Here is a 72,089-nt window from a genome sequence, read left to right as displayed (position 1 = left end):
CTTTTTCGGTCCCCTCGATCCTGAGGGCCAAGACTCCCTCTTTGGGGCTTGCCCCTCTGCGGACCTTTCCCCTTAGGGAAATCTGAGCGGACCTTACGCGGATCCTGCGCCTTTTTCTTTCGACCAGGGGCAGAAGTAGGGTTTTTTGTTTGGTTTTCCTCAGCAGGGTGCCTTATAGGGCTAGGTTCCCTAGGCCTTTGCTGCTGGGAATTAGGCGAAGACGTCGCTGGCTCCCCGTCGAGTCCAGCGGCCATCGCCTTAGGATGCACGTGAATGCCAGCTGCCTCCATGGCTTTCTGCATGGCTAGCATCACTTCATGCATTTTTTGATTTTGCACTTTCTGAGCTTCGATCTCAGCCTCATGATCGATAGCTTTTTGTCTGAGGAGCACCAGCTCTTGGTAGCTTCCATCATCATAAGCGTACTCGTCGAGGTGTTCCTCGTGGTTTTCATCGGGAACTATTCCTTCTTCTTCTTCCTCGGACTCCTCTGCTGCCCTTGAGGCTACATCTTCCTCATTGGGATCTTGAGCGTCTTCTAGAGGGCGAGGATGACGTGTAGCTCTTGTCTCCACCATTATCGTGAAGTTAAATGCTTGTTGTGAAGCAGCTTTCCTCAGCTCTCAATGAAAGCACCAAAATGTTGACCGAGGTTTTCGGCAACTATCAAAATATGATTATAATAATGAGCTGTAAGAAAGTGAGATGAAGACTTTTTACGTGGTTGGGGCGTTAATGAGCCTTAGTCCACGAGCCACTGCTATTAATGGATGTATTTAATACAGATTCTACACTTGAGAGAATGTTTTTCTCTTAAATACAGAGAATGTTCTTGGTGAGTATTTTCTCTTCTTGCTCTTTTGCAACCAAGATTCTCCGACCCCATTAAATGAGCTTTGAGGGGGTATTTATAGTGTTTTGGCGGGGTAATCCCTAGAATTGTTCTTACACATGTGTCTGTAAGTATCCATAAAGTTGGGCATTTCCGATGAATATACCATGGGTGATGCATGGTCAAATCCCTAGGTGCTGTAGGGCTTTTATGGAGAATGTCCTTTTTGTCTTATGATTGACGTGACTCTTCGCAGAATAGCCGTCGCTAGACTTAAATGATCATTACTGTAGCGCTGCTGTTTGGGGGTTGTGCCGTCAGACTTTATTGCGTGTTACAGTCCCAACACGCTTCCTCCCATGCAGCATTAAATGCGACTTGATTTCTCGGGAGAGACCTGACACATCCCGGAGTGCCTTTATGCTATGTTAGCTTCCGGGAGTACCTCGTACTCCGGGTATATCCTCCGGGACCCATGCGAATAACGCTTCCTGGTGGCATAAAAAGACTTAGCAAATCTTTCCAAGTTATCTGATCCACGTGTCCCCTCTTGACTGGTCCACGTATTTTGGGCGAATTTTGGAGCAACAGGTACACTATAAAAGCTCCTTGTATATTATTATGGATGTTGAAATAATAGGGACAATATTAATTTAAAAATAATTATATTTTTTGTAAAGGGTGTACCGTAAAAATTATTTGTATATTATTATTGATATGTTCATAAAATTTAAAAATTTATTTATTTTATTTAAAAATAAAATAATAATAAAGAATACATTTTTTTTGTAACTTTTAATACTGTGGTTTGAATAGAGTTAAAAAAGAAGAAAGAACTTAAATGTTGATGATTAATAATCTATATCATTCTAAATTTTTATCTCCAGAAAACATATTAGAAGTTGTTTTAGAAATAATAACATTAAATCTTTTCTAAAATTTCCCTTTATAATTATATTTAAAATTTGAAAATCATGCTGAGAATGTTGTCACAACTTACAACTTACTTTATCACAAAATATAAAAGATCTCATTGTGACTTTCTTAAGTTACAGCCTCAATACATGGGAATTTTTTTTATCGTGACTATTCTAAGTCGATATTTTTTAAAAATAAGTTTTCTTTATTTTTTTGTTATTTAAAAAAATTATAGATAAATCATTTTTTAGGGATTAAAATATTATTTGATTATTTGGTGCTAGAAAAATATTTAATTATTTTTAAAAAGTAATTATTTAAAATTACACAATTTAAGTTACTTTGTAAAAAAAAGAATTATTAATTATTAATTGAATGTGATGTTAAATAAACTATTACAAAATATTTTATTTTTATTTTTTAAAGGATTACAAAAATAATATTACTTTTTAAAATAATAGTTATTAGTTATTTATATTAAAAAATTAGTTTTAGTCTTACTTTTTAATTAATGATATAATAGTATTATTTTTAAAATTTAATATTATTTCTAATACTAAAAGGGAATATAGGATTTTTAATAAAAAAAATACTCATATATCACAGAATATATGTGTTATCTCAATTTAATTATATATACACATAATTCTCTTTTATTATATTGTATGCTTATTAATATATAAGCATGGTTATATAAATGATAATTATTAGAAAAATTAACTTAAAAAAAATAAAGAAGTATTATTGATTTGAAAATATACTTATTGATAGCAATCAAAAAAAAAAAAATATAAGACAAAATGATCATTTTCACAAATATTCACAAAAGATAAAATGTTAATTAGAGGGGAAGTTTAGTTTAGAAGAAAAAGAAGTAAGTAGTGTACATTATTCAATTGCCTAATTTAAATTTCTTACAATTGAATATATAGTGAAGGCTGATTGTGTAATTCAATTAGTGAAAGCCCAAAAAACTATTCTCACTTTTATATAGGTTATAGATTACACATATGACTTTAATTAAAAAAAAGTGGTAATACTTTATTTTACGAATTTGTTGCTCGTTGCTTTTTTTAGTTGTTAAGTGTCAATTAAGCCCGCTAAGTGATAGCTCAAAAATGCGTAGCGACATATTACTTTAGCTTATTTAATACATTGTCTAATAATATATCGTCATGTGTTTTTGAATTGACACTTAATGGTCAAAAAAGGGTACGACTTCAACAAAATTATAAGATAAAGTATTTTTATTGCCAATTTTTTTGATTAGGGTCATATGTGTAACAATTATAAATATTAAGTAAATTATTCCACAAATATCCTTATATATTTTTTGAACAACACAAATATCCTTATATTAAATGTCATAAAATATGTATTTTTAGAATGAGAATTGTTAAAAGGTATAATTGGTGCCTAGTATTTTTCTTGGTGTCATACTGTTATTGGTGTAATTAAATATCGAGTCTTATATAACTTTAAAAATAGCATTTAGGTGATATCGTTAACTAATCGTAAAACGGCACTTATAAAAAGTGTTAAAATATTCGATAACAATGCTCTTTTTGAATATACTCGAAATAATTAATTAGTTATGAGGGGAGAAAAGAAGAAATAGAACAAACAGTTAATGTTAAAAATTGAATAGATTCAGTAACAAGAGAAAGACGATGACAGTTATCTATTGAAAGAACAACTAATTGGGGAATCAAGATTTTTTGGCCCAATAAGCTAGCTAGTTTCCACCATAAAGCTCTTGTAAAGACATAATTGATTGGAAGTACTGAACTGTAGTATAATGACATATTAGCACGTGGCATTTAAATATTGGTAGGTCGGTGGTTAAGTGATATCCAATTACATCTATGTATCAAAGTTGCATAGCTTTTCTATTGTAATCTTTCTGGCCCCTCCCCATCTTATTATATGGTTTTAATCTTCAAGTACAAGGGGGAGTTTGTGTTTTTATCTTTAAGAGGAGAACAAACAAGTATTTAAAAGTGGGGGACAAAGTGGAGACACAACACTTGGATCCTAAGTGGATTTCATAAAATCACATGGTGTAATCCTATTTTCCCCCAAAAATGGCGGGAGTTTCACCACTATCCACTTCATTTAGGCAACCTAAACATATCTAACCCCCTTTTCTCACAATCTCACAAATGGAAAATTTACAAATTTATAATTAATTATATTATATGTACATAAAAACTTATTTATAATTTATTATACATTTTTTCCTTTAACATAATTTATCATACATTTTATGAAAAATATATTCTTAATTTTATATAATAAAAACACGACACATCAATTAGTGAGAATAAATTTATTAAAGTAGAGAAGCTCTGGATTATTCTTTATTTTGCAATTTTTTTTCTTTCTATAATATGAGTTTACAGAGAAACTGTTCGTACTTTTTATTACTCTTCATCTTCTTCTTCTATTTTTTTTTTCCTTTCACTGTAAATTTATGATAGCAAGTCTATTTCTTTACTCTCTCATCTTCAATTTTTATTTAGATCTAAAATGCAAAAAATGGTCGGGATGTGAAAATTCAGGTAGTGGCTTGATGGCAACGACACATGACTTGAAAGGATGAAATCTGGGCAGGCTGATGCAGACGACTGTAATGTCTCTGCTTCAAGCCTCCATTGGGCCCTTACACCCACAAAATGATGGCTCTTATACACGAGTACGTAACTTTGGCAGCTTCATGGAATGGTGACCAATCCTACAAACCAACACGAGTGTTTCCAACATGCTTTGTCCTCACTCGCACGCTTCTTGAGAAAACTTCCCAGGAGGTCGCCCATCCTGAAATTACCTCAGGCCAAGAACGCTTAACCATAGAGTTCTTTCGTGATGGGCTACCGAAAAACAAGATGCACCTTATTGATATAGGTAGTACCAATCAATCTATTTAAGTCGTCTTCAACTGTGTAGTCCCATACCTACACAGTCTTAGAATTATCCCACTTGATCTTTCCCAGGCAATGTGGAATTGTACAACTTACCTAGTATTTTTCCTTACGGATCACGGGACTACTGAATGTCACAATGACCTTGTGTGCGAATCTAGACAGTGAAGACCTTGGGAACAATCTAGCATGGCAACGACCTTTCAAATGGATATAAGTAGTGATGATTGAGATATGGGCGGCGACGAGCTTGCGAACAGATCTAGCCAGCGGTGACCTTGCGAATAGATCTAAGCGAGATGACTAAAATCTAGGCAGTGGCCACAAAGTATCAAATCTTTGTTATGCTATATATTGATTTTTTAAAGAAGTATTATCATAAATATTTTCATAATAAATAGATTAGATTAATAATTAATAAATAATATATATTAATTCTATTGAATCATAATTATAGTAAACATATTAGATTAATAAGAGCTTTATAATACTAATCAAATATTTAATAAATATATTATATATATAAAAACTGTATATAAAAAATAAACAAAATTTGTAAATATATTTGTATATTTTTATTTTTCATTTCGTATTAAATTTTAGTAGACATATTATTTTAGTACTACATCAAAATAGAGATATTAACTTATGCATTTATATATTTAACTTTATGTAATTTTTTTTTAAAAAAAATGAACTGAAAATAAACATAAACATACATGTTTATTTGTAAATATTTATAAAATTGTATAAAATTATGTAATTATATTTTCTTTACATTCTTTTTGTAAAATAGTACAATATTTATTTATATATAATTAAAAATTGCACTTAAAAAGTTATGTAGCTAAATCTAGTCTCTTAGACAATTTTTATATTATAAAAATATTATATTATATTGTATAAATAATTATATTTAGTACAATTTTTAATTTTTTTTTTCAATATGTGGTTGTAAAAACAAATACCAAAATGAATGGTCCATTATTTGAATTTGATCATTGTAATGACGCCATAAATAGACATGTAAAATTAGTAATTAATCAATATTGTAGTAAATTATAGAATAATATGTGATTTTTGAAATAAATACTTATTATTGGAAAATAGATAAATATTATTACTCAATTATAGAGATTTTATAAAATTATGTGTTTGTTGTATATAATATGTATTTATTATGTTTATGATCGACCACAATGGAAACTCGACAAATTGATAAAAATATCACAATAGTATAAACTAATATTTTAAAGGTACTGGTAATTTTTATGAACACCTGGTAATCTTTATGAACAATTATTATTATTGGATTATGTGGGTCACTAGAGAAATGACCATTTTATCCTTAAGTTTAAGTATATGTTTGTTTATGTGAAGGGCATTTTGGTAATTGCCCTTATTATTATTACTCAAAGCTAAATTAACTTAAATAATGATCTATTTTTTATTTATACCATAATAAATTTATTCATTGCATTTAAATACTTATAATTAATTTTCTAACAACTAAATGTCTAATTACTAATAACACATTTATTATCTCTTTCTTCTTTATCTTCAATAATATAGTGGAATATTCTCAAAATTAACAAAACAGTGAATATTAATTGATTAAATAACCAATTATTGTAATATTATCTTAAATATAGGGAAGATCACAGGCTCATGAAATTTAGGCTCCTAAGATAGATCCAAAATTTTAAAAAATAAATTTTCTAACTTATTAATTTCTCATAACTCTACTTTAGACTCGAAACCGCACTCCTAATTTCACGGAATGCTCTACATATCAAATATAGATACGTTATAATATTATCTATTTTTTCTACCATATCGATCAATAATCATTTATAATTAATAGGGATTAAAATTATTATTTTATCCATAAATCATCTAGTTGACTTAATGATATTTCAGTGAACTAATATGATCACTGAAATGAGCACTTTATCATTAAATACTCTAACTTAGCTCGAAGGAATTTGGCATTTCACTAATAACATAGAGGTTATAGATTTCCATATCTATGATTAACACCCTCCCACATAATTTTTTAGTTTTATAATACTAAATTAGGTACGCAGCAAAAAAAATTATTTCTAATTATCATTGTACCATATGTCCAAAATCGCCATATGTATATATATTAAACAAAAAGTTAATAGATGAAAATAATATTTATCTATTCATGCTTATTGGAATATCCTTAATTCTTTTCATATATTGTGTACTTTTGGGCTGATTGGATATTCTCTCGAAGTTGTTGAGAGATTCTCTCCAGGCGGTTAAAATGTTCTCTTAATTAGTTATTAGATACTTATTACTTTAAACTAAATATTTAAATTTGAAAATAATATCAATAATAAAATTGGTTACATATATTAATTTAAATATTATAATATGATTATTTATTATTTTTAAATAAATAAATATCTTAATTAATTAAACACTTAATATTATTTTATTAGTTATAATCAATATACTTGTATAAATCTAAATCTATATATATATATATATGATATATTTAGAAAACCTAAAAAGTTGAATCATATGTAATTCTTTTTTATTTTCAAGTAAAAACTGTCCTTGCTCATGTTGAGAAAAAATCTACGAATATATTTTCTATATCCTATTTACCAAGACTGATCCTTGTGTATTTTTCTTGATTTAGAAGATCATAGTGTGAAACATTATTGTTTCTTGGATACAACTTAAGAAAATACTCGAAGATACTGGTTGCTTCATCAAGACGTAGCTTTTTTGTTCATCTTTTTATTTTCTTATTTAATATATATAGATGTGGAAGATCCTAAGATGTGGTACGATGATAATTTTATTAAATGCTTAAGCTCCACACCAGATTTAGTACCGCAAAATAAAAAGAATGGTACTAGAATTGGTTCTATTATGTATATATATATATTAAATATTGTGTGAGTTTTCTTGTATTTTATATATATATATGCGATGTGTATGTGAATGGATGATAATCTGTATTGTCAATGTATATTTAATGATGGATCCTTAATTATATGGTAATATTAGGTGTACGAATTGCTTTTATTTTTCTAGGAAAAATTATAAGCGATTATTGTGGCATATGAATTTTATGTAATTTTTTTCTCTGAAATTATTTTACGTTGAGTTATTACGACGTAATTGGATCCTTACGAGGTCTACAATCTCTTGCGTAGTGTCCAGATTTTCCACACACAAAACAATGGCCTCTCGCTTCTTTGAATTGGCTAATGTCTTTTCTTAGACCCAAATATTTTCTACCTCTTTTATTATTGTTGTTGCCTTTGTAATACTTGTTTGAGACTGCATTGGCCTTAGAAACCTTATCTTTAGGCTCTTTCACATTTTCCTTATCTCTAAATTTTGATTTCTCTTCAATTCGAATATGTTTTTGGATCTCTTCTAACGAATAATCCTCATTTTTATAGACGATTCTTTTCCTATATCCCTTCCAAGTTGGTGGCAACTTTGCCACAATCGCACCAACTTGAAATTCCTCGGGAAGCTCAATCTTGAGAACCTTTAACTTGTTCACATTAGTTTGTAACTCATGGATTTGAGGAAGAAGATCTTTAGCATCACTAAAAGAAAATTCAAAATATTATGAAATTAAAAATTTTCTTGTACCTTCTTCCTCCGCCTTGCATTTTGCTTCCAAAGCATTCCAAATCTGCTTTGCGGATTTAGTATTAGTGTAGAGATCATATAGCCTATCAAACAAGGCACTTAGAATATGGCCTTTACCTAGGAGATTGTCCTCCTCTCTCTTCCTTCTATTCTCCACGATCTCGTGGGTGTCTTTCTCAGATTGAGCGGGTAGAGGCTCCAAAGTAGACTCAAGAGTATATGCTATCTTGAATGTGGTCAAGAGGAACCTCACTTTGTCTTGCCACCTAGTAAAGTTGGATCCATCAAACCTATCCAACCTCATTAGGTCTTGATTCATCATTTTGATGGTCTCACATTCCATTGAAGCTAGGTAGAAGGGTAAGCTTTTTATTGTTGGAAATTTATTAGTGCTTTAATAGAAAAACTAATGCCAAAATACAACTCAAAGACAAGAAGTACAATAATATTGATAAAATAATGTTACAACTCTTAACAAAATATACACATAAATGTAAAAAAGAAGATGAAGAGAAGATTACAAAAATACAATATAAATAGTAGTATATATATGTGAGAACAATCTTAACACCACTAACACCAAGTGCCAAGTAGGAGAATCACAAAACTGGAACAAGGTCTTACACCTTTGTCCAAAAGCTTATTTCTCCATACCACAAGCACTTAGGGAAGAAAAAAATGGAAATAGCTTTCTGAATTTACCAAGCTCATAGTTTCTAGCAAAGTGCTCTCTTTGATAGAAATTCACAAAAAGGTGTCTTCACAAGTGAACCAAAGACCTCTATTTATAGTGTTTACGATCACACACTTTAAAATTCAAAGTCATAACTCTCATAGATGTTATGGACTCAAATGTAACTCGTGCACACACCATAACTCCTATAGCATTATAGAATTTTAAATTAAGATGTGTAACACTTTTTTACACACTTAATATTGGTGATAATTGTGGAGGTTACAAAGTGTAAGTAACTCTACCTCTTATGTTATAATTTTGTAAATATTACATGTATATAACTCTCAATCACATTATATACATTAATCTTATATCAATGTATAATATATCAAATTTTAGTATTTTAATCTATTTTATCATGTACACACCATAACTCCTATAGCATTATAGAATTTCAAATCAAGATGTGCAATATTTTTTTACACACTTAATATTGGTGATAATTGTAGAGGTTACAAAACATAAGTAACTCTACCTCTTATGTTATAATTTTGTAAATATTACATGTATGTAACTCTCAATAACATAGGAAGTCGTGAGCGTCTGCCCACTAAATGCTCTGAGGCAGTTATTGTATTGTGATTTTTTTTCATTTGTCTTCTTAATCAACCTTCAGTAACCACCATCTTCCTCCCTAAATTTATCTTTTTTTTTTCATTGTTCTAGTAATCCTTTTTTACTATACATCATATGGATTCACTTGAATATTCCATGAATTACATACTTCTCCACTTTGATGGAGAAAATTTTAGATCTGTATCAACAATCCAAAAAGTAGAAGTTCTTGAAAATAAAGATGTACCACCATATGTGCTCCCTGCTCCAGTCCCTTGGAAGCCGCCTATGGTCCAAGATGCTTTTGGGTGTGTAATAGCAGCGATGTCGAGGCCAATCTCTGATTTTCATCCAATTAAAATGGATCTAAAGGAGAAATGATCTACATTATTTCAAGAGCCTATACTCATAAAGAAATGGCTTAACCCACCATCAGGACGTCTCAAATGTAGAATGGATGAAGCAATTGTGTTATCGATTTAAGTAATCGGTATTGCAATATACGAGAGAAACTCTATGAGAGATATGGTGGACATTACATTCATCATTGTTTAGGACTATACTCAACTACAAGAAATTGATGCTCTCACATTCTTTTATTTCTAAAGTGGCTGGATATGCAGTTTCTTTTGATTTCATTGATATAAAATTTTTTAAAGTTGTTTGAGTTCTTTTATTTTACAATCTTGTATCCAATTTCCTTAAGGCACAAATCATTCATGTTCTTTGATTTGTTAATGCTTTTTGGTGGATGTTGATTGAATTTGGTTGGAGTATATTTCCTTCCTCAATTCTGTTGTGTATAATGATTTTATATCAATACAATAGTTTCTATCTCAAAAAAAAAAAAAAAAAAACTCTCAATAACATAGTATACATTAATCTCATATTAATATATATATATATCAAATTTTAATATTTTAATCTATCTTATCATGCGCACACCATAACTCCTGTAAAGTCCTTTTTTGGCAACTTAGGTGACAAAATAATTTTTCATTTTTATGGTAAGATTGCTATGCATTCATTTTCGAATTCTTACCTCTTTTATTCGGTTATTAGTTGCCATTTTCCTTGTTTGGAAAGTTGCACTTTCAGCTGAATTTTCCTTTGTTGAAAACTTCTCAAAAGAGAAGGAATTCTCTTTTGGAAAGTTGTCTTTTTTAGGGAAACTTTGTTTATTGCCTTTTCCTTATTGATTTCGATTGTATCTTGATACAATCAGAATATCTAATCTGTTTTTGGCAGGAATCAAGCATTGAAAGAAGATCGGACCCGATTTTAGTAAGTTTCCCGTTTCTGGGCAGATCTGCTTCGTCAGCATCCGAATCTGTTGTAGCAGATCATGTTTCTTTTGGAAAGTTGTTGTACAGCTGCTAATTCGAACTTGTGGTTGCCTCTTTGGTTTCTATGATCTATAAATAGAGCCTAGAGAGCAACCATTCGAATTACCTCTTCCATTATTCATTTTTTTACATTTATCTTTTGAGAGAAGAGAGTGTTTCTTTGTTTTGTGAGAGCCTAGGTGTTCACCTAGGTTCTAGTTGTTCTATTTCTGTTCTTACTCTATCCTAGAGGTTGTGAAGAACTACTTGACTGAATAAGAGATTGGTCTTCGAGAGAAGACTTGATAAAGCCTTACTTCGGGAGGAAGTAAGCACTTGGCCTTCGGGAGAAGACTTGTTAAAGCCTTACTTCGGGAGGAAGTAAGCACTCACACTTCAAAGACGAAGGGAGTTCGGGCTTGAAGGTGTTTCAAGAAGTCAGATTCATAAAGTGGATTACAAAGGATTGCGGTAATACTTTAGAGGGAGTCTAAACTTGTTTAAGTCAATTGTCTTTGTAATTTTGATACTTTATTAATTGATTTCACTCTCTGGGCGTGGCCCCGTGGACTAGGAGTGTTCGGGAGAACACTGATACCACGTACAAATCTCTTGTGTCAAGTTATTTATTTTTCTGCAAATATTTTATATTCTGCCTGTTCAGTTTTGCTGTAGCAGAATTACTTTCTGCTGCTGCAAACTCTTACAGTTTTTATATTTTCTTATATACAACTGACATTTGCAAAAACACAGTTTTTCAATTGGTATCAGAGCGGGACACTAAACTCTTAGTGTGGTCCTATAACGTTTTTGTTAGAATGTCATTTTTTGGAGAAGGAAGTTCTATTTCTAGACCACCGTTGCTTAATGACTCTAACTATCCTTATTGGAAAGTTAGAATGAGGGCCTTCATCAAATCTCAAGATGAGAAGGCGTGGAGAATGGTTCTATCAGGTTGGTCTCCTCCAGTTGAGACAGATTCTTCAGGTAATACTATTATAAAATCTGAACTGGAATGGTCTATTGAAGATGATAAACTATCTGCCTACAATAGCAAAGCCTTGCATGCTATCTTTAATGGTGTAGGTGAGGGTTACATTAAACTTATATCATCTTGTGTTTCTGCTAAGGAAGCTTGGGAGATTCTTCAAACTCAGTTTGAAGGAACTTCTGATGTGAAAAGATCTAGATTTATCATGCTTCAAACTAAATTTGATGAGCTTAGAATGTCTGATAATGAAACTTTAACTGAATTCTATGAAAAATTATCTGACATTGCTAATGAATATTTTGCTCTTGGTGAAAAGCTTGATGATTCTGTTCTTGTGAGAAAAAATGTTAGAGTTCTTCCAGAAAGGTTTGATACTAAACTTTTGGCAATGGAGGAAGCTAAAGATTTTAGCACTATGAAAGTGGAAGAATTGATGGGTTCCTTACGTACTTTTGAATTAAATCAACAGATTAAACAAAAGGACAAACCCAAATCCATTGCTGATAAAGGTAAAAGTATTGCTTTGAAAGTTGCTGATAATGAAAATTCTGATAGTGAATGTGATGATGAGATTGCTTTATTAACTAAGAATTTTCAGAAATATATGAAAAAGATGGGAAATAAAAAGAATATTTCGAAAGGTTCAAAAGGTAATACTTTCATTAAACCATCTGTCTCTAACAAAAAGGGAATTCAGTGCAGGGAATGTGAAGGTTTTGGGCATATTCAAGCTGAGTGTGCAAACACTTTGAAAAAGAATAAGAAAAGTTTCAATGTCACTTGGAGTGATGATGAAACCGAAAGTGATGAAGATATTGCTGAAAATGTTGCCCTAACCTCTGTTATGACTAATGTGTTGTGTGATTCACAGGTGAAAGCTAGATTGGTATGTCTGAATAATACCACCAAACAAGAGGAATCAAATTCAGATGAGTCTGAAATCTGTGAAGAATCTCTTGCTGAATCATACAAAGTCATGTATGAAAAATGGATTCAGGTTGCTGTTAGGTTATAATTAACCTATATTTCGGGTCTTTAAAGTTAGCATTATCTCGTCTATTGGTGTCTTTTGGAGCATTTTTACGCTTGATTTTCATTATTTCAGGTTCCCGGGGTGTTAAAGTTCGAATTCAGTCAAATGGCGAAAAACTGGGACAAACTTGGAAAAATTGGAAAATTTGGTTCCTGAAGCATCAGTAGTCGCGACCTCTGATGAGCCTGGTCGCGACCCTTTTTCCTGGTCGTGACTTCGTAAGATAGGCAGAAACTCGGTTTTTCGAGTTTTGCCTGTAGTCGCGACCAGCTTAAATGCTAGTCGCGACTATGTACGGAAATCGCAGATTTGACCTAATTTTGATTTTTCACTCAATTGGAGGCTCACCACTTATCCCTATATAAGGAATACGACATTGAAGGTCAAAGGCAAGCAAAAACAGACCTAATAGTGGAGGCAAAGTGGAGAGGAAGCTATCTTGAAGACCCGGAGCGATACCACCTTCTAGTTTCTTTCTTTTACCCTTTTTATTCATCTTTATGTTTGTTTTTATTTCTGAATTAATCATGGATGTTTTTAGAGTTATTATGAACTAAATTTCCCAACAAGGGAGGATGATGAATGTTGTTTAAGTTTATGCCTAGTTAATAAATAATTGCCATTCCTTCATCTTATGTGTGAATACTATCTTTATTTGTGTTTAATTTCATGTGCAAGCTTGATCACCTTTTACATGCTCTATGATCCTAATTCGAAATCTGAAAAGTGAGAATTAGGAATGCTAAAATTTGGATAGTCTAGGTTTTGATGTAAAACGAAAGTATTTACATAGCCTAGTGACTAATAGATTATTGCTTAATGCTGATTTTGTGTTGATCTAATTAAGAAGTTAATTAGAGAACATATTATTTAGAACCTAAAAGATCTGAAAAGAGTTAGGTTAATTTATAATCTGTCTTTCACATTGAGATAAGGATAGCAATTAGGCATTAACATAGGTAACTTATCAACAGGATTCACCTCCCTAATCTCTCATCTTGATTAATCTTCGTTTATTTTCTCTTTAATTTCTGAGTTATTTACTTTTAAAATTGCAACTTATTATTCTACCAAATAGAATCATAATTATAATTTAGTAGTACTCAATCCAATTCCCTGTGGTTCGACCTCACTTGCGTGAGATACTACTTGATACGTACACTTGCGTAATAAACAGAAAATTCGTAACAAGTTTTTGGCGCCGTTGCCGGGGAATTGTTTAAAGATTAATATTACACAAAATTATACTAACTTCTACTTTGGTATATTTTCTCTTGCTGATTTTTCTAACCTTTTTCTTGCAATATTTTCGTGATCTATTTCAGGAATCATAAGTGTATGCGCCGTCAAGGACAAGCAGTGATATTACCAGTTGATCCCGAAATCGAGAAAACTTGTAGGAGAAACTGAAGGAACAAGAGGCAAGAGGGAGTTTCAGCAACTGCTGAAACTTCAGAAATCATGGCTGCTAATGCTGCAAACAATGGAGGCAATAACGGTAACAATGGTGGCGCAGTAGAAGATCAAGCTAATGGCCGCAGCTTGAGAGATTACATTCTCCCTACTCTGACGGGAGTGCAGTCGTGTATCGGGCCACCGGCAGTGGATGCAAATAACTTTGAGATCAAACCTGCCATACTTCAGATGGTGCAGTCTTCAGTTCAGTTTGGTGGCCTCCCTTCTGAAGATCCTAATCTGCATCTCTCTAACTTCATGGAACTTTGTGAAACCTTTAAAGTTAATGGAGTTAGTGATGATGCTATTCGACTGAGACTGTTCCCATTCTCTCTTAGAGAACGAGCCAAGAGTTGGCTAAACTCCTTGCCACCCAACTCTATCGCCACCTGGAATGATCTGGCAACGAAATTCTTGTCAAAGTTCTTTCCTCCAGCCAAGTCTGCAAAGCTGAGAGGAGAAATTAATAACTTCTGCCAACAAGATAATGAATCTCTCCATGAGGCTTGGGAGAGGTTTAAAGATCTGATCAGAAAGTGCCCTCACCATGGTATAGAGAAGTGGATGCTGGTCCACAACTTCTACAATGGGTTGGTAGGAAACACAAGAACTTTAATAGATGCTGCAGCTGGAGGAGCCTTTATGAGGAAGAGTGCTAATGAGGCTTATGATCTATTGGAGGAGATGGCTCTAAACAATCAACAGTGGCCAACTGAGAGGAGTCAATCAAAGAAGGTAGCTGGTGTGTTAGAGGTCAATGCCATCACAAAGTTGACAGCACAGGTTGAGGCATTGACAAAGATAATTGCACGGCAAGCTAAACAAGCCCAAGTTGTGTGTGAGTTATGTGGGGGAAGCCATCACTTTTCAGAATGCCAAGCTGATGTGGATGATTTGCCAATGGATGAAGCTAAAGCCATTGGAAACTATTCACAGAACAACAACAACAACTATGGGTTCAACCAGGGTAATAAGCGAAGAAACAGTGGGTTCTATCAGCAACGAAATCAGACCCCGAATCAGAATCAACAGGTTAATCAGCAACAAACCTGCGGTGGAAATTCGGTTTGCGTACGCATTTATTGCTACAATTCATGACTGAAACTAGATCTTCCATTAAAGACCTGCGTACCTCGTATGGGCCAATTAGCAACTCAGGTAGCAACCCGTCCTCAAGGAAATTTGCCTAGTACAACTGAAATTAATCCTAAGGAAAATTGCAATTCAATTACCCTGAGGAGCGGTAAGAAGTATGATGGGCCTGAATTGACACAACCAATTGATGTAAATAAGGAGATTAAAGTTCAACCAGTGCCAACCCCAACACCAACAGTAGAGAAGGCTACTGATAGCTCAACACAACCACAACAAATTCCCACCAATCGCATTGATCATCATGAAAAGATACCTTATCCTTAGAGACTTCGTAAGACCAATCTAGACAAGCAGTTCACAAAATTTCTAGAGGTCTTCAAAAGACTACACATCAACATTCCTTTTGCTGAAGCCTTAGAACAAATGCCCCGTTATGTGAAGTTCATGAAGGAGATATTGTCTAAGAAGAGAAAATTGGAGGACTATGAAACAGTGGCATTAACTGAGGAGTGTAGTGCCATTTTGCAAAAGAAACTACCGCCCAAGCTTAAAGATCCGGGTAGTTTCAATATTCCATGCTCTATAGGGGGTTCGGTGGAAACTAAAGCTCTATGTGATCTGGGAGCAAGCATTAATCTAATGCCATTGTCTGTCTTCAAAAGGCTAGGATTGGGAAAGGCAAAGCCTACAACAGTGACTTTACAACTGGCAGATCGTTCTTTGACTCATCCTCGTGGGATAATTGAAGATGTACTGGTGAAGGTTGGTAAGTTTATCTTCCCTGCTGATTTCCTAATTCTTGATATGGAGGAAGATTCAACTATTCCCATTATTTTGGGAAGACCATTCTTAGCCACGGGCCGAGCAGTAATAGATGTTCAAAAGGGAGAGTTAAAGTTGCGAGTGCAAGATGAAGAGGTCAATTTTAATGTTTTTGCCCCAACCGACATTCCTACCTGTTGCAAGATTGAGATGGTGAAGGGTTCTTTTGTTAAAGCTGATAAGAAGAAAGCAAAGCCTAAAGAGCGACTTCGAACGATTCAGCGTTGTTGGAAAAGATTGATGTGTGGTAGTTCTGAAGGTGAGCTTACTCTTGTGCAAAACTCTAAAATCAACACTATTGGTGGTCAATTTTCTTCATTTAGTACGAGGGCTCTTTTGGATGAAAAGGGTCCACCCAACCCTTTTTGAAAGGGTCTCAGGTAAGTTTCTTCTCTCTGCATTTTACTGTATACATTGGGGACAATGTAATATTTAGTTTGGGGGGAGAGGCTTAAGAAAATTTTTTTTTTAAAATTTCTGCACTTTAAATTCTGCACTTTAATTTCTGCATTTTAATTTTCTGTTTTAGTTTTTTGTTTTAGTTAAGGAATGGCAATAAGCTTGATGATAGTTGTATACTGCTGATTAGTGTGATGTGATTTGAAACTGCAAAATAACTGTGTGCTTGATTTTGTTAACTCTTTGGATTAGTTTGGATGCTTAGAAACCTGTGTTTTTCTGCAAATACTCAATTTGTGAAAATTGTTATAACTGTTTTACTATGGTTTGTGGTAAGATTGACAGGATAGCTTAGAACTTGCATGTTTATTCTTTTGAGGCGAAATCCTTGATAGTGTTCAATTGGAATATGACTTAGGCATTTGTTGGATAGTTTGAGCCTTTCAAGCCTACCATAATGTGTATCCCTAGTTACCCTTTTGAGCCTTAACCTGTTGTGTTTCCACTCACTGATTTGACATTTTGCAACCACACTATTAATTTTTATTCTCACCATGATTATCCGTGATATCATAAGCTATATGATTAGTTTGGGGGAAAACAAACATTTAGTGTGACGAAATAGTGAGAGGGAGAAAAATTTGTGTAAGATTGAGATGAAAGAAGAGAAAAAAAATTGTTGTGTAATTCAATGTCACAGAAAAAAAAAAAAAAGAAAAAAACAAAGCATTGAGAAAAAAGAAGTAAAGAATATGATTTCAGTAATGTTGGAAAATAAAGAAATATATCTTCTCTCAATCTTGGTAAACTTGGGAACAGTATGGGGTTTTAGAAAAAGAAAAGTAAAAAGCTTGGGGGTTCTGTTTGTGTGCTTATGATATCTTGAGCCAAAATTGTCTCTTGCCTATCCCTGAATATCTGAGCCATATTACCTAAGCCTTGAAAAGACCTAATGATTCCAAAGAATACTGTCAACATTAGTGGAGAAAGGTAAACATGCAAGCTTATGAGTTATCGGGCTGTGGAACTAATGGAAAGAGTAAAACTTTTATAACGATGTTTCATATTTGAGTAGATTGTTGCAGTTGTACATAGTGTTATTAATTGAGCATCCGAGTTAATTGTTAGAGTTAGTAGGATCCAAATTCTAGTTTATGCAAGGAAGAAAACAGAGCATGAGTCAGCAGCGTAGTGATTATCTGATAGCGTAGTTAGTTTTTTTTATCTTACTCGGGGGCGAGTAAGAATCTAGTTTGGGGGAATTTGTTAGGTTATAATTAACCTATATTTCGGGTCTTTAAAGTTAGCATTATCTCGTCTATTGGTGTCTTTTGGAGCAGTTTTACGCTTGATTTTCATTATTTCAGGTTCCCGGGGTGTTAAAGTTCGAATTCAGTCAAATGGCGAAAAACTGGGACAAACTTGGAAAAATTGGAAAATTTGGTTCCTGAAGCATCAGTAGTCGCGACCTCTGATGAGCCTGGTCGCGACCCTTTTTCCTGGTCGCGACCCAGGTCGCGACTTCGTAAGATAGGCAGAAACTCGGTTTTTCGAGTTTTGCCTGTAGTCGCGACCAGCTTAAATGCTAGTCGCGACTATGTACGGAAATCGCAGATTTGACCTAATTTTGATTTTTCACTCAATTGGAGGCTCACCACTTATCCCTATATAAGGAATACGACATTGAAGGTCAAAGGCAAGCAAAAACAGACCTAATAGTGGAGGCAAAGTGGAGAGGAAGCTATCTTGAAGACCCGGAGCGATACCACCTTCTAGTTTCTTTCTTTTACCCTTTTTATTCATCTTTATGTTTGTTTTTATTTCTGAATTAATCATGGATGTTTTTAGAGTTATTATGAACTAAATTTCTCAATAAGGGAGGATGATGAATGTTGTTTAAGTTTATGCCTAGTTAATAAATAATTGCCATTCCTTCATCTTATGTGTGAATACTATCTTTATTTGTGTTTAATTTCATGTGCAAGCTTGATCACCTTTTACATGCTCTATGATCCTAATTCGAAATCTGAAAAGTGAGAATTAGGAATGCTAAAATTTGGATAGTCTAGGTTTTGATGTAAAACGAAAGTATTTACATAGCCTAGTGACTAATAGATTATTGCTTAATGCTGATTTTGTGTTGATCTAATTAAGAAGTTAATTAGAGAACATATTATTTAGAACCTAAAAGATCTGAAAAGAGTTAGGTTAATTTATAATCTGTCTTTCACATTGAGATAAGGATAGCAATTAGGCATTAACATAGGTAACTTATCAACAGGATTCACCTCCCTAATCTCTCATCTTGATTAATCTTCGTTTATTTTCTCTTTAATTTCTGAGTTATTTACTTTTAAAATTGCAACTTATTATTCTACCAAATAGAATCATAATTATAATTTAGTAGTACTCAATCCAATTCCCTGTGGTTCGACCTCACTTGCGTGAGATACTACTTGATACGTACACTTGCGTAATAAACAGAAAATTCGTAACAGTTGCTTCTGAAAATAGAGAGTTGAATAAATTGAATAAAAAATTGTCTCATCAGATTGAAATGTGTAATTTGAAAATAAAAGAATATGAGACAAGTTTTTGCGATAAAGATGAAAAAATCTCTCTATTAAAGAAGGAACTTGACAACTTTAAGAAAAATGTTCAAATGCTTAATCCTGGATCTTCTATTTTTGAAAAAGCTCAGAATGCATGTCAGAGAGGTTTCGCAGGCCTTGGTTCTAATGGAATGGAAAGTTCTGGAGTCACGAAGTTTGTAAAATCTAGTGTTCCAACAAATCACCTTGAGGCTACAAACTCTGCCGTAATAGTTTCACAGCCTGTGGCAGCAAGAACAGCTTCTGATGCTGCAAAATCTCCAGGATTTTCGAAAAGGGTAAGATCTCAGGTAAAAAGATTTGTTCCCATTTGTCATTTTTGTGGTAGAAAAGGACATATCAGACCTAAATGTTTCACGTTGAACAATCTGTTTAAAACAAATTATTTTGATAATTTTAAAAAAACTCAAAAGAAACATAAAGGTTTGAAACAAATATGGGTGAAAAAGAAGTGTCTAGCTGGTTTTTCTGATAAAACTGCTGCATCTCAAATGTGGTATTTTGACAGTGGTTGCTCTAGACATATGACAGGTGACAAGGATTTTTTGACTAACATTCGGCCTATGCAATGTGGAGAAGTCACTTTTGGTAATGGCCTATCTGGAAAAGTTGTTGGTATGGGAACTCTAAATTTTGAAGGGTTACCTAGACTGAAAAATGTGATGTTAGTTGAAGGACTGAGGGCTAATTTACTTAGCATCAGTCAAATCTGTGATCAAGGGTTTACTGTTTCTTTTGATAGTGATCATTGTTATGTTCTGAATGATGACAATGAATGTATCTTGCAAGGATTTCGATCCAATGATAACTGTTACACTCTAACCCCTGTGTTTACTTGTCATTCAGCTATCAACAACACCACAGATCTGTGGCATGCCAAGCTTGGGCATATTAATTTTAAAAACTTGAAAAAATTGTCAAATGCAGGTATTGTTCGAGGTCTTCCCAAGCTTGGCAAGGAAAGTGAAGGTAAGTGTGAACCGTGTCAACTTGGGAAGCAATTAAAAATCACTCACAAGCCTGTGTCTGACATCAATACCTCAAAGGTATTGGAATTGCTTCACATGGATCTTATGGGTCCAATCCAAGTTGAAAGTTTGAATGGTAAACGATATATCTTTGTGTGTGTTGATGATTTCTCTCGTTTTACTTGGGTAGATTTCTTAAGTCTGAGATTAAGAGTTGAGAAAGGTTGTAATATTGGGAAAATTGTTCGAATTCGAAGTGATCATGGTAAGGAGTTTGAAAATTCTGTGTATGATAATTTTTGCAAGTCTACAGGTATAACTCATGAATTTTCAGCTCCCAAAACTCCTCAACAAAATGGAGTTGTTGAGAGGAAGAATCGAACATTGCAGGAAATGGCAAGAGTGATGTTAAATAGCAAGAAGTTGACAAAGCGCTTATGGGCTGAAGCTATTAACACAGCTTGCTACATAATAAACAGAGTGTTTATTCGTCCAGGTACCTCAAAAACATCTTATGAAATCTGGAAAGGTAAGCGCCCCAATGTAAGTCATTTTCATGTTTTTGGATGTGTGTGTTATGTCTATAGAGATCGTGAGCATATTGGTAAATTTGATGCTAAAAGTGATGTTGGTGTGTTTATTGGATATTCCTTAAACAGTAGAGCTTATCGTGTTTATAACATGAGAACTCAAACTGTTTTGGAATCAGCTAATGTGGTTGTTGATGATTTTAGAGATTTTTCAGAGTTTTCCACAGAAGCCAAGATAGATAGTCTCATGGATACTCCTCCAGAAGTTGCAACAGCAGATCCTGATGCAGCAGAACCCATTGCTAATGCTGCAAATGACGAATCTGCTACTGCAACTGAAACTGGAGAACCAGAACCGTCTATCTTGACTCATCCAAACATCATCACTGACTCTATTCAGAAAGAACCAAGCACCAGAGTCAAACTGAATCATCCAAAAGATCTCATCCTTGGAAATCCTGAAGAAAGCATGGTAACTCGCAGAAGGTATATTAATTTAATCAGCTTTCTTTGCTTTGTTTCTCAATATGAACCGAAAAATGTGAAGGAAGCCATGACCTTTGAGGAATGGCTCAATGCAATGCAAGAGGAACTCAATCAATTTGTTCGCAACAAGGTATGGATTTTGGTCCGAAGACCAAAAGGTATAAATGTTATTGGAACAAAGTGGTTGTTTAAAAATAAAAGTGATGAGTTCGGTACAATTGTGAGAAACAAGGCTCGTTTGGTGCCACAAGGGTACACACAGGTAGAAGGTATTGATTTTGGCAAGTTAGGTGACAAAATAATTTTTCCTTTTTATGGTAAGATTGCTATGCATTCATTTTCGAATTCTTACCTCTTTTATTCTGTTATTAGTTGCCATTTTCCTTGTTTGGAAAGTTGCACTTTCAGCTGAACTTTCCTTTGTTGAAAACTTCTCAAAAGAGAAAGAATTCTCTTTTGGAAAGTTGTCTTTTTTAGGGAAACTTTGTTTATTGCCTTTTCCTTATTGATTTCGATTGTATCTTGATACAATCAGAATATCTAATCTGTTTTTGGCAGGAATCAAGCATTGAAAGAAGATCGGACCCGATTTTAGTAAGTTTCCGTTTAAGGCGTATCCGCTTCGTCGGCATCGCGATCCGAATCTGTTGTAGCAGATCGTGTTTCTTTTGGAAAGTTGTTGTACAGCTGCTAATTCGAACTTGTGGTTGCCTCTTTGGTTTCTATGATCTATAAATAGAGCCTAGAGAGCAACCATTCGAATTACCTCTTCCATTATTCATTTTTTTACATTTATCTTTTGAGAGAAGAGAGTGTTTCTTTGTTTTGTGAGAGCCTAGGTGTTCACCTAGGTTCTAGTTGTTCTATTTCTGTTCTTACTCTATCCTAGAGGTTGTGAAGAACTACTTGACTGAACAAGAGATTGGTCTTCGGGAGAAGACTTGATAAAGCCTTACTTCGGGAGGAAGTAAGCACTTGGTCTTCGGGAGAAGACTTGTTAAAGCCTTACTTCGGGAGGAAGTAAGCACTCACACTTCAAAGACGAAGGGAGTTCGGGCTTGAAGGTGTTTCAAGAAGTCAGATTCATAAAGTGGATTACAAAGGATTGCGGCAATACTTTAGAGGGAGTCTAAACTTGTTTAAGTCAATTGTCTTTGTAATTTTGATACTTTATTAATTGATTTCATTCTCTGGGCGTGGCCCCGTGGACTAGGAGTGTTCGGGAGAACACTGATACCACGTACAAATCTCTTGTGTCAAGTTATTTATTTTTCTGCAAATATTTTATATTCTGCCTGTTCAGTTTTGCTGTAGCAGAATTACTTTCTGCTGCTGCAAACTCTTACAGTTTTTATATTTTCTTATATACAACTGACATTTGCAAAAACACAGTTTTTCAACTCCTATAGCATTATAGAATTCAAATTAAAATGTGTAACACTTTTTTACACACACTTAATATTAGTGATAAATGTGGAGGCTATACCATAACTCCTATAGCATTATAGAATTTCAAATTAAGATGTGTAATACTGTTTTACACTTAATAATGGTAATAATTGTGGAGGTTACAAAATGTAAATAACTCCACTTTTATGTTACAATTTATGTGAATATTATATGTATGTAACTCTCAATCATATTATATACCTTAATCTCGTATTAATATATAATATATCACATTTTAATATTGTAATCTATCTTACATATAACCTATAATAATTAGATTATTCTTTCATTTAAACTTATATAATATAATCAGATTATAATCAAGGGAATTATTCCCTAGTATATTCGGTCAACAAAGATGTTAAAAAGAAACAATTTTGGTTGATAGACAAATTTGGATGACATGAGCACTAAGAAATTCGTATATTTACAACTTTCATGAAGGTCTCAAGGGCTTGGCTACTCGTATTTGTACTCATTATGGTACTTTCATTCTCTATCCACTCCAGCAATAAAGTTTTTTTTTTTTTTTCTAATAATTGGAACATGTATAACAAATTTATAAATTTATCTAAATTTTTGGAAATTTTCTCTGAATGAAGATCTAATTTAATTTTTATATTGAGCAATTATATATAATATGCTTTTAAAATAATTTAATTTTTTTTTCTGAAAAATCATTGTATATATAAAATTATAATTTATATATTACTGTTTTAGAAATTATCCACGTGCGTAGCACGTGTAGGCTTCACTAGTATTATCTTAAATATTGGGAGGACTATGGGCTCATGAAATTTTGGCTCCAAATAAGATAGATCCAAAATTTTAAAAAATAAATTTTCTAACTTATTAATTTCTCATAACTCCACTTTAGATTCGAAATCGCACTCGTGATTTCAAAGAATGCTCTATATATCAAATATAGATACGTTATAATATTATATATTTTTTCTATAATATCGATCAATAATCATCTATAATTAATAGGGATTAAAATTAGGGAAAAAAACATGAATATTCTAAAAAGGGAAAAATATTACAACAATACTGTGGGCCGGCCCAATGAACATTTGTACAGCCCAAAAGGAAAATATTACAAAAATACCACTTGCCCTTACCTTCAGCCGCACGTCACAAACGGAGAGGATGAATGAAGCTCCATCGATGCAGTCGGCCACGCAACCATAATGAAACCAGATCGAACGTAAAACAGCTGTAAATCCCGTCGAATTTCAATAGGAAACGATCAAATCCAACGATCTAAACATAAATTTTTTTTAAAAAAAGAGCAGGACAACCGTGGAGAAACTGAAATTCAACATTTGATTTCGGTTTTTATAGTGCAATATCACTCAAACGATCGTCGAAAATTCAGATTGAAGCAATGTAAATCTGTATTGAACAGATCTGGAGCTCCCCCTCAAATCCAAAAAAAAGGTATGAACTGAATTTTTTTTTCAACAATGATACACAGCATTTTTAGTTGCATTCTGGTTGATTCAATGGTGTGCAACAGGCAATTCATATGGTAAAACCAATAAACAAGAACTGATTCTGATTAAGGAAACAAGGGATACTAATAACTTTTTTTTAATTTTTTTTGCGTTGGCTTACAGTTGCATTATCGTTTGAAAATGGTTTAGAAATCATGAAGAAGTGTTATATGACAAGTACCAAGAGCTAGCATATATACAAGGTAAGATGTATGTTAATGGTAGCAAATTAGTTTTATAATAGTTGTAAATCGATCTGATTCGAATAAACATGATGAAAAATGACAATGCGTAAGAACTATGTAATTTTGGGGATATAATTGTGGTTTTTCAGTTGGTTTACAGTTGCATAATCATTTAATAATAGTTTCATTACGTTTTTTGCAGGAATTTATTGTGGAAAAGATAGAGGACAGAACAGTTTGAGAAATGGTTAGCTTCCCAAAATTTAAATGAAGTTTCTTAATAGTTTTATTCTCGTTTCTTTGTAGTTTATTAACAACCAAAAAAATGGCAAAATCAGGAATCAGGACAGGAAATACAATGCTTGAACAAAGGAACAGAGATAGAAGTAAGTTTGTACTCTATTTCATAACATAATAAAACCAGTTTTAAAATTCGTTGCCTCGAACTAATAACCATTGCAAAAACACAGGAAAGGAAAGACATTCCATTCCTAGTCTTCTACAATGGAAAATTGATGATCGAATGAATTATGAAAATTATGAAGCCAGTGGACACTACATTTCTGCCAATTGTAACTATGAAGATTTGCAACAGAAACTCAAAGATGCCCTGGAATGCAACCAAGAAAACACTGTTTTGCAACTGAAATATCAAGTGAAGGAAGGATACCAACCATTGAGGATAAAGGATGATCAAAGCCTGCATTTCTACATACAACTCAAACTGAAAGACCCCGACTTCACAACATACCCAATGTGTGTGAATGTCATCAACAACCCAACAACAACCATCGATGCAACATTCTTTGGAAATGACAATTCATTAATTACACATAGAAGCGCCTTCCAACCAATCGAATACAATGCAGCAACAACAGAAGACTCAACAAATCAACAACATATAATTGAAGCAAGAGTACTGGAATTTGGGGAAGAAAGTTTTGACTTCATGGACTATGCAAAACTTGTGGCAGAGGAAATGGTTGAGCAACTGGAAAACAACAGAAAAAAGGAACCAGAAATCACAGATTATGACGAACTACTAATCACAGATCCGCATCATCCAGAAATAGAAGAAGCACAAATATACAAAGACAAAGAAACACTGCAGAGTGTGCTTGGTTTCTATGCAATTAGGAACAACTTCCAATTCAGAGTTAAAAAATCATGTGCAAGAACATACAAGATTTGTTGTTTGGATCCAAAATGCAAGTGGGCACTAACAGCATCCAGAAACGGGCCAACAAAGTCATTCATCATTCGAAAGTACGACAGAAAGGTGATACACACTTGTGATCTAAACATCAGATTTGCCGACAAGAGACAAGCTACAACGAAATTGATTGGAAACTACATCAAGCCACGGTTCACCAACATAAAAACAACTCAAACGCCACAAGACATCAGAGGAGAAATGAAACACAAGTATGGGGTCAGAATGAACTACATGAAAGCATGGAGAAGCAAAGAGCACGCGCAAGAAGAATTACGAGGAAAAGCCAACGAATCATACAGGTTGCTGCCCGGTTTTTTGCACATGTTGCAAAAAACTAATCCCGGAACAATAGTGCACATGGAAACAGAGGATGACAACAGCTTCAAGTACTTGTTTGTCGCACTGGATGCATCAATAAAAGGATGGAAGAAATGCAAACCTATAATAGTTGTTGACGGAACTTTCCTTAAATCAACATATGGAGGTACACTGCTCTCTGCTTGTACACAGGATGCAAATGGGCACATTTTTCCACTAGCTTTTTCGTTGTGGATCTCGTAAAACAACAACTCATGGCAATGGTTTTTCACAAAAGTGAGAGAAACATATGGGATTAGAGAGGAACAGTGCTTGATCTCAGATAGACATGAGAGCATAAGTAAGGCAGCTTGTCAAGTATTTCCAGAAATCACACATTGCTATTGTGTATACCACCTGTTAAGCAACCTAAAAGCAACCTTCAAGAAGAATGCAAGCAAGCTGGATAAACCATTCTTCGCTGCAGCCAGAGCATACACAGAGAGGAAATTTGAATACCATATGAGCGAGTTGGACAGCTTGGACATCCGTGTAAGACCATATTTACAACAAGTTGGATACCACAAATGGTCAAGATACCACTGCAAAAACAACATGTATTCAACTATGACTTCAAACATTGCTGAATCTCTAAATGCAGCAAACTTGGCAGCTAGAGAGCTACCAATCACAACACTGATGGAGTCATTGAGAGCATTGATTCAACAATGGACATACACAAACAGGAAAAAAGCACAGAAAACAACAACATTTTTAACACCTACAGCAGAAAAGAAATTAGTCGACAACTTTGTGGAATCATTGACAGAAAATGTAATGACATGTTAAATATTTTAGTTGCATTTTAGTTTCTTTATAGTTTGTTTTTCGTTGTTATACATATTAACAGTTTTACACTTAATCCGCAGGTAAAACCAATAAACGAGACCATGTTCGAAGTCATTGAACTAACCAGATCATGGGTCATCAACCTCAAGGAGAAAACATGCAGTTGCAACAGATTCCAACTTGATGAGTTACCGTGTGCTCATGCGCTTGCTGTTATAAAAGAGATGAACTTGAATGTTTACAACTACTGTTCGGGTTATTACACCACGCGAACATGGCTTGAAACATACAGCGGCTCAACATATCCGGTACACAATCACACAACTTGGGATGTGCCACAAAACATAAAAGATATCATTGTTCTGCCACCAAACCAAAAAATAAGATCTGGAAGACCAAGGAAACGAAGGTTTTTATCTGAATGGGATACAAAAAAACATAACAGGTGCGGCAAATGTGGACAACACGGACACAATCGAAAGACATGCAACAATCAAGCAATAAAATAGATACATATGAAATATTTGAATTGTTTAATTTTGTGTGCAAATTCAAACAAAGTTGATCTGTGATGTTCTAAATACATGGGATTTTATTTTTATGAAATTTGGTACAGCTTTTTACTAGTTTCAAAATCGTTTTGTTACAGTTGCGACCCTTTGTAAAATATTAAGTACCGGAATGACTTCTTCTTTACAGTTTTAAAGGCAGTCAGTCAATAATTGATAAAACATAACTTGAATAAGGGAAAAGAGTTAATGGAATACGAAGAATAAATATACATTCATAGCACTATTTAGGAAAAATGAAAACATAGTTTGTATTTAGTTGGTTAATAGTTTCTCCATAGTTGTGCGACCTTATATAAGAACTTGAACAATTAAAAAAACACACAACTTTGGGAAATACAAACCTATACAATAAAGATATTATAAGGAGTGAATGTCAAATATCCTAAAAGTTTTAAACCAGCTACATAGTATAAAATCAAATATAATACCTACATTGAAACAACAACACTAAAACTTGTCAAGTAAATAGATTCAACAAATAACAGAATAGAGCCACCAAATTAAAAGATCCTATTTCTTCAATTTAGATGCCTTAGAAGACTTGGTTTGCTTCTCATCCTCGCTGTCAATACTTTCGTCAATTTTCCTTTGTCCGTACGAGTAGAAAAGTGAAGCAAGTCGGGTTCGATAAACTTCGATGTCAAAGTCTGCAGGGACATCCTTTCCGTGTATAAAGAATTCAGCAAAGGCAGCAACATATGCTCCACAATCACTGTTAAAAAACATAGAGAAAAAATAAACAGATTAGAAACTAAAAAACAACATAAAAGAAACTTAAAAGAAACACTCACTTCTTCTGCTGAGACGCAAGACCACTAAGCTCCACGATTCTGAATGGAGCTGTAGGGTCAGAAACTGAGGCAGGAGCTTGTGCTCTATTCTTCCAGAACCCAAGTAAATCGAAAAACAAAGGCAGCAACACGGAATAAGCCTTCATCGCATTCCTAGCTGCGGCATTCATCTTCGCGGTTCTCAAAGAATTGTACAGAAATAACGTCCCTTCGTTCACGTCAAGACGCCCAAAAACCCAATGACTTTCCCTTCTTAAATTGATGATGAAAAGCACGTGATCGGCTTCATACCAAGGCTTGGAACAAGGAATGCGCATACCTCGGATGTAATGCGCAATTGGGTGGGCAGCGTGAATGTGTGACATCTTAGTCTTCATTGACTTGGCCTTGTTAAATTTGTGGTACAATGCTTGGATGGAATCATCAAAAAGACAATCAAAAGTAGTTGCGAAATTCAACGTCACGGCGGAAGAATACTTACCTTTTTTTCCGAAGGTAATAGAATATGGTGTTCATATGCTGAGAAAAAAAAAACAACACAGAAACACAAATGAAAAGGTTTAACAACTGTAAAAAAACTGAAATGTAGTATCAAAACTAAAAAAACATTTATAAAGCAACTAAAAACAAACTACCATAAGTACAATATAAATTGGAAACTTTACCGAGTCGTTCATAAACATGTCGCATGTGGCCAAATGGTAAAACCAAGTTTTATCCTCAACATAATCAACACCTAGCCTAAAACCCGGGGTAAATTTCTTTGCGCCGTCTTCATAACAATTATAATGCCTACAACAACAAAAAAACAGCAAAAAAATAGCATTAAAACAGGAATAAAACTGGAAAAAAAAATAATACAAAAACAGATTTAATAAAAAACAGTCACCTGGGATGTTTAAGCAATCCTTCACCAATCCAAAAGTCAAATTTTGCCTCAATCTCGGTAGATACGGGATCAGCAAAAGCATCATTAAGAGCATAAAGGCCCTTCACATAAGTCACCATTTTGAAATCCCTATCATCCCCAACTGATTGAGAACCTGAGGACATAAGCTCCATTGGAGTGCTCCCGACATCAGCAGACCCGAAATCAACAAATGGAGATTTCAAGGCCGAGCACGCTTCCTCTTATCCAACAGAGGTGTATCAGAGACAGTATCCTCAGTTTCTTCATCAGTATGAAGGGCATCTGACTTTTCACCAACAACATCTGGATTGGGTGCGGGGACCTAAAAAATAAAGAATGCATTAAAACAGTTGCAAAACATACTAGAAACTAATGAGCAACCAAAAAGAAACCTAGTTTTTTTGAAAACAATTAAAAGTAAACTTACATTGATTTTAGCAACAGCCTCCAAGCCAGCCAACACAACTTGATCATCATCTATTACAAGCTGGCTCAACCCATCAAAGAAATCGTCCCCCTTCAATCGAGACTCATCGCCCTTCGGCTTCTCAACATCCTTAACATTTTTATCACTCCCTCCAACATCCTCAGAAGGATTCACATCAGCAGAAGGAACAGCAGTAACAGCCTTGTCAGCATCATCAGCATCCCCACCAACTTTAACCAACTCACCACCATCGTCGGAGTCGGAATCAATATTTTCTGGATCAGGCAATTGCTTCTCATCATCCTCGGCATCATCATCATCATCATCATCATCATCAGCATCATCATCAGAATCTTGAGTTACTAATTCATCCGATGACTTTCCCTGTATCAACCAACATAAATGAAACTTAAATAAAACAGTAAAGAAACTATACAAAAAAAAATATAAAAAAACCTAAACAATAAAATAAGAATAAATACCTCGTCAGAAGGACGACGATGAATGGCATTAACCTTCTCTTGGATATCCTTAATTACAGTCATTACGGATTTGAAATTAAAATCAACAAAACACCTCAACGAAATGAAGTCCTCGGCCAATGATGATTGATTCGAAATGAGCATCTCCAGCTTAGATTTCATCCAATCAATATCTGCTGAATCAGACTTCTTTGAAGATGACCCACCCTCGAAGGATTGCTTCGCTACACCACGTTCATCAATAGATTCATCGATAAATAGACCGTCAAGTTGAAGCTGCTGCCTCTCTTCATCAGTAGGACGCATGTTTTTTATCTTCAACTGAACAGCATAATCAAACATAATATGAAAAAAAATTAAAACAATTGGAAAAACCAAAAAACAACAACATAAATAAAACTGAAAAGAAACGGGGAAAAAAACGAGAAGAAACTGTAAAGTACCTTCTCCAAAGGTAAATCAAAAATCTTGCCCTTCAAGTCTCGAAGGGTTGGATTTTTGGTGACGATGGTGTTGCTCCGATTCGTAATCCTGGGAATAGAAGATGAAACTCTCTTATAGAAAGAGTTCACCATTGCAGGACAGCATTCATCAAACCAAACAGTGAAAACCCAAGGACATCCCAATGCCCTATACCGCCCATCATATTGGCCTCCCTTCTCTGCCTTTCTATTTTTCATAATGATCCCATGCTCAATCCTACCTTTGAATGAGTCAATTGTCAATTCAAATGATTCCCTACCCCAACAATACTCATCCACCGACCGCTATCAACTACATCTAGAACAAACCTAGACACTTCTTTGTCAGGAGTATTGCTAAGAAGAAAACACTGAATGAAATACAAAACAGCCATTTTCAAACCAATAGACTCATCCAAACCCCACCGACTACCCAAAAAAGCATCCTCGATGGCTTTGTTGTCAATAGTTTTTACACCACGGAAACATGTTTCTACCAATTGATTTGTTTCCTGTGAAAACAACAACTTGTTGCAATCACCGAAACAATCTAAACCGTAAATCGGGTAAAATTCTTCGGCACTAAACCGTATGCAACGGCCGGCAACCTTAGCCCAAAACTCCTTAGGATTAGGTCAAAACTTCCCTTAGTAATAAACTATGAACGACTTGTGGATGAAAAACAAACTCGTGCATATCCGTAAAATGCCCAAACCGAGTTTGACGAAACAAAGAAAGCAAATTAACGAGATAAAGTGTTTTTAATATTATTTATCACGGAATAAACACCGGTGCATACACACTTAGATCCGTAAAAATCGAAGGACTAAATTTACGGTCCCAAACTCGCAACATAACAAAAAAGGGCCAAGATAAATTATAAATCCCTGAATAAAACAGTATGAAAACTGTAATACAACTACAAACAAACTAAAAACAAACTATCAATGGCAAACAACTACACAGAAAATAACAGCAAAGACCTTAAATCGTTTGGAAACATAAAAAAAAACAGTAAACAACTAACCCTAAAAGAAATCGAAAAATGCAGTATAAGAAGAACAACAAAACTATATTAAAACAACAAACAAACTAAAAAAAATATACAACTATAGAAAAATATAGAGCAAAGATTTGAAAATCGTTTTGAAATCTAAAATATAACAGCAAACAACTAAACCTAATGAAAATCGAAAACACATCAAAACATACCAGTAACAAACTATTAAAAAACTGAAAAGAAACTACCGAAGACTGATTGAAAACACCAAAAACGAAAACAAAACACATAACCTGTAAGCACAAAAAAACACTGAAAATAAAGAAAACAAAACAAAATTAAAGAACAACACCTGCACGAATCAAATGAAATGATCAAAAGCAACAATAAATAACTAAAAAATTTAAAAACATGAAACAAAATGCGCAAATGAAACCCTAAAATCACACAAAGCATAATGAACATGAAAACGCCAAAATCTGGGTAAAACATAAATGGCAGAAAGGGGGAAACGAAAATAAAACTAAAAACCAACCTCGATCCGATCTTCAAGATGTGTAATAGATTTTTGAAATTTTTTCCCAGAAATTTCTGGAAGCGTGGGCTCCTCCAAGTTCAGCTTCGTTTTCTTCGAAGACTGGGGTCTCACACGCTTCGCCATTGGAGCTTCAAAATCAGAATCAAAATCATCAATGATTGGGCGTTTACCCTTGGATTTGTTGGCCAAAGATTTCTTGCCCATTTTTTATTTCTTTTTGAGAACTGGAGAAGGGGATGAAGATGACCGAGTGATTGCCATGGTATAAATAAGATTGAAAAAAAATGAAACAGAGAGGGAAAAACAGTTGCTAAATCGTGGGCTAAGAGGAAGTTGAAAATTCGTGGATGAACCAAAAATAAGAGGGAAAAACGTGATAAATTATGGGTGGTTAATGGAGGTTACTTGAATTCAAAATGAACTTAGAGAACAGAAATGAAGAATCGAAAATGAAATGAAAACAAAATGAAAAAAGAGAGGGAAGAGAGTATGATTTGATTGATGATGCATGGGGAGAGCACACGTGTATGCATGGTATGATGAGTAAGTGGTAAATGTGTAATAAAAATAACTTTGTAAGTAGAAATGTAGTAATAGGCGTGTGAGGGTAATTTTGTAATAAAGTGTGTAAAAAGAATTTTTCATGTAAAAATTTCTTAAAATTATTGTTTTATCCATTTAATTATATTTTATCCTTAAATCATCTAGTTGACTTAATGATATTTGAGTGAACTAATATGATCACTCTATCATTAAATACTCTAACTTAGCTAGAACGAATCTCGCATTTCACTAATAACATAGTAGCTATAGATTTCCATATCTATGATTAACAAACTCTCACTTAATTTTTTAGTTTTATAATACTAAATTAGGTACGCAGCAAAAGAATTATTTTTAAGTATCATTGTACCATATACCTAAAATCGTCATATGTATATATATTAAATAAAAAGTTAATAGATGAAAATAATATTTATCTCTTCATGCTTATTTGAATATTCTTAATTCTTTTCATATATTGTGTCTTTTTGGGCTGATTGGATATTCTCTCGAAGTTGTTGAGAGATTATCTCTAGGTGGTTAAAATGTTCTCTTAATTAGTTATTAGATACTTATTACTTTAAATTAAATATTTATATTTGAAAATAATATCAATAAAAATATTAGCTACATATATTAATTTAAGTATTATAATATGATTATTTATTATTTTTAAATAAATAAATAACTTAATTAATTAAACACTTAATATTATTTTATTAGTTATAATCAATATACTTGTATAAATCTAAATCTATATATATGTATGATATATTTAGAAAACCTAAAAAGTTGAATCAAATATAATTTTTTTTCTTTCAAGTAAAAACTGTCCTTGTTCATGTTGAGAAAAAATCTACGAATATATTTTTTATATCCTATTTACCAAGACTGATCCTTGTGTATTTTTCTTGATCTAGAAAATCATAGTGTGAGACATTATTGTTTCTTGAATACGATTTACGAAAATACTCAAAGATACTTGTTGGTTCATCAAGACGTAACTTTTTTGTTCATCTTATTATTTTCTAATTTAATATATATATAGAGATGTTGAAGATGCTAAGATGTGGTAGGATGATAATCTTATTAAATGCTTAAGCTCCACACCAAATTTAGTGCCACAAAACAAAAAATGGTACTAGAATTAGTTCTATTATGTATATATATTAAATATTATGCGAGTTTTCTTGTATTATATATATATGCGATGTGTATATGAATCATCCGGTGTACGAATTACTTTTACTTTTCTAGGAAAAATTATAAGCCATTATTGTGGCATATGAATTTTATGTAATTTTTTTCTCTGAAATTATTTTACGTTGAATTATTACGATGTAATTGGATCCTTACGAGGCCTACAATCTCTTGCGTAGTGCCCAGATTTTCCACACACAAAATAATGGCCTCTCACTTCTTTGAATTGGCTAATGTTTTTTCTTAGACCCAAATATTTTCCACCTCTTTTATTATTGTTGTTGCCTTTGTGATGCTTGTTTGAGACCGCATTGGCTTTAGAAATCTCATCTTTAGGTTCTTTCACATTTCCATTATCTCTAAATTTCGATTTCTCTTTGATTCGAATATGATTTTGGATCTCTTCTAACGAATAATCCTCATTTTTATAGAAGATTATTTTCCTATATCCCTTCCAAGTTGGTGGCAACTTTGCCACAATTGCACCAACTTGAAATGTCTCAGGAAGCTTAATGTTGAGAACCTTTAACTTGTTCACAATGGTTTGTAACTCATGGATTTGAGGAAGAAGATCTTTAGCATCACTAAAAGAAAATTCAAAATATTGTGAAATTAAAAATTTTCTTGTACCTTCTTCCTTCTCCTTGCATTTTGCTTCCAAAGCATTCCAAATCTCCTTTTCGGATTTAGTATTAGTGTAGAGATCATATAGCCTATCAGACAAGGCATTTAGAATATGGCCTCTACATAGGAGATTGTCCTCCTCTTTCTTCCTTCTATTCTCCACAATCTCGGGGGTGTCTTTCTCAGATTGAGCGGGTAGAGGCTTCAAAGTAGACTCAAGAATATATGCTATCTTGAATGTGATCAAGAAAAACCTCACTTTGTCTTGCCACCTAGTAAAGTTGGATCCATCAAACCTATCCAACCTCATTAGGTCTTCATTCATCATTTTGATGGTCTCACCTTCGATTGAAGCTAGGTAGAAGGGTAAGCTTTTTATTGTTGGAAATTTATTAGTGCTTCAATAGAAAATCTAATGCCAAAATACAACTCAAAGACAAGAAATACAATAATATTGATAAAATAATGTTACAACTCTTGACAAAATATATACATAAATATAGAAAAGAAGATGAAGAGAAGATTACAAAAACACAATATAAATAGTAGTATTATATGTGAGAACAATCTCAACACCACTAACACCGAGTGCCAAGTAGGAGAATCACAAAACTTGAACAAGGTTTTACACCTTTGTCCAAAAGCTTATTTCTCCCTACCACAAGCACTTAGGGAAGAAATAAATGGAAATAGCTTTCTGGATTTACCAAGCTTATAGTTTCTAGGAAGGTGCTCTCTTTGATAGAAACTCACGAAAAAGGTGTCTCCACAAGTGAACCAAAGACCTCTATTTATAATATTTAAGATCACACACTTTAAAATTCAAACTCATAACTCTCTTAGATGTTATGGACTCAAATGTAACTCGTATACACACCATAACTCCTATAACATTATAGAATTTCAAATTAAGATGCGTAACACTTTTTTACACACTTAATATTGGTGATAAATGTAGAGATTACATCATAACTCCTATAGCATTATAGAATTTCAAATTAAAATGTATAACACTTTTTTACACACTTAATATTGGTGATAATTGTGGAGGTTACAAATGTAAGTAACTCTACTCTTATGTTGCATTTTATGTGAATATTATATATATGTTACTCTGAATCACATTATATATATTAATCTCGTATTAATGTATAATGTATCAAATTTTAATATTTTAACCTATCTTATATATAACATATAATATTCAGATTATTCATTCATTTAAACTTATATAATATAATCAGATTATAATCAAGGGAATTATTCCCTCGTATATTCGGTCAACAAAGATGTTAAAAAGAAACAATTTTGGTTGATAGACAAATTTGGATGACATGAGCACTAAGAAATTCGTATATTTACAACTTTCATGAAGGTCTCAAGGGCTTGGCTACTCGTATTTGTACTCATTATGTTACTTTCATTCTCTATCCACTCCAGCAATAAAGTTTTTTTTTTTTTTCTAATAATTGTAAGCCATAAATTGTAATTTATTGAGAACGTTTAGTTATATTCTTGTCACAAATTTATATAATCGATTTGCAAGGTAGAATAAATACAATGTACCTTAATCATAATGATGTGTAGATCTCGAATCTTCCGAGAACAGCTGACTGTTTGAGCAATGGTATTGAGATGGTCGATCTTTGCGTTGTATAGATCATTGATGAAAAAGTACAATATTTTATTTGATTTTCTTTTCACTTACTACAAATAAATCTTTTGTGGATTAGAGGCACTTGAGCGCCAGTTTCTCTATATGGCACTACTGTGTACAAATAACCGCAGTACTGGTTATAATGGTGGAGCCGGTGTTACAATTAATATACTAGGTAGGAGTTACGTGCCGAGGCACGTAAATATTAGTTTTAGGTAAAATTTAGTTTTTTTTTTTATTTCTTCTTATTTAGATTGTATGTAAAGGTATGATCATACGAATAATTTGTTTTATCAAATTAATATTTGTACTATTATAATTGGTTGGTAAAATATAATTAGGTATATATAAATTATAATAAAATAATACTTATTATTTATTTTTAGAAAACTGGGTATATGAAATACTTGCATACACTACTCCATGTAAATCCATAAATAACAAGTCAAGAGAAAGAAAAAGAAGCTCGACACCAAGAAAAGTCTCAACACTAAATAAAATAAAATTAATGTAAAAAAAAAAAAAAAAGGTAACTTCGGCCTAATCTTCCATTGGTTCAACTGCTTGAATGGTGAACTGATTGTACTTTGAAGTCATTGTTCGGTTTGCATCTACGTACAACTGAATTCTCTATTTTTTGGCTGATAATTGCTTCGTAGTTTTTTGGACAAACAACTTATGATTCTGTAAAAAAAAAATGATTAGTTATAAGTTTTAATGTATTTCTATGTACGAAAATGTATAAATTTTACATATTTATTTTTTTATAGTTACCTCGTCCGAATATGATTAAAAAGATAGTATGAAGCTTAAATAATAAATTCCTATAATGACAAAGCTAGTATTTGGGCAAAATTTCATTTCAGAAGTCAACAATTCACCACTACTCGATAAATGACAAACTGAACAAAAAACACAAAATTTTAGGTAATTGTTCCAAAACCCCACCAGAATCAAAACCTCAAAGTCCATAAATTAGCATTAGAAGATCTCGAAGAACCAAAATTCAACACAAAATTAGGTAGCAGCATAAATATTCAGCATAAAAAAATTGAACATGATTTTTTTTCATTTTGTTTTTTTAAGAGAAAGTGGCTGATGTTAACAAGTGAACAAGTATATCATTTTAGAATTACAAAAAGAAGCAGTTGCTTAAACCATATTTAATTTTACAGTTGTACCATTTGGAGATCATGACATATAAATTGTATGCAGAAGATTGACACCAAGTAATCACAAAGATGAGAATAAAGTGTCCCCAACAACCTACGACCGTTCCTCTACAATAGTAGAAAAGATGCAGCAAAGGGAATGGAAATCTGTTGCTTTTACCTTGCAAGTAAATGCCATGCGGGTTTTAGCTTCCTTATCCTTTCGCTTACTTGGATTGGTAGCCATGCCACTATTTGAATTAAACCTATCATGTGTTTGTTCCATATCCTCCAAATGACTGACATCTCCAGTTTGAGAAAGGGGTTCTTCTCCATTATGTTGTTCAGAACAACCTGGATCTACAATTTGCATTTCATGCTCATTATTAATCTCATTTTGTTGGAATTCTGTCCCAAGAAAATTACTACACCTGCCAACAGGCTCCAGTGAATCATGAATCAGCCCCTTAAAAGTCTCTGAAGTGTTGGGTGAATCAAAAATCAAGATAGCATCAGACATTAGACATTCCCAGTCACCTATGGCCCCTTGTTTTTTCGACTCACTCAGACACACTTCTTGGATTTGGGCTTCATTATCAGATGGACCAATTTCAGGTGCCACTTGCACATGAGGAACAAGATTAGCCGATGGATCACTCGAATTGGATTCAAAATCCGCCACAACATCATGAGGCGTTGAGACACAATCAGGGCTACCACAATCATACTTCAAAACACGTGGTAGCTCAATCACAAAAGCTGAACCTTCATTTTGTGGCCCAGCAGAAGCTTCTTCAACATTAACATCTGATTTACGATTTTCACGAAGCTCAACCGAGTTGTTGTATACTTGGACCGTTTCAATGACAGCATCATCACTTGCAGGAACATCAACTCCATTTTCTGAAGAAACCTCAGGCTTTGCTTGATCATAAGTATTGTACCTAAAGAGATGAAAAAGGTATTCTTAGATACAGAAAAAATAGATAGGGCCTATAATAAGAAGAAGACCAATATCAAATTACCTCCTGAGAAATCTTGACTCCTTGTTAGAACTGACATGGGGTGAAGTGAAAACTGATGGAGGAGATCCAAAACTAAGAGAGCTAAAGGTCTGAGTAATGTGAAGAGACTTCACTGGCTTGATAGGAGAAAGGCTACTGATATAATTGAAGACAGGAGAATCCTGCACAATATTGAAAAAGATTTTAGTACAAGGAAACGAGAAGTGAAAAAGAGAAACAAGTTTACACAAATACAATCAACCATTAAAAGCACAGTACCATTTAAAATGAATATAATACTTTTTTAGAAATACTAACTTCTGGTCAAAAAATTCACAATAACACAGAAGAAGAACAGAAAAAGAAAAAAAAAATTGGTGTGTAAATAAATAATTGTGAAAAGGATTTTTGCACATAATGGTTTAGTTACAGCAACAAAATCAGTATAAAGAGAAAATATTTTAGTCTCAAAAGTCACTACAACTAAGAGAAAGTAAATGAAAACCTCCATTGAAATTGAGGGGTCTTCAATTCTGTATCTCTTGCAACAGACGCATGGGTATAAAGAAGAAAAGAAAAAACACTTCTCTGCACAACCTTACCAGAAATCCCATAATAATGTGCTCATTATTATTGAAAATATCGAAACAAGTAAAAAAAAAAAATACAATGCCGAAACGGCAAAGTTTTTAAAAGAAGAATGGCAAAGCGATTTATACTTAAAATTGCATGCTTTAGGTTGAAATCGAGATCCAAACTTCATTCTAACAATTTTCACAGAAGCAAAAAACCAGTAGGGCAGTTTTCTTTTCAACATCAAAAGTTTTTATAAACCTCTTGAACATAATACTCAATTATGGATAAATAATATTTACTTGAGAAAGAGCATTAACTTTCTCAAGAAAAAGCTCAAACATCCCAGACCCATAATAACAAACAAACCCAAAAGAAAAAAAAAAACAGAGAGCTTTATGAGATCAATGTCTTCACACACACACACCGAAAAAATACCCATAAACTAAAACAAAAACTCAAACTAAAAAAACGAACCGACCCCAAAAGATTTCCCATTCACAATCATGTTTTCTAGATGAATATATATATATTTATTAATATACTCGTACCTTGAAAATCTGAAACATTACATTCTGGGACTGGGAAAAGAGAAAGAGGCGAAGGCTTTTCCCGAGGAACTATTCTTCAATCGTCGACTCCGATTGATAGTGAGAAAACGATTCAACTAAAAGGAAAGGAAAGTTACTCCAATTGAGAGTGAGAAAACGATTCAAAAAAAATGGTGGACGATTCTTTTTGGGGTTAAATTTAACAGAATATTCTTTTATTTGTAAAGTATATTCTGTTAAACCAAGAATTGCCGTTAGATAGGCACTTTTAATATATAAAGATATAGATAGTAGGTGTATTTTTAATGAGTATTACCCATATATAAGTAATATTAGAAAAATTTAAGTTTTTATGTTTAATTATTTTTATCTAAATGGACAAATTAAAAAAAAAAATAGCCTGAAATTGTTTCATCGGAAGAAAAACAAAATTAAAAAAATTAGCAATAAAAAAATAAAAAAGATTAAGTTCGATTTAAATATTTTATATAAATATATTTTTCATATATTTTTTTTTATTTTTTTAATTACGTACGTAAGTTAAGCTTAGAAATTCAAATTATTCTTTAATTATTCGTTATTGGATTAAATCTAAAGACTTTTTTCCTATTATATCTAAAAAAGATAAAAAAAAAATTACAATGATACATTGAGCTGCTATTATAATTATTATACAACCCACATAAAAAAAAACTTACAAGAATACCTCTTACACACAATTTCAAGCAGCACAAACACATGAATCACTTTTCTCATCCTCAAAGCCATCGTGCGATCAAACGAGGACAATAACAGCAAATAAACCCAACCAGCCGATGATCCACCATTAATTTGGGCAACGTGACTGGAAAAAAAGAAGAAATTATTTAGAAAATCAATCATTACTGATTGGTAAACAACATTGCATATAAATTGGTTTGAAACACAAATTCACCATCAATTACGATTCAGATTCCGCAAATTAATCCTCCTATATTCAAATTACAGATTCAAAAAAATGTAGTTCTGAACGAATAATGGAGTTCCCAATCGATCCAAAACAGGTTTAATCTAAAATACACATATCAACACATATTTGATAATGTCATAATTGTTGCATTAAAGTTGTTTTCCAAATTTTTAATCCTGTAATTATTCAATTCTGATCATGACAATAACAGAAAATTCGCATTCATCTAGCGCCACGGATCTGGAAATATTGATTTAAATTTTTGTTTTTTTTAAAGTTCAATTACAATTGTCTTTTTATTTTATTCACGCACTCATAATTGAAGACGACACTCCTAAAATACAATACATAATGTTAACGCAGATTTTTATTAACCAAATATATAAACCTTTACGTAATAAATATACTACATAATTAATGATAATAAAAAATGATCATTAGATATTTTTACATAATTTTGTAGTTAAAATCTACATACTCTACAAGTCTATCTTATTAGGGATGTTAATTTGGATACAGAGTACAATCAATATCATAGATAGCTTTTTCTCATAAATTTGCCGTCATTTTTTACCATAGATCCAATCGCGATTTATATGTGTACAGGGTGGCAGTTATTTTCATTGGACTTTAATCATTTATAACTGCTCATGAAATGTGGACATTCCCCACATTTCATTTCTATGCACATGGGATAATATTTAGTAACTATCCAACCGCTCTTTTGTCTTTATCCTTAAATGGTTATGCTGAGTATGTAGGTTGTTTCTCGCTAAGTACGAGTTGTCTTTTACCGTCATTGTAGGAAAAAACGCTAAGTATAGATATACTCCTCCTTGCAGTGTCTTGTATTATAATGATATTAGCGAGGTGGTTATTCTATCATATAGAGGGCGAGATGGATGAATGTATGGTTATTCTCTCCATGTATACATACGTGGATAAATTAGTTGCCAGCTCTTATTCCTAAGTATGTAGGTCAATGAGCTGCAGGCTCTTACTCCCAAGTATGTTGGTCAATGAGTTAGAAGCTCTTACTCCCAAGTATGTGGGTCAATGAGCTGCAAGATCTTTGTTATCTTGTCTTGAACATTTATTAGACACTCTGTCTATCCGAGATGGACTTATTATCTCACTAATCTTTAACGGGCAATAGTTATTATTCTTATCTGGCATTTGCTTATGTGGTAGTGAGTTTGAATATTTTTATCGACTATAATTTATTGAAACGAATTATTTAAGTTGCATTTAATGATGCAATTTAATACTATAATCATTGAGTTGATTCATATTCCTCCTGAAGTACACGTGTCAGCTTTTGGTTGATAGCCGAATTTCAGGTATAACAATTGCCCCCTAAAAAGTGCTTTTTTAATTAAAAATGACTTTTTAATTAAAAGGAAATTTTTAATTAAAAATGACTTTTTTAAATGTCTTCAACGGTATTATTGTATTTTTCCCAAAAATTTGCATGCTTAGAATTTTAGCGGTTCAAAACTTGGAGGCACATCATTTCTCATTTAATTCTCTGACTGTTATTTTCTTGTACAATTCCCATCTGTTTGATTAGATTACCCTTAATCGAATGGTTGCCATCTTTTAGGAATAAATTTGAAATTGTGCATCATTTTTTCCATCTTCAGCCTACAAACCTTCAAGCTTTGACAAAATCTCAACCACCCTCTCTTTTATATTTGCATGCCCTCTTTGTCTCTCACATTCTTCTTGCAGATCTCATCTGATTGTGCTCCTTCTCTTCAAAGTCATCATGACCCAGCTTTTCGATCATCAGAATCTTCACCAATAAGTCCTTTTTTGCACAGAACATCTCATCAAACTAGTAAGTGGCATTTCTCTTTGTTGATGCTTCCTTTGTGTGTTCAATTTCAATTTATTGGTATGTGTTTTTCTTATCTGCATTGTTTTCTTGCTTGGGTAATTTGGTTTTGAGTGCTTGGATTTTAGGGCTAGAAAATTTAAGGTTATTATGATTCACAGAGTTTTTGGGTTTTATTTGTGCTTTGTTTTTCTTGGAATTGGGGTATTTTTTATTATCATGTCCCAATTGATCCTTGAATTTGCAATCCCAGAATCTTTAGAATTGGTTTGTCCTCAATTTTATGCCATAGAATATAAGCCCAAAATTTGAAGACCTCAAACCATTCTTGAAATAAATGATGAGAAAATTAGGGATCATCTCTTTAAATCTGGTTAAGAAGAAACCTCTAGATGTTATAGGCAATTTTGCAAGAAATTATTGAAGGTAGGCGTCAGTATTTTCCAGAAGCAGCTTGGCTTGATCTGGTGGATGCATCATGATCTGGTTGATCCTTGGAAGCAGAAAGTAGTCCTTTGGACATGCTTTGTTCAGGTTGGTGAAGTCTATGCACACTCTTTACTTTTTATTTGGTTTGGGCATGAGCACAGGGTTGGATACCCAAAGTGGATAGAATGCCTCGGTGATGAAGTCATAGGCCTGTAGCCTTTTGACTTCATCTTTGAGGGCTTGGGCGCATTGTTTTTCTAATAACCTCCTTTTTTGTTACACAGGTAAGAAGTTTGGACCAATGTTTAAGGCATGGGTCATCATAGAAGGGTCTATTCTGACCATGTCTCCATGTGACCATGCGAAGAAGTCCAAGTTTTCCCTTAGAATTTTATCATTACTGATTTTATTTCCAATGCTAAATGGGTGCAATGCCTTGCCCAAAGAAGCCATACATTACTTGTGTGCAGGATGCCACATTGGTTAGTTGGAGCCCCTATCTCTTCATATGTTGATCTGAAAAGAATGTTGGAGGAGACTCCATGTCCACTATGCATCTTACAACGGTCATATTCTTAATTTGTGTAGTAATGACAAGGGGTCATTGTTGGGTTTTATGGCCTAAATCAAACTCCATTTCAATGTAATCTTTATCTTTTAAATATCAATAAAGAAACAGAAGTATTTTCATCACTTTGTGTGTCATTTGGTTCATTTTATCATTTATATGTTTAGTTGATTTATAAATTCATCCAAATCCTTATCACATTTATGTTCTTGTTTATTGTGTCGTCAGCACAATGGAAAGTAATCAAGATTATGTGATTAAATATATATTCCTAGATTTATCAGTACACAGAGGGTTTAACTGATATGACAATCTACAACATAGTTTACTTGCACCTTGGATAAGTGCTATGTTCTTTCCAGGACATTGGTTAATGTAAAGCTTGGGTTGGATGTCTGGAGTATGCATCGGAAGGGACCGATATTGAACTTTGATTCAGATATGTTAAACTTACCGTAATATGTATTCAATTCAATATCACCTAGTTGATCCTAGATCAAATGATCTTAATCGTGATATGGTTAGGTTCGATCTCAAGAGTATTATACATGTTCTTTGATTTGTTAGTTGAGCCTACTTTTTGGTCAGGGTGATACGTACATTTTGGGAACATGGTAGTGCAATTGAGTGGGAGCGCCAAACATAGACATGGAATCTATAACTTCTATCTAGCAAATAGAAGTGAAATGATGATTTCCTTCGAGCTTGGCTAAACAGAGATAAATGGTTGAGTACTCATTTCAGTGATTATGTTTCACTGAAATATCATTTATAGGTGGCTAAGTGTTTTAAAGATAAAATACATTGAAGGGTGTAACAGTAATTTAATCCCTATACAATGTAAATCATCTATAGAGGATCATTGATTATTGGGATTATAACAATGGATAAGTAATAGCGTATCTATATCGTGGAACATATAGAGCGTTTTATATAACTGAGTGTGCAATTCCAAGTTCTATGAGTGGATGCAACAAGAAATTAATAAGTCAGTGAATTTACCTGGTAAGTTCTTGGTCTGCTTATTGGAAGCTCAGATATATAGGCCCATGGTCCCCATACTAGTTGAGATAATACTACTTGTAAGATTAGTTAATTGATTTTGATTAATCAATTATAATTCTAAAATTAGACTATGTCTAGTTTATGAATTTTCACTAAGCAAGGGCAAAGTGAAGAAAGAGTTTCTAGGGTTCATTTGTTAATTAAGAGACTTTGATTAGTCTAATTAACAAATATATTAAATGACAATCCTATTTAATAATTAATTTTAGTTATTAAATAATTAGAATTGGCATTTAAATGGTTAAATTAGAAAATTATTGTTTTTGAGAAAATGAGATGTGAAAATGATAAAATGGAAAAATTGTAAAGTGGGGCCCATTATCCTATACATGGTCGGCCACTATGTAGTCTATTTATCATTTATTTTTTCATTATTTTAATGCCAAATAAATATAACCTAACCCTAAGTGGTTTACTATAAAATGATAGTGATGGCTTCAGGAAAAAGATGATGCATCTCATTCCTTTAGAGAAAAACTCAAAGCCTTCTTCCTATACCTAGCCGCCACCTTCTCTCTCTTCCTCTCTTCTGAAAACCGAACCCTATAGTGAGTGAGTGAGTGCCCACACACATCAAGTGGTATCTCAATCATAGTGTGAAAGATTGTGAAGAATCCAGATTCAAGAGAAGGACATTCGGGCTCAGATCTTGGTGATATTCTTCTACAGAAAGGATACAAGGGTTAGAGATCTGAGTGGAATGAGACATTAGGGGTGCACAATTAGACCTGCAAACCCAAAAAATCTGACTACCCGCCCCGACCTGCCGCCAAAAAAACCGATCACCCAAAAACCCGTGTGGTCGGGTGGGTTCAACCCGAAAAGGACTCCAAACGGGTTTCGGGTTCGGGATTGATTTTTGGTTTTTTTCTAGTCGGTTTATAACCCGTAACCCGAAATTATAATTTTTTTTAATTAAAAAATTAATACTTAATTACTAATTTAATAATTAATATCATTTCAAAAAGAAACCTATTCGTCGACTATTTGTATTCTTAATTATCTGACAGAATCTAAGCCTATTACTAATCTATTATTGTATAAATCATAAATGTATTATGCACCCCTAAATTAGTAATAAATAATTTCTAATTTATTACATTCAATTTCAAACAAAAGCTAAGCCTATTCGTATTCTCTTCTCAATACTCAATTTTCAATTCTGTGTGAAATGTGAATCTATATACACTCTTAAACCAGTACCAGTCGACTCACCCACACTAGTGACCAGTTGACTTGACACCCACCCACGCATGGTAGGCACCCACCCACGACGGTGAGTGGTTCTCTTTTCGGCTCAGTTCGGCGTCCTGTGTCCACCCGCCAATCGGCGACGGCGACTGCTCTCTTCTCCGGCGAGATATGTTCTCTTCTCCGGCGAGATATGTTCTCTTCTCTGACTGGTTCTCATATTTCCTATTTTCCTTTTGTCTTCAATTTTCAGTGGGTGTATACACTTATTATTAAAAAATATATACTTATTACTAACACTCATCTAGCTCATTAAAAAGCATAGTATTACTAACATATTATTATTACATATTATATATAAAGCAGTTCTCAGTTTTCACCTTTTTATTAAAAAACATATACTTATTACTAACACTACTATATATAAAGCAGTAAAGCACTACATATTAATTATAATATAGAATATTGTACAATATGAAAAAAATATTAATTATAAAAAACAAAAAGGTCCAACTAATGTTAAAAATAAAACAAATGGTATTTTTAAAAATTAAATTTTATTTCAGCCCATAAATTAAACATTCGGGCTCAGTCTAATAGGACCGTAACCTGACGACACCCAATCCGAAAAAACCTGACCCGATACCCGGCGCACCCGTACACCCAAAAACCGGGTTCAATTATGCATTTCCAAGACCCGAAGCCTAAAAACCCAAACCTGAAACCCCAAAAACCTGAATACCCGACCCGTGTGCACCCCTAGGAAATATTATATTCTGCTGCAACCACTGCAAGGTTTCTTATACTTTATGTGTGTTTATTTCATATCATTTTAGAAGTTCATATTTAGGATGTTAAATAACATACTTGTTAGTAAATCTAAGATCCTGGTAAAATAAATTCCAACAGTGATTGTGTGGGAAATTGACTTGAGCAGCATCTTCTTTTGTGAAAGAGGTAGTGGTTTCTCCGAGCTTCGGTTGCTTGGAGCCCCTTTTTTATGGACAGGATATCGCTTTTAGGCTCATGAAACAGTGTCCAAGCATAGCAATCTCTAGTCTTGCTGGTCTCTCCTGCAATGTGGGGTTCGCCAATAATGACCCCTAAGTGATCCGCCACTGAAGGTGGCATAGGGTCTCCATTTTGTGCACCTTGTGCATGAGATTGGTCAATCCACACATAACAAAGAAAGTGGGGATTTTTTTTCCTTATGAGGAATTCAATCTCCTTCTTTAAATTCTAACACTTGTTGGTGTCGTGGCTGAAGTCATTGTGAAACTGGCAGAACTTTGACATGTCCCACTTGCTCATATCCTTTTTGATAGGAGGGGGCTTCATGTATGGGATAGTTCCCTTAGTGGTCATGTAGATGGTCTCAGGTTTCTCCATTATGAGGGTGAAGTAGGTGAACCTTTTCTCCTTATCTTCCTAGTTTCGTGTCGTGGGAGAAGTGTTGTACTTCCCCTTTTTGCCACTGTTTCTTCCAGAGCTGTTATTGTTCCGCTTACCCCTAGTGTTCTTGCCACTAGAGGTCTGCACAGAAGTGTTAGTTCCTACATGCGCATTTGGAAAGTTGTGGGGCTATGGGGCACCCTAAGACTGCCTATTGCCAACTTGCCATGTCTAGGCTTGTTAGATAGCTTCGTCTAACTTCATAAAGTCGTCAGCTCTGTCAAGAAAATCCTTCATGTTGTTGGTTGAGATCCTCTAGATATCTTTCCAGAAGCCACTCAATGGAAGGATGCCCCCTAGTATGGCCATATATCGGCCTTTGACCTTGGTGGCCTCGACCATGACCCTTTTGGAGGTAATCCTTTAAAGGTTCTCCTTGTCATTGTTTGACCTCGACAAGGTCTTTCAACTGCGATGGTATCAATGTGAAGGATTAGAACTCTCTGTAGATGTTATCCAAACAATTTTCCTTCTGATGTGGCATATCCACGTAAGCCAAAGATAGGGTACAAGTGGAGTACATCCATGCTAGTAGCAGAACAGGGCATCTAGGAAAGTTATTGCAAAACCATCAAGCAACAACCGAATGGAGTGAAGTGAGCCCTAAAGGAGCTGTTCCAACATCCTTGGCCAGCCAACAGAAGCCTATAGTCCCGCCAGGGTGAGCCTACAGGCTGGCCAGGATCTGTGCACAAGCTGGTCGGCCAGGAAGTGACTTCCGGACAAAGGAAGCTTTCGTTCAACCAAGGGAACGTGGTCTCTACAAGGAAATGGTGTACAAAGCTGTCCTCAACTTGAAAGAGATTGGCCTCTACACTCAAAGGCTGGCTCCCTATTGGTGGAGCTATAGTGACTTGCAAAGTCCTGCCAGATCCTGTAGGCCTTGTCCTGCCAAATCTTATAGGCCTTGTCCTGCTAGGTCCTGGTAGGACCATGGCCGATCAGGATTGACTTGGCAAGACCATGGCCAACCAGACATCCTTGTAGGTCTATAGGCAACCAAGATTGACCTAGCAAGACTCTATGTACAATCCAAAATGTGGACACAAGGCATGGGCTGCAAATTGGGCCTTAAAAGCCCAATAGAATGGCTGAACAATATCTAGATTCAAGGGCACTTTAATCTTTTGTAATTATCTAACAAGCTTTGTAAATATCTAGGATTTAAACTTGTAATCTAGGGTTTAGTCCTCCTATATAAAGGCCTTAACCCTAGCCTAAAAACCTATGTCACTAAGCCTCTAAATCACTCTAAGTCTGAAACCTTATCCTCTCTCTCTCTCTCTCTCTCTCTCTCTCTCTCTCTCTTGTACACGCTCAATAAGGCTCTCTCTCCCTCTCTTCTCTTCATTTCTCTCACACACCTCTAAGACAATCTCACTCTCTCATTAATGATCTACCTATTGATTCATGTTTTGTATCCTTATAGAGAGCTATATCAGATCCCACCTATAGTGATTTGAATAGTATTATCTCTAGGTATCAATACAACCAAAAGGGGAGTAGGTCATTACTCGCTATCACAAGGGGGCCAAACCTCTATGACAAAACTCTGTGTTTATTGCTTTTTTTATTCTATTTGTGTAACACGTGGCAAGTATCAGATCTATATGACCCAGCTATCGGTTGATCACTTTTTGAGAACAACAGTAGAATTCTCGAGAAAACTCATTCCCAGAATTGAATTTTCTTAGAGATAGATTAAAGTACCATTGCTAAGCTATTTCTATTAGCGTTGCTGGGAAAATTCAACACCCCACATCACTAGTAATTTTCTGGACATCGATTTGCATCTCGAAGTACTTGATGTGAGCTAGTGCATCTTCTTGTTCGGTATACATCTTTCATATCAGCATCTTAAACTTAGGCATGGGTAAGGGCAAGGCATTGATATATACCGAGAATGGTGATCCCCTTGACCTATCCAGTTCAAGGTCGAAAGGTTTTAGGCTAGCTAGGCCCTTGATCATGTCTCTTATTTAATCCAATTATGCTTGCACAGAAGGATCTGCAACTGCAGCGACTTGGATGATTGACCCCTCTTGATTGGGTTGTAACCTCGAATGGGCCAAGGTTTGGTTGGCCATTCCTAGAGAGGTGGACTAGCCTTGGCCCACCAATCCCATTATGGGCAATTTTTCATGGCTAGCCAACCCTATGTTGGGTAGGGTTTGGCCACCCGTTCTCCCTTGATTAGCTGATGTAGCCTGTGTGTTGATAGGGAGTAGATCACACCAGTTGCTGGAGTTAGGTGGATCTAGATATTGAAGTGATTAGACTCACTTTTCAAGTTGTTATCTTGGGTGTTTTCACCCATTCTTGAACCTAGCTAGTTAAAGATTGGCATTTGGGTTACTATTTCCTAGGGGCCCCGGGATGGGAGTTTACCCTACTTGCCGACCAGAGGTGTACCACCAAGGGGATCGCCAGCCAGAGGTTAACCAATTAGGGGTGTTGTTGAGCTTGAGATTGTTGATCAACCCCTTAGACCGCTGGTTTTTAGAATCTAGGTGTTCTCGCCACAAAATCTTCGTGGCAAGACATGTCCTCCTTCAGGTAAGGGAAGGTCTGTCCTGGTTCCTAGGAACCTGGTTGGATAGTTTATTGATAGACCCTCCCTGATCTATTGAATATCTCCCTTGTAGAGGATATTTAATGAGATCCTGACCTCGTCCAACAGTTCTCTCATTTTACTACCTTATTAGATCGCTAGCTTCTTAATTATGGCAGTCCAGCTCTGCCTGGTGAGATCAGAGGATGTAAACTTGATTATCCATCAATCTATAAATTTGTGTCTCTGTTGTGTAAATAGCAGCCAACAACGCGTGGTTCTTCGATTGGGCGACTTGTCAGATGGCTTATCTAAGTCTAGATAACTCGATATCTTCTTTGAAGTCTACATGGGGCCCGCACAATGGCTGACTTGTCAATTTCTAGGCCCATCTCTCTAGCATAATACTAGGGACAAAATCTAATTGTGATGCCTGAGGGTTACTCCACATGGGTCATTTGTTTAGTACGAGGTGCTAGTGGAGGGTCCTCCCTGGGTGGCATAGGTCGATCATTGAGACTAACTGGATTGGTCGTGTCGACCTGGCCAGTTGTACTTGCCAGGTTCGTGGTGCCTGCCGAAGTGGCAGGAGTGGCCATATATGTTGGGTTTGTGGGGATTCCATTTGTGATAGGATCATGATCATTAGGATCAGCGGCCATAGGATCTTGAGGAAGACTCGAGGAGGCAGATGTTGTAGCTGGAGTTGTTCTCCTTATGTTAACCATGATGTTTGATCAGATAAATTAACAACTCGCTCTCAATGGAAGCACCAAATGGTTGACCTCAGACTTAGCCAACCAACAGCGGAGTCATATTTATTATTGATTCTTGCCACGTGTTACATAACAAGAATAAAAAAGTTAATAAGACACGAGATTTTGTAGAGGTTTAGCCTCCTTAGTTAGCGGGTAATGACCTAATCTCCTTTTAGTTGTATTGATACCAGAGATAATACTACTTTGAGAACAAGTGTTATTGAATCTACAGTAGCTCTCTTAAGATTACAATATAGGAATCAAGTAAGCAAATCTCAAGTAAGAGAGAGAGAGAGCCCTAGGGCATGTAGAAGAGAGGGAGAGAGAGAGTTAGGGTTCCAGACATTAAGTTGAGAGCTTTAGTGAGGCTTGGAGACTTAAGACTTAGAGAGTTAGGGTTTGACTAATGCTCTTTATATAGTAGAGCTTACATCCCTATTATTCATTACAAATAGGAAAGAAAGCTATATTTATATAATTAATTGATAAAGTTTAAATGACTTAATTATCCCTTGAAAATAGGGATGTTGCTGATATTTTCGTGGGCTATCAAGGCACAGTTTGTAGTTTAGCTTGTTGTCCACAGATGAAGGTTGCGCACCAAAGGCTTGCCAAGTAAAGGCTGGCTGACCATGCACCTACCAAGTGTAGGCTGGCTGGCCACACAATGTCTACAGACTAGGCTTTGGCTGGCCATGCTCCTGCTAGGGTCTGGTCGGTCATTTTCCTACCAGAGTCTGGCAAGTTATGTTCCTACCAGCTTTGGCAAGTGTTGGCTAGTCTTAGTATAACATTTCATTGCAGAGGTCAGACTTCCTTTCTCAAAGAAGAACCTCCTTACTCTAAAAGTCACCTTTGGCCGGCCAGCTTGTGCCCAAACCCTGGTCGGCCATATTTGCTCATCTTGACAAGCCTATATACTCCCTTTGGTCAGCCAGGCATAGTTGTCCAGCTTTTTGATGGCCTGCTTAACTCCTCTTGCTTGTTTCTTGATGATTCTACCATGCCTTGTAAGGAGACTTCGTCCTGCTATTGACAAGGCTATATTCTACGTGTCCTCAGTCTTGGCTTACGTGGACATGCCACGTTAGGTGGAAAAAATTTGAGATAACAATTGCAATTCATGAGGAAAGTCGAGAATGTGTATGGTTAATATCAATGATACAACATATTTGAGTAACATGTGGATTGAGATCTAATAAAGAACTACCAATAATTTTTAAGAGAATGGTGATATCGATGTTCAACAAATTCGATGAAGTGATAATCTTGTAGACTTATTCACAAATTCATTACCAACATCAATAGATAGTTCACAAGATTAGAATGTATCGATTAAAAAATCTCCATGAATGCCAAAATGAGGGGGAGTAATTTCATACTGCACTCTTTTTTCCTTGATCGAGTTTTGTCCCACTAGGTTTTCTTGGTGAGGTTATTAATGAGGCAGTTATTATGGACATTCAAGGGGGAGTTTTATAAATATTAATAAATATATGTGTAAAGACCGCTTAATTTTAATTTGAAATTAGTAGATAATTAAGGCTTAATTATGAAACTAGAATATTAATTATGATTTATCATTTTATGGAGATTTATATGAATTCGAGGTGTATTATTTATGCCATATATGAAATTTTATAATTTTTTTTGCATGTTCTGTGTCTGGATACATTGAAGCGCGACGTTTGGCCAGTAGAATCACATGTAGTATTTTTGTAGTGGCGGGACAATATAGTTAGACGTTTGAAATGTCAAGAGTTTTCGATGTGTGTGAAATGACCAAATTAATGGTTTAGAAGTTTTTTTGGTATAAGTTGGGGTCAAAGGGTCATTTTGTGCCTTAAGACTCTTTTGTCCTCTTGTGGGTTTGATTTTTAGATTATATGCTGATGTTATTAGATTGATAATAGATAAGATTACATTTATTTTCTTTTATTCAAGTAAATCAAGAAGAAAAACACATAAATTATCTTCTCTCTCTTTGACCTTCTTTCTCTCAAGCCTTAAGGAAACCCAGCAAGAGGTTGAGTTTCAGCTGCTCAATTTAAGATTTCTAGCAAGTCTTTTGTGAATCAAGCTAAGGTAAAACTCTTTAGCCTCTGTTTTTATGGTTTCTTAAACTTTAAGTTAAGTTCTTATAGATGTTTTTGTAATTAGGGTTCTGTGGTTTTAAGAGTTGGTTGATTTTGTATTTTGATGATATATTGAGGTTATTTGAGTTGTTTTGAGTTGTTCTTGTTGGTTGTTGTCGTGATTGAGCAAGGTTTGAGTTTATACACTCAAGCTTTGCTCTCTAATGGTGGATTTTGATTTTGGTTATCTTGGATTATTTTATTGCATGGATTATGTTTATTATGATGTACATATGTGATCTAGAAGTTATTGTGTGGCTTGGAATTGAATTGAGGAGTGTAGAAGGCTTTGAGTGTTTCCTGCACTGAATCGGTCGACCGGTTCAGTGGGACCTGTAGGAATCGAAATTTTGGTGGTCCCCAGGAAACCTCACAGAATCAAAATTCCAGTTAGGGAACTAGTCTACCGATTGGGGCATTTTAAGGAACCCTAGTTTTTCCCATTTTTTTGATATTTAGGGTATTGCCATGTTATTCATGGATAGGAAAAATTTTAGTTTCAAGTTTTTGTCCCCGAAAAGTGATTTAGCGTGTCACTCATCAAGTTTATGAATAATGTGATTTAAGGGCCTATAAATCGTCGTGCAACTATTGGCTGCCACACCTCAATTCGAAAGAGAGGTAAGAGTAGTATAATGGTTGCATATATGTATACATGTTTAGCGTACATGTTAGTTGCCGTCAGAATAACATATCAGGGTATCAATGAAGTGTACATAGAGCTGCACTGAGAGACCAATATACATCTGTTAGGCAAATCAATAGCCATCAAATTAGCATATCAGGGTTTTAGTGAAGTGTATATAGAGTTGCATAGAGATGCCAATAGATATATGCAAGGCTATCAGATAGTATGAACTAACTGCTACCACATCAGTACGACTAGAGTACTGAGTATAAGTTGGATTTGCAGTTAGTCATACTTTATCGAGAACGTTCCTAACTGAGTTAGTAGATTGTGATTAGGTGTATGGGCGCCTGGTTGCGGTTTGGATATATGTTTATGTTTATGATCATGCTTCTCTTAATGGGTCTATCGACTCACAGTTATTACTTGCTTGTGTAGGTAAGAGCAAGGCTAGGGCAGAGCAACCGGGAGACCAAGCAAATTAAGATTGTACATGTCGGGGCGGTTAGGCCTAGAGCGTACGGTGTTTGGAATAGCTTAGCGTATTTTATACAGTCGCTAGGCGACAACTTTTGTATTATGCACTATGAAACTTTTATAAATATTTTGTAAACGGGATCCCAATTATACATACTATTATTTTTGTATCTATAAGTAATTAAATAAAGTTTTAAATAATCACGATTTTTAATAAACTCAGTGATTAGCAACGAGCTGCACAATGAAGTTTAAACACGTTAACACGCCTAAACTAGTAGGGTGTTACAATATGGATGTCCAAATCTTTTCTTTATTACCATTAATTGTAATTACTATTCCTTTTTTCTCAGTTTCCTAATCTTTGACTTTGATATTTATATAAATAGGAGATCACCCATAAAAATAAGAAACTGAAAAATTCTCATCTCTTCTCTATTTTCTTTCTCCAAATTATAATATTTTATAATATTTAGGCTATTTTTGACCGTAGATGTTGATCTAACAGTAAAAATTAACTTTTGAGGTTTATCATCAATTTTTAGAGTTTGAGTCACGGCGGCGAGACCCACTTTGGGTAAGTTGTAGCTTAAATTTGTAACTTTCTTAGGGGTAAAATTTGGAATTAATAACTTCACAATTGCGATTAAAGTGTGAGACATGACATTATAGATCACTGAAATATCTTCAAAATTCAAGTTAAATGATGTCAATTAGATCAATATTGAGGGAGTTATGGCTATTTTATTGAAGGTTGTTCAGGGCCTAGTGCCCAGGTTAACATCCAGCGCCCAGGTTGACATGTGATGTCAACCTAGACACTATGTAAGGGGAAAATGTGTTGGGGATGTATTTCTTTTTTTGTTTAAGTGATATTTTAACATCACTTAGACCATTTCTATGCTCTGACGAAGCTGGTCACTAGTTCTCTAAGATGATACTGTTCTGTAGAAATGGGAAACTCGAAATTATCCAGTTTTTGAGTAAATCACCTTGTCAAAAATGTGAAAATGTGAAGTTGTGAATTTGACAACTTTAACTTCATGTCTCTTAGTTATTGTGAAAAACTAGATGAATGTTCAAGACGGAATCAAAATCGGATAAGTAGAACACAATGCATTAGGCCATATGTCAACTTGGGCATTGGGTGCTTATTTCAGAGCTTTTCAGATGCTGTTTTGATACTTCCAAGATTCTAGAACTTGAGAACAAGGTCTTTGACCCCGTTTTTGACCATATCAGAGAGAATTCTCGGTACAGAATTGGCATTTGAGTGATCAAAACCAGCGCACCAGATTGATTGTCGACTTGGGCATTAAGCCCAACACCAGGTCAACCTGGGTGCTGGGCTCTGTTTCCAGGCCCTCCAAATTGTGGTTTTCTCCGCATGTTTGCTTGTATCTCATTATTTCTAATGTTGGAAAAAATGCCCAGAATACTTTTTTAGAAAGCTGATTAGAGAAAGCTCAGGTTTATAATATGTCAACCTGGGCGTTGGGCCCACTGCCAGGTGTCAACCTGGATGCTCGGTCTAGTTTCAGGTCACCTGGAAGTTATGTTTGGACCCCAGAAATAGTTGAATCTTAATCTTTGTTGAAAAATTGAGAATATGCCTGGAATACTTCTCAAAAACAATCCTCAGAAATGGCCCAGGTTGACAAAATGTCAACCTGGGCATTGGGCTCTTATTCTGGCACCTAGGGAATTGTTACGGGATGGATGTCTAGGGTTTGGGAAGACATCAAGGTGGTTTGGGAATTTTAGATGTTTTTCCTGATAAACTTCTGGGTTTACCACCTCAGAGAGAAATTGATTTTGTTATTGATTTGGCACCTGGAGCAGAACCAGTTTCTAAGGCCCCTTCCAGAATGGCTCTAGCAGAACTTAAAGAACTAAAAATTCAGCTTCAGGGGTTACTTGACCCAGGGTTTTTACGGCCTAGTATGTCACCCTTGGGAGCTCCTGTACTATTTTTCAAGAAGAAAGATGGATCTTTGCGTATGTGTATGGACTACCGAGAATTGAATAAATTGACAATCAAGAACAAGTATCCCTTACCTAGGATCGATGATCTTTTTGATTAGCTTTAGGGGAAGACGGTCTTTTCTAAGTTTGACCTATGATCAGGCTATCATCAGTTGAGAATTCGAGAGGAGGGCATTCTAAAGACAACTTTCCATACTAGGTATGGGCATTACGAATTTCTGCTTATGTCTTTTGGACTAACCAATGCTCCCGCAGCTTTTATGAACCTGGTTTCCTCACATTTGTGTTATTGTATTTATCGATGACATCCTTGTGTACTCTCATTCAGAATAGGAGCATGAGAAACATCTTCAGATGGTTCTACATCGTCTTCAAGAACGTAAGTTGTATGCCAAATTCAAGAAGTGTGAGTTTTGGCTATCTCAGGTGTCCTTTCTTAGACACATTGTCAGTGAAGATGGAATTAAAGTGGATCTGGCGAAGATTGAATCCGTCAGGGATTGGCCGAGAGTGAAAATAGTTACAGAGGTTAAAAGTTTCTTGGGTCTGGCTAGTTATTACTGTCAGTTTGTAGAGGGGATTTCTAATATTTCAACGCCCTTTATCGAGCTTACGAAAAAGAATCAGTTATTTGTGTTAATGGACAAGTGTGAAGCAAGCTTTCAGGAGCTAAAGCAGAGGTTAATCACAACTCTATGGTTAACCCTACCTTCTGATAAAGAAAAGTTTGTAGTTTATTGTGATGCATCCAGACAGGGTCTTGGGTGTGTATTAATGCAGGCCGATCGGGTTATCACCTATGCCTCTCGTCAGTTGAAAGAATATGAACAATGATACCCGACTCATGATCTAGAACTTGCAGTGGTAGTGTTTGCTTTGAAGATTTGGCGGCATTATCTCTACGGAGAGAAATGTGAAATTTATACTGACCATAAGAGCCTCAAATATTTCTTTACTCAAAAAGATTTAAATATGAGACAGAGGCGTTGATTAGAGTTGGTTAAGGATTATGACTCTAAAATCCTTTACCATCTTGGGAAGGCCATTGTAGTGGCTGATGCCCTAAGAAGGAATGGTCCCAGGCAGGTAATTAGTATGATTCGGATTTCACCTCAATTAGCAGAGGACATGGTCAGATCAAGCATCGAGTTTGTTGTAGCTAAACTTCATAACTTGACGCTACAATCTGATCTGTTAGAACAAATTAAAGCTACTCAATTAACTGATCCAGGATTAGTGAAGATCAGAGAAGAGGTTTTTGATGGTCAAGCCAGAGATTTTACAGTGTCAGATAGTGGAATGTTGTTGTTTAAGACTAGGGTTTGTATTCCAAGTAGTCCCGAACTTAGAAATGAAATTCTTGAAGAGGCTCATACCACTCCATACTCCTTGCATCTTGGCATCACTAAAATGTACCAAGATCTTAAACCCTACTTCTAGTGGAGCGGGATGAACAAGAATGTGGTAGAATTTGTATCTCAGTGCCTAACTTGTCAGCAAATTAAGGCTAAACATTAGAGACTGGCAGGTTTGTTGCAGCCTTTGGCACTTGTTGAGTGGAAGTGGGAGAATATCACCATGGACTTTGTGGTTGGGTTACTTAGAACCACGAGTATGTACGATTCAATTTGGGTTGTGGTAGATCGATTCACGATGTCTGCACATTTTCTACTGATAAAAACAACTTTTACAGTGGATCAATATGCAGATTTGTGCATCAAAGAGATAGTAAGATTACATGGTGTTCCAAAGTCTATCATATCAGATAGGGATTCGAAGTTTACTTCTATGTTCTGGCAGAGTCTTCAGCAAGCTATGGGTACCAAACTGAAATTCAGTACGACTTTCCATCCTCAGACTGATGGACAGTCCGAAAGGACAATTTAGATTCTGGAAGATATGTTACGAGCTTGTGTAATGGATTTTGAGAGCTCCTGGAGTAAGTATCTACCACTAATAGAGTTCTCATATAATAACAGTTCAGAGTACAATAGGGATGGCTCCCTATGAATTGTTATATGGCAGAAAGTGTAGATCTTCCATTCACTGTGATGAAATGGGAGAGAAGTAATACTTAGGTCCGGAATTTGTACAACGGACTAATGAAGCAATAGAGAAGATTAAAGCCAGAATGCTTGTCTCTCAGAGTAGGCAAAAGAGTTATGCAAATCTGAAACGCAAAAATGTAGAGTTTCAGGTAGGAGATCAATTGTTCCTATGGGTGTCTCCAATGAAGGGGATTAAACGTTTCGGGAAAAGAGGCTAATTAGCATACCCTTTAGCTTTGCCTCCAACTCTTACAGCAGTTGACAATGTATTTCATGTTTCCATGTAACGGAAGTACGTTTCAGACCCTGCTCATATACTAAGCTATGAAAATCTTGAGCTGCAACCAGACTTATCATACGGAGAACAGCCAGTTCAGATCCTAGACAGAAAGGATAAGGTTCTTCGGAACAAGACCATAGATTGGGTCAAGGTACTTTGGAGAAAGAGCAAGGTGGAGAAAGCCACTTGGGAGTTAGAGTCCTACATGAGGGCTCAGTATCGAGAGTTGTTCAGGTTAGATTTTAAGGAGGAAATCCTTTTAAGGGGGGATAATTGTAAAGACCGCTTAACTTTAATGTAGGAATTAGTAGATAAATAGCGTTTAATTATGAAACTTACATATTAGTTATGATTTTTTATTTTATTAAGCTGATATTATATTAGATAAAACCAATTTTCTATTTCTTTTTATGAAAAATAAGAAATTAAACAAAAAAAGAGTTTTCTCTCTCTAAGTCCTCTGTCTCTTTCGAACCCCCCTTAGAACCCAGCTAGGGTTTAGTTTTTCTTCAGCAATTCAAGGTGATTTTAGCAAGCTTTAAGTTTTAACAAGTCAAGGTAAGGTTCTTAGCATCTCTTTCTTTGGTTTTAAAAGCTTTAAGTTGAGATTTATGCATGAATTTGTATGTTTGGGTACTGTACTTGTTGTTGTTGATGTTTATTGTTGTTTTATGGAGTTAGGTTATGGTTAATTATGTTTAATTAAGCTAGTTTTGATAGCTGTTGTAAGGTTTGAACAAGCTTTGAGTTTTAGAACTCAAGCTTGGCTCTTTAATGGTGAATTTTGATTTTGAGCATGTTATGTTGTTCAGTTGCTTGGGTTATGTTTATTGGGGTATAATATGCAGGTCTGGAAGGTTTGGATTCGAATTTGTTGGGTTTCGAAATTGTTTGGGTTACCTAGTGTGGCTTGTAAAACTAGTTAACCGGATCTGCAGCTGGGTTCTCGAACTTTTCGTGTTAGTTTCAGAGTTTTGGTTGGGCAATTCCTGGTTAGTTTAGGGTATTGCCATGTTAACTTTTAGTAGGAAACTTTTGGTTTAAAACCTTAGTCCCCGGATGTGATTTAGCGTGTCACTTACCCGTGTTATGAATGATGTGATTTAGGGGCCTGTAATTCACCGAGTAGTTGTTCCGCTCAGGTTGCTCGGCACACCTAAATTCAAAAATAAGGTAAGATTAGTATAATGTTATGCATATGTATTTACATATTTAGCGTACATGTTGTTTATGCCTGTTAGAGTACATTGATAGCAGTGTCAGTATACATAGAGTTGTACTGGATACTGATAAATGTAAGTTTGGCTAGAATGCTGATCGATGCTATCACATTAATATGGCTAGAGTATGACTAGCATATTGAGTATAGACTGATACTATGGTCAATGATATTGTCGTATGAACGTTCTAAACTCAGTACCGTGGACACGAGGACAGGGTTTTGGTTGGGTGTATGGGCGCCTGAGTATAACCCGAGATATTATTATGTTTAATGTTATGCTTTTCTTACTCAGTCTGTTGACTCACATTTGCTATTTCCATGTGCAGGTAAGGGCAAGGCTAAGGCTGAGCAGCCGTGAGAGCGAGTAGATGGAGATTGTACATGTCGAGGCGGTTAGGCCTGGAGGGTACGGTCTTTGGGACATCAGGGCTTATTTTGTATAGTTGCTAGGCGACAAACTTTTGTATATGCTCAATGAAATTTTTGTAAATAATTTTGTAAGCGGTAATGTGAAGACCGCTTAACATTAACACTTTGGGTTAATTAATAACTAGGGTTTATTCATGAGATTAAATTTATTTATAATATGCATATTGTGGAAATTTATTTAAGTTAGTATATATTTATTTATTATGCCATTTATGTAAATTGCTTAATTTCTGTGACTGTGTTCGGAAGCTGTGGAAAGTGACGTTGGGCCTTTAGAGAGTCGCATTTTGTTGGGTATAGAATTTTATTATCATCGGGGTGTTATTTTTAGGTTTTGATAATATTGAAAATGAGTTATTTGACTATTGACCAAACTACCCTTGATTACCATTAATTTTTGAATTATTAGTTAAGGGAAGATAGGTAATTTGATGGATGATTGGTTTGTCTTTTGTGGGCATTGGGGGCTAGTTTCCTTAGTTATTGATAAGGGTTGATTTTATTTTCAGCAAGTAAAATAAAAAGAAAAAGAAGAATAAAGGTTATAGAAAACAAAGTTAGAACCTTCTCTATCTTTCTCTTCCTCTCTTTCGAATTCCTTGAGCCAGCAAGGTTTGGGATTTTTCTTGGTTTAATTCAAGAATTTCAGCAAGGATTTAGAATCTCTAACCCAAGGTATAATTTTCTAGAACTCTTTTTGTGGTCTCTTTGAATTTAGAGTGAGTTGTGATTATATATTTGTAATTTTAGTTGCTATGATAATTGGAGTTGTTGGATTTCATATTCTGGAGCTAAATTGAAGTTGATTGTGTTGTTTTTAAGTTAATTTGGTTGAATGGTTAGGTTTTGTGAAAGTTGGATGTTTGAGAACTCAACCTAGGTCTTTAATGGTGTCTTTGGATTTTGATTAAATTGTTGAGTCCTTTTGCTTGGGTTTTGTTTATTGTAGTATTTAGAGGTATTCTGGAGGTTGTGAGTGAATTTGGGTTTGATTTGAGTTGTGGGGGGACTTTTTCGGGTTCCCAACATAGAACCGGTCGACCGGTTTTGGGGGACCTATAGAACTCGTCAACTGGTTGGTACCCAGGAACCGGGGTTCCGCTTGGGAACTGGTCTGTCGGTTGGGCCATTTTCTAGAACCTTAGCTTTCCCCATTTTTGTGTTGTTTAGGGTATTAGCATCCTATTTATTGATAGGGTTATCCTTAGTTTCAATTTTAAATCCCCGATAAGTGTTTTAGCGTGTCTCTCATCGAGTTTTGAACATTATGGTTTAGGGCCCTGTAAAGCGTCAAGATGCGTTTCCATTCAGGCTGACCGACACACTTGAGCACATAACGAGGTAAGATAGCATAAATGATATGTATTTGAATATATGCTTAATATTAATTGTCTACACTACTAACACTAAATGAGATGTGAATTTAAGGGTGTTAGTGGAGTGTAGCATTCTAGGATGGTTACAGTGTTACCAACACGAGAACTAGAGGGTACGTCGTGCATGTGGTACAAAACTTAGTAACTTCCAGGAGTACAATAATGGCTCTACCAACACGAGTACCGAGTTGGTACTTTAGTGCATTTGGTATAGTGGTCGTACTTCCCTTAAGAACGTTCTTAACTATTTGGTGGGCTCGGTTGTTGAGCTCAGGGCGGCTTAAGCATAAATTCGGTATAACATTGCTTATAATATCTTACTGAGTCTGTTGGCTCATCAGTTTGCTACCTTGTGTAGATAAGGGAAAAGCTAAGCTGGAGGAACAGAGAGATGGAGCTCGGCAGTGATTGTACATATCGCGGCAGTGCAACCTGGAGGGTTTCGATCTTTTAACATTTTGAGTTACTTTTGTTGTTGCCTGTCATTTGTTTTAAAAAAAATGTTTAGGGATTTTGTAATAGCAAATGTGGTTTTCAACTGTGTTTATAACTCGGGATCCCGACCTACATAGTTAATTAATTATAATATAATAAAATTAGCTCTTGAGTTTAAGCAAGTTTCAAATACGGGTGTTACAGGGATCCCGGTTTTATTTTAATGTTTATAATTAATTAAGCAAAGTTTTAATTAATCACGATTTTCAATAAACTCGCTGATTAGCAACGAACTGCACACTTAAGTTTAAAATCAGGTTAACATGCCTAGAATAGTTAGGCTGTTATACCTCCTAGGTTGACTGGTATGACTCAGGACTACTCAACTTCGAGATGTCATTTTTCTTGCCATGTATCAAACATAGATGTCAACGTCACTAGGAAAAGTTTCAGGGTTAATATTTTTCCCCAAGTCAACTTTACACTATTGTGGAGTTGACTTAATGACGTGAATCGGGCGCGTTTCTCTTGAAACTACTACATGGTCATCAATTATGACCATCTTAGACAATTGTTTCTAATCATCAAGCATGTTCAATAGAATTAGGATTTTGAATTCCCTTGCTCTTGTGTTAGGGAATTTTATTAAATTGTTAAGCAAAGAAAAAGAGGAAAACTTATCATTTTTCACTTATCTTTTATCTTTTTATTTGAAAACTTATAATTTTCATGTATTTCTTATGGTATTAGGATTTATTGGATTGAAATACTATTGTTGAACATGCCATTCGAAAATTAAGGGTGTGTTTGGAAGTAACTGTGTAATTGCTAGGATGGTAATTACACAGTTTAGTAATTACACTATATTTTAAAATGCAAGGTGTGTTTAGATATGAGGTGGTAATTACATATGAATTCCTAATATCTTGTTTGGCAAAATAGTTAGTAATTACATGGGAAAATAATATTTTTAGTAGCTAATGTTTAATATAAAAAGTTTTTAGTAATTACACAGTGTAATTACATTCAATTCTCACGGGGGGCATGAGAATTTGAGAGTATAAATTGGAACTCCTCAACTACTTCCAATTACACAGTTACAGTGTAATTACATGGTTAGACAAACATGCCACATTGTTTAATTACCTCCAAGTACAGATAAATCCAATTACATTGTGGCTTTCCAAACGCACCCTAAAAAAAATAGAAGAAAAGATAAGATCTTTGATCTTTTGCTTATTATTTTTTTAAACTCTAGATTTATTTGAATCTTAATAGCATTAAGAATTGCTTTTACCTTCTAAATTAAGAATTCTTATTCCTATTCTCATAGAAATTTTAAAATTACTAAGCCATAAGGAAAAGAGAAAAGATATTTTGATCTTTTTCTTTGAAGTTTTACATTTAATAGACTCCCAATTAGATTAGGAAACTGATAATCTTAAGCTAACACTAAATTATTAGATATAGCTTAACTAATAGTCAAAATTCGTAGAGAAAAAATTATAACACTTATGGCATGTTTACTAATAAGTAATGGGAATCAATGGTATGGTAATCATTCCCTTACATTTGTTTACTTACATTATTAAAATTAAGAAAGAGAAAACTTGGTTAAATAAGGGAGAAAAGAAGGGAGAACATCCCCCACAAATTTTGTAAGGAATGTCATTAAGGGTAATGGATTTTAATTATTTTTATTTTATTTTTAATATTAAATATACAATGACAATTTTATCCTTTAAAATATGTCTTACAAAAGAACTACTATATAATATGGTTTAACTCAAAAGGGCACTTTAGTCAATTTAAGCATTCCGATTACGTTTCTTAATAAAGTAAACAAAATAAATCACAACTATTCCATTTTCAAAAAACTTTAGTAAACAACATATTACAAATATTGATTTCGATTATTTTTATTTATTCCGTTACATTCATTTGTTAATTTATTATGATTTTGATTACTGTATAGTAAACGTGCCATTAATGAGAACATAGATACAGCCTAAAAATGTTATTAAGAAAAAAAAATTGAAATGTTAAAATATATATATATGGGTATGCTCTTAATGGGTATTACCCATGTATGGGTATTTTATTCTTGACCATTGGATCAAATATCTAATGGTTGATATTTATAATCATTAATTAAATATTAAAAAATTATTATTTCCTATTTTGTTATTCTCTATATTCCTAAAATAGATAAAACTATTAATAGAAATAAAAAATTTATTTTTGGAATTGTTATTTAAAAAATAAAACACACTAAAAAAACTAACAAATTATTTTTTTTTTAATAAAAATCATTTTAAAGATTAAAAAGAAAAAAGTGTATATTTATCTTTTTATAAAATTTCTTCGAACTAGAATTATAAATTGCATTACTGAAAACAAAAAAAAAAATAATAATTTTAAGCTTTAAACTGTAATACATATAAAATGTATAAGATTTTTTCTAAACCTAAAATCTTTAATTTTATAATAATTAACAATTATTTATATGTTTTTATTTTTTAAGAAATACTTGAGCTTACCAAATCTATAAGAACAAAACCAATGAAGAAAATTTTAACAAAAAAAAAAAATGAAGGAAGAAAAATGTGTCATAAACATTATTGAATAATGGCAATTGCCAACACAAGAATTTCAGCACAAAAAATTATATTTGACCCATAGACAAGATATATCATTTTCCAATCCTAAAAATATAAATAATGAACAACACCTCATTAGTTATTCTAGGAGAATGATGCATATTAATATTAAAAAAATCATTGGATGATAATAATATTTCTCTAACAATGATAGCCTAAGTAAGAACTAAGAAAAATTGTAGCGTTTTATTTTTAAGAGTATGAATAATATTAAGACAATTGGATTCCACAATCAAGCTCTTATTCTCTTAATAAAAAAAAAAACACATTAATATACATGTAAATGATTTTTAGTTTTACAATAATAAATTATTAATAAACTCACAATTTTATAAAATAATAAAGTAATAATTTTATTTAATTTTCAAAAATAATTTATAATTTTTTGTCAAACTATTAATTGTAATTATTATTTCTAATTTTATAAACAATAAATATAATTTTTTTAAAAAAATAATTGTTAAAAACTTGCCATAAAAAGTTATTAAATTGTTACATTATTAATACTTTTTAGTTTCTATCCACAAGTGTTCTAAATATATATATATATGGAGTATATATTATATTTATTATGGTATAAACTGGAGGGATCCTCTAAACATTAAACTATATTGTAAACAGAATTGGTGTAAAAAGTCGAAAATAGATTCAACACGGACAAGCGTGAAAAGGTTCAAATCAAATTGACCTTGATACAAAATACCAAACTAGTTTCAAAATAATATATCCAAGGATTATCTAAGTTGGTAGGTGAGCACATAATATAAAAGAGAATGTATATATTAACAAATTAAAATGAATCCAAACAAAAAAAAAATTAAAATGTAATTTATATTAAAAAAATTTGTACACGATATATACATGTGTATACTATTTTCTTTTTAATAGAAATGTGAGTTTTTAGTGTTATGATGGTGGCTCTATTTCTTTTTGTTCTACATGTATATTCCCAAAGAATTATATATAGGCATGTCAGGTCAATGTTATTTTCTTATATACAAATACATGAGCCGAAATTTAAATTTTTTTATTATGAGAGTAAAGTAACATGTGCTTATATATTGCATTATTATATTTATGATAATATTTAGTTGTAGGTAGAATAGAATAGAAATTATTTTTATACTATTTTTTTTATTTAGTTGTATTTTAAAATATTCAATTATTATTTTTATTCTTATTCTTATATTTATGTTTTTATTTCTGATAACTAAACACTATTTTACTATTTTAGTGATTATATGATAAGGTCTCTTAACAAAATTGAAAACATAAATAAATCATTTTTATTTTAAAAGTATAATGTATGTATTTACATTTTTACGTAGAATAAACAAAATTCTCTCTTAAACTTAATTTATTAGTTTCTTAAGTTTATTTTTATTTTTTCTGTAAAATTTTTTATGTAATACAATATATTATTTTGTGAAATATTTAAATATATTTCTTTTGAAAGTAAAAATTAAAATATTATTAGTAAATTTGTGATATGGTATATTCTTTTCTTTTTTATTATTGTTTGTAATAGTATTTTTTTAATATTAAAAATAAAATTTTATTCTTTTTTTTCTTTGTAAATTATATATTTATGTTGCTAAGTTTTTTTTGAATGTATATATAAATCTTCTAGAAGAGTATAGATGTAATTCATGTTAGAGATTTTATTACAATGGAAGAAAATCAAGATTTATTACAACTCTATTGTAAAATAATACAAGGACTAAAATAAGAGATTGATTAAATATATATTACAATACATATATATACACTATATATTATATATATATGAAAGGTAGAAGAGAAGATTACAACACATGTAATATAAAATATGTATATATATAACAAGATAATAATATATATATACACTCACTCACAACCTTGAGTGTAGATTAGTGGGGATCACCATGACTTGAACAAGGTATTACACCTTTGTCCAAAAGCTTATTTCCCCCTATCTCTAAGCACTAAGGGAACTCTCATAGAAATAGCTTTGGGAATTATCAAGCCTTTTAGGGTTTTCTAGCAAAGTGCTTTCTTGATAGAAAACTTGACATCTCTTACTCCCAAATGAGCACCATAGACCTCCTTTATATAGTGTTTAGGATATCACCATTTGAAATTCAAACTCATAACCCCTATAGATGTTATGGACTCAAATGTAACTCTTACACACACCATAACTCCTATAGCATTAAGAATTTCAAATAAAGGTGTGTAACATCTTTTACACTCTTAATGTTGGTGATAATGGTGGAGGTTACTCATAGTAACAACTCCTCAAATGTTACAAAAAGATGACAAGTAATATAGTCATATGTTACATATTATTAGTTTATTACACATATTTAATCTATATATTATATTATTATAAATAATATAACAATCCCCCACTAGATTAAATATTATCTCTTTAGTAATAAACTTGTAACATTTGTAACATTTATTTAATCAATCAAAAATATTATATCAAAATATAACATTCCCCCACTTTGATTGACTAAATACACACTTTTAAGAAGTCTTGCTTAGGTGCATTAGGTAAAATGTCTTTCGATTTGAATTTTACCTTAGTGTAGTTACCACAAAGTTTGATGAAATTTTGGTTGCCGTAGCATTGAACCATTATTCCTTTAATACAAACCGGTGATAACACACACACCCTCGCTAATGCTCACTTGAGACCGCATGTCTCGCTCTTGCACCGTTAATGGCCATGTGCAAAATTCCAATTCATGGACTCTCTAGAGAATAACTCCCAATTCTCATAAGAGGCGGCACCACCTCTAGTCCATATAGGTGGAGTTTTAGTGTCTCACCACTCTTTAGACACTTCTTAAGCTTAAGTGAGTTTTCTTAAGCTTAAGCTCCATTAAAAAACCTTTTGGTTTTAACCCTCAATTTTCACAACATGTACTCATCCATAGATGGGACAATTGAGTACCATATTCACTCTATTGACTTGTTATTACCTATTGAACTTAAGACTAGATGTTTACTAGTGTCAAGATAGGTTACCATCAATGAGAGAAACACTAAGGGAGTTTAGGCCCCATCCCTCGAAAATTCATGCTTTAATCTTGTACGGAGATTAAGCGATTTGTTATAACCTCTCACTATTGATTCCATGTGAATCATGCATGCCAAAAAATAGTGTTCACTTTGTGACCACTTTTCTCCTTAAGTACTTAAGCTTTGAAAATTCAATCATAAAAGATTAATTTTCACACAACTCAAATTCTCAATAATTTAGATACCAAACATATCAAAATTAAACACTAATTTAGACACCAAACATGTCTAAATTATACTTTATTTTAAGACACCAAGCATGTCTTAAACTTTTTACATTGGAGTATCACCCCCACACTTTCACATTTCACTATCAAGATAATATCTTGATTTTAAAATATAGAAGACCACTTTGTCTCTATAACTCTTTTAATTAATTTCCTTCTTGAAATTATTTTTACCAAAAATTTGACACCAAATATGTCAATATTTTCACTTATGCACATAGCCAAACTTGATTTAGAATTTGAATTCAAAATCAAAAATATCAACAATGTCTCATCACATTTTGATTAAATTTGTGGCTCACCCCCACACTTTCACATTAAATCTCTTATCCTTGTATTCTCACAATCTTGATTTATCTCCTCTTCCATTGAAAAGGGATAAGCTTTTGATTGTTAGAGATTTTATTACAATGGAAGAAAATCAAGATTTATTACAACTCTATTGTAAAATAATACAAGGACTAAAATAAGAGATTGATTAAATATATGTTACAATACATATATATACACTATATATTATATATATATGAAAGGTAGAAGAGAAGATTACAACACATGTAATATAAAATATGTATATATATAACAAGATAATAATATATATATACACTCACTCACAACCTTGAGTGTAGATTAGTGGGGATCACCATGACTTGAACAAGGTATTACACCTTTGTCCAAAAGCTTATTTCCCCCTATCTCTAAGCACTAAGGGAACTCTCATAGAAATAGCTTTGGGAATTATCAAGCCTTTTAGGGTTTTCTAGCAAAGTGCTTTCTTGATAGAAAACTTGACATCTCTTACTCCCAAATGAGCACCATAGACCTCCTTTATATAGTGTTTAGGATATCACCATTTGAAATTCAAACTCATAACCCCTATAGATGTTATGGACTCAAATGTAACTCTTACACACACCATAACTCCTATAGCATTAAGAATTTCAAATAAAGGTGTGTAACATCTTTTACACTCTTAATGTTGGTGATAATGGTGGAGGTTACTCATAGTAACAACTCCTCAAATGTTACAAAAAGATGACAAGTAATATAGTCATATGTTACATATTATTAGTTTATTACACATATTTAATCTATATATTATATTATTATAAATAATATAACAATTCAACAGCAAAAAGTCCAAAATATTGTGACTTTTAATTAAGTTACAGATATAGATATTTTTTTAAAGAGATTTATATATATAATAAGCTATTGTTACGTGCAATATTCCACGTATACTTACTTATATTTTTAGTTTTTATTTTTATCATGTGCATTTTTAAAATTTTATAAATAAAATAGAATCCACTTATCAATATTTTATTTTTTAAAAAATAAATAATATTTAAAGTTTTAAACACTTAAAGAAAATAAATATAAAGTTTAAGAATATTAAAATTGAACATACTCTAATATTAAAAATAAAAGTAAAAAATAATAATATTACAAATAATATATTAATATTTATATATACTTAAATTAATCTAAAATGAATAATATTAATATTATATATATTTAAAAAACTAACTCTACTAACAACGTTAAATTTAACAAAATATTTTTATATTCTTAGGGAGCGTTTGGAGTGAAGTTTTAAAAATAATTTGATTATAGGGAATATTATGAAAGAGAATATAATTATATAGAAATGTGTAAATTGTGTTTAGCTGTATAGGGCAATATGTAATCATATTCGAGTTCATTGAATTATACTGTTTAGTTGAGTACAGGAATCTTCTATATTATTTTAAAAAATTTAAATAAGAAAACTTTTTATTATACCTGTTTAATGTTTATTATACATAAAAATAAAAAAATTATTCATTAAAGAAATATATTTATTAATTAGTAAATATTAAATTTTATTATATTTTTTAATAATTAAAATGAACATTTCTATATATTTTATCACTATGTTTTTTATTTGTGTTTGCTATGTCATTTATGTATACCATCCGCATAAAATTTATGTATAATGCATATATATGTTATTGCTAATAACATAAAAATAGCTTAGTTAAAAAAAATTGATCTCATAGACTAAATATATATTGTAAAATTTTATTTATAATATCAAAATATTAATGGTATTTAAATTTATTTTTTAATTCAAAAATGTTATTCAAATTAATATAATGAAAGGAAATAATTTAATCCCACTATTTTTTAAGCTATCAACATCACACTCCTTGAAGGTAGTTATATTACTAAGGGAATCACAAGCTTAAACTGTAACACCTTACTAGATTAGGTGTGTTATCGTAATTTTACATTAATTGTTAATTCGTTGCTAACCAACAGATTTATTGAAAAACGTGATTAATTAAAACTTTATTGGATTACTCTTAAATTTCAAAGTAAATAACATATATAATAGGAATCACATATTTAAAATATTTACAATTGAGTTACAAAATATTTGATACAAAAGTTTTCGCCTAGCAACTATACAAAATATAGATTGTTGTCCTAAAGATCGTAGCTCCAGGCCTAACCGCCCTAGCAAGTACAATCTTCATCCGCTTGAGCTCACTACTTCTCAGCCTTAGCTTTACCCTTACCTACACATGCAAACAATAACTGTGAGTCGACAGACTCAGTAAGAAAAGTATAATCATCATCATAAATATAACCTTGGATTACAATTAGGTGCCCATACACCCAACCATAACCCTATTTTCACATCCTACGCGATACTGAGTCTAGAACGTTCGTACGACAGTACTATTGACTATAATATCAGTATATACTCGGTACTCTAGTTGTATTACTGTGATAGTGCCAATCATTACTTAAGCCAAACATATATTTATCGGTATCCAATACATCTCTACGTATATTGACACTGCTATTTTAATGTAATCTAATAGGCATCATAAACATGCACACTAAATATATAATCACATAGGCATATCATCATTCTAATCTGACCTCGTTTTCAAATTCAGGTGTGCCGATCTACTTGTGTGAAACTGCTGCTCGATGATTTATAGGCCCCTAAATCACAATATTCATAAAATTGGCGAGTGACGCGCTAAATTACTTTTTGGGGACTTAAAATGAAAACTAAAGTTTTCCTATCGATGGACCACATGAAAATACCCAATATACCATAAAACGAGAAAATCTAAACTGCCCCAACCAGTAGACCGGTTCCCAGGGGTCTATTTGGGGATGAACTAGAATTCTGGCTCCTACAGGTCCATACTGAACCGGTCGACCGTTTTAGTACAGGAATCCCCAAAAACTACAAAAATACCTCAATTCGATCCCAAATCAAACCTAACTTTCTAGATCACCTATTCAAGCCATAATGAACATAAACCATGGAAAAGAACTGAATAAAACCCTCATAAACAAAAGTCATCGTGAGAGAGCAAAGTTTGAGCTTTAAAGTTCAAAGTTTGTTCAAACACAACAACAACACTCAAATAAGTTTTAAACCAACTCAAATGACATCAAAATAACCTCTGAAAGAAAAATCAAACATCTTTTAAAACTACATAACTCTAACTCCAAAAATAAAGCAGAGAACCTAACTTGGAACTTTTGAAAACAAAGAGAGCTGAGATTGGGAGTTTACCTTTGATTGAATCCTACAAATTCTGCTAGAACACCAAGAATTGAGTAATCAATTAGCTTTGATTTTCTGTTGGGTTTCAAGAAGGGTCGAGAGAGAGAGAGAGAGAGAGAGAGAGAGAGAGAGAGAGAGAGAGAGAGTGTGTGTGTGTGTGTGTTTTGCGTCTAATTTTCTATTTTTTGAATAAAGGAATATTGCTAAGGTATTATCTAATATCAAACCTAATAAAATAAAATTATAAAACTTAATAATAAACTTCTATGTCACTAAAAGACAAAGGTTAACCCAAGGCAAAAGACTATTTTGCTCCTTGTTTCACTAAGAATCAATCTTGCCACCTAAGGCATTTTGGTCAAATTTAAAAGTACCAATATTCTAAACATTCCCAATATCTATCTAAATTTCCCCGCTATTTTTAAAATACTAAACCATACGAAAATGTTACTCTATCGACCAAACGTCGCATTCCACTATTCCAGGCATAAAATAAGAAAAATATGAAATTTCTTATATAACATAAATAACACACCTAGAATTCAAATAAATATCCATAAATTCATAAATCAAAAATAAAAGTCTAATTCATAATTAAACTTTAATTATCTGCTAACTCTCATACATAAAATTAAGCTATCTTTACAATTATCCCTTCATTAAAAGGATTTCGTCCTCAAAATCTAACCTGAATAACTCTAGATATTGAGCCCTCATGTCGGACTCCAACTCCCATGTGGCTTCCTCCACCTTACTGTTTCTCCAGAGTACCTTAACTAAAGTTATAGTCTTGTTTCGAATGGCTATCTTTTCTCTCCAGAACTTGAACTAGTTGCTCTTCGTATGATAAATTCACCTGGAGCTCTAGGTTTTTGTAACTTAGCACATGAGTGGGATCCAAAGTGTATTTTCGTAACATGGAAACATGAAATACGTTATTGACTGCTGAAAGTGCTGGTGGCAAGGCAAGATGGTAAGCTCCCAATCCAACCTTTTTGAGGATTTCGAAAGGCTTTGTAATCCTAGGGCATAACTTGCCCCTTTTCCCAAAACATTTAATCCCTTTCATCGGAGACACTCGTAGGAATACATGATCTCTTACCTAAAATTCTACATTTCTGCATTTTGGATCAGCATAAGTCTTTTGCCTACTCTGAGAGGCAAACATTATGGCCTTGATCTTTTCCATAGCCTCATTGGTCCGTTGTACAGAGTTAGGACCTAAATATTTCTTTTCTCCAATTTCATCCCAGTGAATTGGAGGTCTACACTTCCTTCCATACAACATCTCATAGGGAGCCATCCCTATAGTACTCTGATAGCTGTTGTTGTATGAAAATTCTATCAGTGGTAGGTACTTGCTCCAGGAGCCCTCAAAATCTATCACACAGGCTCGCAACATATCATCAAGTATCTGAATTATCCTCTAGGACTGTCC

The 72,089-nt window shown here is 33.6% G+C and overlaps 4 protein-coding genes and 1 non-coding gene across 8 annotated transcripts; 2 read left to right on the top strand and 3 right to left on the bottom strand.

The window, feature by feature from the left end:
- Positions 1-14,861: 14,861 nt before the first annotated feature.
- LOC133037520 (small nucleolar RNA R71) lies at positions 14,862-14,968 on the bottom strand. Its single transcript, XR_009687607.1, has one exon. It is a non-coding gene; the product is annotated as a small nucleolar RNA R71 (small nucleolar RNA).
- Positions 14,969-26,241: 11,273 nt separating this feature from the next.
- Positions 26,242-27,369, top strand: LOC115713523 (uncharacterized). Its single transcript, XM_030642003.2, has 2 exons — positions 26,242-26,803; positions 26,899-27,369. The coding sequence occupies exons 1-2, from the start codon at positions 26,492-26,494 to the stop codon at positions 27,325-27,327; spliced, it is 741 nt and encodes a 246-aa protein (XP_030497863.2). The 5' UTR covers positions 26,242-26,491; the 3' UTR covers positions 27,328-27,369.
- Positions 27,370-27,582: 213 nt separating this feature from the next.
- Positions 27,583-30,401, bottom strand: LOC115712004 (uncharacterized). Of its 2 annotated transcripts, none has more exons than XM_061114192.1 (4): positions 29,071-30,401; positions 28,847-28,973; positions 28,182-28,700; positions 27,583-28,102 (listed from the first exon to the last, which is right to left on the bottom strand). In XM_061114192.1, the coding sequence occupies exons 3-4, from the start codon at positions 28,556-28,558 to the stop codon at positions 27,901-27,903; spliced, it is 579 nt and encodes a 192-aa protein (XP_060970175.1). In that variant the 5' UTR covers positions 28,559-28,700; positions 28,847-28,973; positions 29,071-30,401; the 3' UTR covers positions 27,583-27,900. The 2 variants fall into 2 exon arrangements, with proteins under 2 accessions (XP_060970175.1, XP_060970176.1); XM_061114193.1 differs by having other exon boundaries at positions 28,847-29,413; positions 29,519-30,401.
- A 5,997-nt stretch (positions 30,402-36,398) lies between these two features.
- On the bottom strand, positions 36,399-39,492 carry LOC115715764 (CRC domain-containing protein TSO1-like). 3 transcript variants are annotated; one of them, XM_061114190.1, is made up of 4 exons: positions 39,303-39,458; positions 38,200-38,360; positions 37,356-38,118; positions 36,399-36,707 (listed from the first exon to the last, which is right to left on the bottom strand). In XM_061114190.1, exons 1-4 carry the CDS (start codon positions 39,318-39,320, stop codon positions 36,654-36,656), a joined length of 996 nt encoding a protein of 331 aa, XP_060970173.1. In that variant the 5' UTR covers positions 39,321-39,458; the 3' UTR covers positions 36,399-36,653. The 3 variants fall into 3 exon arrangements, with proteins under 3 accessions (XP_060970173.1, XP_030500295.2, XP_060970174.1); XM_030644435.2 differs by lacking the exon at positions 36,399-36,707 and having other exon boundaries at positions 37,060-38,118; positions 39,303-39,492; XM_061114191.1 differs by lacking the exons at positions 36,399-36,707; positions 39,303-39,458 and adding an exon at positions 38,684-38,984 and having other exon boundaries at positions 37,060-38,118.
- A 15,718-nt stretch (positions 39,493-55,210) lies between these two features.
- Positions 55,211-56,162, top strand: LOC133036995 (uncharacterized mitochondrial protein AtMg00860-like). The gene is made up of 3 exons (XM_061113788.1): positions 55,211-55,306; positions 55,657-55,707; positions 55,755-56,162. Exons 1-3 carry the CDS (start codon positions 55,211-55,213, stop codon positions 56,160-56,162), a joined length of 555 nt encoding a protein of 184 aa, XP_060969771.1.
- Positions 56,163-72,089: the final 15,927 nt, after the last annotated feature.

This window comes from Cannabis sativa, chromosome 4 (assembly GCF_029168945.1).
Source record: "Cannabis sativa cultivar Pink pepper isolate KNU-18-1 chromosome 4, ASM2916894v1, whole genome shotgun sequence".
Lineage (NCBI taxonomy): Eukaryota > Viridiplantae > Streptophyta > Magnoliopsida > Rosales > Cannabaceae > Cannabis > Cannabis sativa.
This window is presented reverse-complemented; position numbering and strand designations above follow the sequence as displayed.

What these genes read in the sequence shown, in the direction of transcription:
- LOC115713523 (XM_030642003.2), top strand. Translation starts at nt 26,492, where the DNA reads ATGAGCGAGTTGGACAGCTTGGACATCCGTGTAAGACCATATTTACAA. An exon ending in TGGAATCATTGACAGAAAAT is followed by an intron (nt 26,804 to 26,898) that starts GTAATGACATGT and finishes CTTAATCCGCAG; the next exon opens with GTAAAACCAATAAACGAGAC.
- LOC115712004 (XM_061114192.1), bottom strand. Translation starts at nt 28,558, where the DNA reads ATGAAGACTAAGATGTCACACATTCACGCTGCCCACCCAATTGCGCAT. An exon ending in CTTGCGTCTCAGCAGAAGAA is followed by an intron (nt 28,103 to 28,181) that starts GTGAGTGTTTCT and finishes GTTTTTTAACAG; the next exon opens with TGATTGTGGAGCATATGTTG.
- LOC115715764 (XM_030644435.2), bottom strand. An exon ending in GAGTCAAGATTTCTCAGGAG is followed by an intron (nt 38,119 to 38,199) that starts GTAATTTGATAT and finishes TCATCTCTTTAG; the next exon opens with GTACAATACTTATGATCAAG.
- LOC133036995 (XM_061113788.1), top strand. Translation starts at nt 55,211, where the DNA reads ATGGCTCTAGCAGAACTTAAAGAACTAAAAATTCAGCTTCAGGGGTTA. An exon ending in TGTCACCCTTGGGAGCTCCT is followed by an intron (nt 55,307 to 55,656) that starts GTACTATTTTTC and finishes ACTCTCATTCAG; the next exon opens with AATAGGAGCATGAGAAACAT. An exon ending in TCTACATCGTCTTCAAGAAC is followed by an intron (nt 55,708 to 55,754) that starts GTAAGTTGTATG and finishes TGGCTATCTCAG; the next exon opens with GTGTCCTTTCTTAGACACAT.